General features: G+C 39.0%; 1 protein-coding gene across 1 annotated transcript; it reads left to right on the top strand.

The window, feature by feature from the left end:
• The first annotated feature begins 523 nt into the window (after positions 1 to 523).
• Positions 524 to 48,033, top strand: LOC121518305 (GDNF family receptor alpha-4-like). Its single transcript, XM_041800536.1, has 8 exons — positions 524 to 903; positions 28,359 to 28,625; positions 28,717 to 28,809; positions 30,285 to 30,654; positions 34,437 to 34,546; positions 35,506 to 35,640; positions 42,481 to 42,620; positions 45,931 to 48,033. The coding sequence occupies exons 1-8, from the start codon at positions 849 to 851 to the stop codon at positions 46,123 to 46,125; spliced, it is 1,365 nt and encodes a 454-aa protein (XP_041656470.1). The 5' UTR covers positions 524 to 848; the 3' UTR covers positions 46,126 to 48,033.
• The last annotated feature ends 12,915 nt before the right edge of the window (positions 48,034 to 60,948 follow it).

The following is a 60,948-nucleotide window of genomic DNA, read 5'->3' as shown; positions in this document are numbered from 1 at the left end:
GCTAAAGCTAACAAGAGTCACTTTTAGTGTAACTACTCCTAATATAGGTCTATTTATGATTTTCATCCAGGAATGACCCCTGAACTTTTTCTGTTTTATTCATGAAATGTTGTGTAAATATGGTTATTTCACGAATGTAACTGCCAGACTTTCATTCAGCATTTATATTCATTAATGATAATCATACATAAATCATTAACCTTGTCACTTTGGTGGTCTTGGTGGTTTTGTAGTTCACACAATGGTATGCATGTTAATTTCATAAGCAGCTAAAACCCCTCAGCTTTGGGGTAGTATTATTTTTCCGTGCTGCAAAGACGCACACTGAACCGAACCTGAAGTATACACCTGCCGTCGTCCATCAGGTTATTAAATAGACTTGGCTGCCTCATCTGTCCAGCTGGAAACATTCAAACATCTCATCGGCACGTTCAGATTTTTCATCAGCCAATCAGAACGCGCCTTCAGCATAGATGCGCCATGCAGTCTCTGCGCTCTGATCCTCACTCAGTGTGAACAACTGTGGAGCTGCGACACATGGATCCCGTGGTCTGAGCGGCTGGAGCTGATTGCTGCACAGAAACTTTTCTGGGGGAGATAATTGGCTTAAGGAGATACATTTAACGGAAGGATTACGACAAATAAATGGGACAACAAAAATCGCGAGAACTTGAATCGCTCCACTTGTGCGCGCGGTTCAGTTTGGCCAACTTTGTGAACTAACCCGGTCCGAGCTGCCTCAGTCCGCAGAGCGCAGCAGCAGCAGCAGCAGAGGAGCAGGAGGCTGGATGTGGCACGAAGAGAAGGGTCAGTGAGCCGCAGAGAGTTTCCCTGTGTCCAAGTCTCCAATGTCCGCGGAAAGGATGATGATCATTGGACTCCTGCTCAACGTCTTCTCTCATGGTGAGCACAACATCTGTGGTTCTTTGCTGAAAGCAGGAGGAAGATAACACCTTGTTATTGTGTCTCATTTAGTTCATTCAAACTATGTTTTAGAGTCTTTTGTGTTCAAGAAAAGCTTGAAGATGAATGCATTCAGTCCAGGAACAGTTATAGACTAAAATGAGGCAAATCAAACTTGATTGTCCTCAATGATAATGTGGTATTGTTTCAATCAGTGGTTCTCAGTTTGTGGGTTGGGACCCAAAAGTAGTTCATGGTGCTGCTTTCAGATTGTGTACCTGCAGAAAAATTGTGGCAAAAAGTCTGTAACCTACAGAAGCCCCAAGCAAATTATTTTACTCCATTTTCCATGAGAAGTAAAATGTAGTTTTTTTTCTCTAGAGTAGGCCTAAGCCTTTTTTCTACATATTTTGACAAATCAAAGCAGTTTTTCCTCATGATCGACCAATTGAGAAACACTGCTTTAGAATACAACAAGTCCAAATCCGGAGTCTAAAGCATTTCTTTTGGCTCAGTTAATGCTGATTATTTCAAAAGACACAAGGGGAAAAGACTGTAGAAGAGGAAGAGATATCCAGACATGATAACACCATCCCACCTCTAAGAGAAACTTTTATTATGGGCCATTAAAGCGCTCCATTAAAGCATGTTCTCATTAATTCAAGCAACACTATGCTATATTTTACATGTGTGACATCATCACGGCTTCAGGATTTTATTTCAGCCTTGGATGCTTTCCAAACTAAAGAGCTGTTCATCTCCACAATTATTGATCTCAGTGTCCCAGATTGTGGAAACATCACACATGAATACTTAAACTGGAAAATGTTCCTCCAAAACATGAAGCATTCTGGGCTCGTCACCTATAAATCACTGATATTTCCAAAAAAAGAACTTGTACCATGATTTGTACCAAAGCAGAATTTCATATCTGACTTTGAGTGTGCACAGAGTCTGTAATGTGAATGGCTCACCAAGGTTCTTCATTGTTCAGGCTGCAGTTGAATTCTGTATTATTATTTAGATAATCTATTGTTAACACAGTTTGAAGCACAGCACCCCTCTGTGCTCAGGAATAAGAGAAAAAAAACATTTAAAAATCATAAATGTTCCAGGAGGATTCAGAGTCAGGTGAGGCTTTCCATTAGAGATTAGCATCATAAAATGATGAATGCTGTCTTGTGAAAGTCAAACCTTTCAGACACACAGTTCATCATCCTGCTGTGTCAAAGCCACCTGACAGGCACTTAGGAGGAATCACACTAAAAAAACAGACATTTCTAAACGCTTTTTAATACATATATGAGTCACTGATGATGATGGTAAGACTGACTGTCATCATGTCGAATTCTTCCTGTAAAGTGAGCGTTAAAATAAGTGATCAGATTGGTGTTTTGTGTGTTGAAATCCTTTAGAGTTTCCTCCGAATTTGGCTGATTCCTTCCTTCAGCAATATTCAGAGTCATTCATGGACTGTTAGGTAGGGATGGAGATCGCAGAGTTATTCACAAAAGGATTCGATGCAACACGATAACACAACATAACACGCATAAGACACAAGGAATTAAACTGAAATGAATTATATAAGGTATTTAAAACTATACATTCTCATAGAATAGAATAGGGTGTGATACAATAGGATACCATAGATGAAATGAAATGCAACTGCATATGATCCAAAATGATGTAAAATGATACAATACCGTATAATATGATATATGTTGAAACACATAAAACAAAACTTTATGAAACAATCCAATACAGTAGCATACACTAAGATACAATGCAATACTTGGTGATAATTTATATTTTAGAGATGCAACATATCATTAATTTCATGGTATATTGACAGAGGCATCTCAATATCATCTTGGACATGTGACAGTCTCAAACGCTAGCACTTCAGAGCAAAAAGCATTTTTTAGTGGAGCAGAACAAAAAGAGTGGGAACTACACTTTCCATCAGCCCTTGCATACCCATCATCCTTTGTGCTCTGACGCATGGAGGCATTTTAATTTGGTTTGGTCTCTGGGTGTCAAATAAATGAAAAAAAAGGAGAAAAGGTGATGAACAAACAAAAACAATATTCAGACTCTGCCAAACTGTGGTGACACACTTGATGGGGAATAAGGGAAACATACAGAGCCGCCCAGCAAATCATTAAAGTTGTGAGGAGCAGAATCTAGCCAAGCCAAAAGACTCTTAAGGAGGCGTTCACAATCCCACTTCCCCACAGCTGTGTGAGGGCTCCCTAGAGCACAAGGTGTATCAGTGAATATATCACCAAAGACCCACAGCTGTTTTCAGTATGCTGGAGCCAAATAAGTATATATTTGTAAGCAAAATGCACACCTACGGCATTTTTTTGCTCATATTGATAAACATTTATTCTCTTGCCTTAATCTGGAACCAAGTCATGGTAGTGTGTTCTATGCACCCTGCCAAACCTGGGGTCCCTGCTTTCTACAGCTGAGAGGCAGAATAAATACAGCTGAATTGTTTTTGACAGATTTAGCCGCAGTGGAGAAATATCACAGATTTTGACGAAAACTACATTACATTTTAGTTTAGTTTTAGTCATCTGGAAGAAAACTAAACCTAGTTTTTGTCGGTTTTAGTCTTCACAGATCTATTTTTGTCAGTCTTAGTCTAGTTTCTGTAATGGAAAAAAAGGCTGTTGACTAATATTTTTAGTCATAGTTTTAGTTGACAAAATTAACACTGCTTGGGAGGGTTTTTTGTTTGTTTTTCATATTGCAAAAAATACCGTACCATGAACATGTTACTGAGTTTATTATATGGTGAGATTTTGATACCAATACCTATTATATACTGTATATTGCAAAACAATTTTATAATGACACAGCATGGCGTCTGGAGAATATAAATGCTAGAAGGTAGGGGTGGGAATCACTGGTGACCCCACGAAACGGTAGTATCAAGATTCGATATGACTATGTTTTTAAACATTTTGCACTACATTGTGTATTGCAATAATATATATTGCAATATATTGCTATCTATACCATTTTTTCAACTGTTTAGCTGATTTAGCATTAGTCTTGCCCGTTGTATTTCTGCAGTATATTATTTTCATGCAGCACTCCTTTCAAACCCAAAGTGTCACATCCATCTTGTTGCAGCCCTGCTTGCATTCCTAATGTCCTTTCGCTATATTTGTTGTACTAACTAGGTCTGGGCAATTAATTGCAAATAAGATTAAATTGCAATATAGCCTGCTGCAAATTTCATATGGCAGAAAGTGGAGTATTTCTTTAACCTGAAATTTGTGTCAAAATAACAGTTTGAAACTTTTTGCAGTAGAGGCGTTATGCATTACATCTCATGTCTTTCTAGTGGCATATTTTGGAATAGTGTACAAAAAATATATATTTTCTTAGTTTTTGTATGTTTTTCTTGTTAAATATAAGTATTATATAAAAAAATCACCCCCTTTACTACAACAGTTCATATCCAATTTGCAAAATGAGTCAAAATCATCCCAATTACATATTTTTTTCACAGTTGTTCAGCCCTAGTTTAATCTAATATTGTGTTTGCTAGAGTATAGAATGAATTATTTCTTGTTTATGCCTGAAAGTACATGAGATGTAACCTGACACGCCAGATGGATATGTTTCACACATCCATCTGGGAAAGCTTCAATAGGAACGTTTGAGAAAAGGCAGAGGCTTTGAAAAAAACTCGGAGTGTGATTGGATGAACGTTCTCTCTGTCACATCTCAACAGGCCAATCAGAGCAACAAAAACTGTGACATAGCAGCTATCGAGCTGTGCGTGCGCAGGAATAATGCATAACATGGTGACTATAGGCATGTAAGTACTCGACTTGTTGTTTTTGAAAAGAAAAAAACTCACTGCTGTTCTTTGTTCTTCTTTTAACGAAGAAATGTCATCAAGTTCTGATAAAACTTAAACTTTAGCAGCATCCACGCTAAGCTCTTCCACCATTATTGCACCGACCTCTTGCTGCTGCTTGTTTACGTCACCCGAAAATACTGCCCCTCGTCGCTGATTGGTCCTGTCGCTTTCTAACTGGGCCCAAACGGCTCAGATAGGCGCCTAACAAGATGGATTCGCTAGTGAAAAACAAGGAAATGGACATATCCATCTACTTTGCAAGGTTACATGAGATGAGGAACTTAAGAAATAATGGCATATTAAATCGCAATTGCAATATAGGGTATAAAAAAAAATTTAAAAAAAACGCCAATAGATTATTTTCCCAAATCATTCAGCACTAGTACTAACTTTCTCCCGCTCTGTGACCATCACCTCTGCCAACCTCAGTGGACAGATGACGCACGGCATCATCAAGTGGACAGAAAAAACAACTGATTTTATTTTTCAAGTATCATAAACTTCAGTTCATATTAGCAATTAATTTGTAAATATCAATGCTTTGCAAATGTGAATCGATACAATATCGGCACGCAAAATATCATGGCACTATGCTGTATTGATTTATTCCCTCCCCCTAGTAGAAGGTAAATATGCAGTTAATGTAGTTCTTCACTGAAATTTGGTGTTAATCTTCAGCTTTTACTTTTATCTTTCTGTCAGCTTCTTCTCTTGCCAGTTAACCTCAGAGAATCTGTCATAATCATGTTGATGAGTAGAGGGGAAACATCATGTAGTGCTACATAGCTTTCTGTCAGTACTAACATCTGATGCTCAGCCTGCAAACACTATTGGCTCGAATCCCTGTCATTTCTACTCAGCTGAGATGTATTGGTAGCATCCTAACATGCATTCTGTATTGAAGGGCTTAGAAAAACAGGATATAGCTGTTCTTTGACAGTAAGTTAATTTCAACACAGTCATGTAGATGAAAGGTGATTCTTAAAAGGTTACCCCTACTCATAACTTTCTTATTTCTGACCAACATTATCCTGATTTCAACTTTTTTGTGGTCAATAAACTTTCATTCACATTACCTTCATTTATGTCATAGACATGTCTGTGAAGTCTTATAAGTTTGCAGGAAAATCTGTTTAGGACTGTGCTTTTCTGGAGTTAAAATACAGATATTTGGCATGAGTGGATTAAACTTTATTACACTAGTCAGGACAATGATAATTGCTGTATTTGTTTATTGTTTCAAGTGTTTATTTAAGTGTGTAGACCCCCTGTCTGTAGCTCTATAGGTGTCTTAAATAAATAGCCCCATTGGACCGTATACCATTTCCTGCTATGTTGTTTTAACCTTGTTATAAATCCTCCCTCATACATGCATGTGCCCCAGACAATAGCAGCAAGAACTGAGGAGGTAGAGAACAGCCGTCCGAAAATGTCTGTCACCATGCTGCTCCACAGAGCTCAGGGTGAGCCAGCAAAGTATTTAATGTCACTTCATGGGATTGAAATGTCCAGAAGACGGAGAATTGCACCTGTCTGTGTGGATTTTTGAATTGCCCTTTGACCAGAAGTCAAATCCCACACTTTTGACCTCCATGCTTTATAAAATCAAAAGGGTTCTATGTGTAGAAAACCCATTTTTATATTCAAAAACATTTTTTTTTTTTTTTTTTACCCAACAGATGTCATGATTTGAGTTAATATTCATATGCGTATTTGTTAGAGTGCATCACTTCTCACAGAATGACTGTGTACTTTACTTGGCCGGTAGATGGCCAACATCAGTCCATCAAAGGATTTATAATGCAGAACTGTTGCCCTGGAAAATTCTGCTCATTTATGCACAATATGGTTGTAGCTCCTTTTACACTAATTATCATGGAGTCAATCAGTCTGTGGCACTGCTGGGTTGTTATGAAGCCCAGGTTGTTGTGATGCCAGCCTCTTCAGCTGTATTGTTGAGTGTGGTGTCTCTCATCTTCCTCTTGACCTTTCCCAGAGACTCTCTACGGGGTTCAGGCCAGACCAGTTAGCTGGCCAGTCAAACACAGTAACACCACGGTCAGTAAACCAGTTTCTGCTAGTTTTGGCCTCACTGTGGGCCGGTGCCAAGTCCTGCTGGGAAAGAAATGAGAATCTCCATAAAACTTCTCAGCAGATGGAAGCACGAAGTGCTCTAAAATCTCCTGGTAGACAGCTGACAGTGTTGACTCTGGACTTGATAAAACAGTAGACCAGCAGCAGCAGATTACATGGCACCCCTAAACATCACTGACTGTGGAAACTGAAAACACTGGTCTTAAAGCACAATGGATTCTGTGCCTCTCTGATCCTCCTCCAGACTTTGGGATTTCCAAATAGAATTCAGAATTTACTTTCATCTGAAAACAGGACTTTGGACCACTGAGCAATGTTCCAGTTTTTTTCCTTAGCCTAAGTGAGAAGCCAATGACATCTGTGGTTCAGGAGTCGCTTTCCACTAAAAACACAACACTCGTAGTCCATTTCTTGGGCTAGCCTGTGTGTGGTGGCTCTTGATCCACTGACTCCAGCCTCAGTCCACTCCTTGAGAAGTTCTTGAATCTGCTACTTTTCCTTTCCAGTCAACTCTCCGACTATATGCTTTCATACACCCTGAATTTTTACATGAGATTATAATTTTTGGAGATACACCTGCATATTAACCTTGCAAAGCAGATGGATACGCCTGTTAGCGTGTTTCTCACTGGCGAATCCGTCTTTCAAAGCTCCTGTCTGAATCATTTGGGCCCGGTTAGAAAGTGACAGGAACAATCAGCGACGAGGGGCAGTACTTTCCTTGGAGTCGTAAGCAAGCAGCAGCAAGAGGCCGGTGCAATTATGGCAGAAGACATTAGCGTGGATGCTGCAAAAGTGCCAGTTTTATCAGAACTTGACAACATTTCTTTGTTTAAAGAAGAACAAAGAACAGCAGTGAGTTGTTATCTTTTCAAAAATGACAAAAGTGGAGTACTGAAATGTCTACAGTCACCATGGTTCGTGTTATACAGTACTCTGTGGAGTTCACTCCTCTGTAGGGGCGCAGCTCGGTAGCGGCTGAGTCACGTGTTTTGTTGCTCTGATTGGCCTGCAAAGATGTGACAGAGCTCTCATCCAATCACCCTCCAAGGTTACCTGCATATGGGTGCCTGCTGGACCAACCGAGCTAAACTGGCGCCATGAAGGCTTATTGTTGATGAGATAGCCTGTTGCATCCTAGAGTGCAGGAGCACAGGATGATACTGGCAGGAAGAAACTGATGAAAAATGTTAAAACGGGAGCATGACGCTTCATTTTTAACAATGAAATATGGTTGCACACGCGGATGGCGATTACATGCAATTTTTCAAAGAATGGTCAGAAAATATACTTGGGTGGCTGTAAATATACCAGGGTGGCCCACCCAAGTATTGTCTGCATGGAAATACAGATGTGTCATTATCCAAATTAATCTAATAAAGTTAAGGATATAATGATCTAGATCTATTTCAAAGATAAAAGTCACAGCATTAGGTTTACAATGAATTTATTTCAATTTTAAGATTTTTTCTAGGCACACAAGTCAAGTTATTATTCTTTCAATTTTAATACTATAGTAATAAAAACTTAAAATAACCCATTTACTTATTTTCCTTTAGAAATTAAAGTAGTAATTTTACTTTTTTCTTTTTGACATTTCAGCATAAAGTCCTTAAAAGACTCTTGGATTTTTGTTTGTTTTTTAACTTTATTTTACCAGATAAAGACCCATTGATATCAGGATCTCTTTTACAAGGGCGACTTGGCCACAAGTCACTTCACATTCAAAGTTGGATTATCATAGCTGGCATTATGGTGATAATCATTGGCCAAAATCCCAGATGCACTCAGGAATCTTAATGGCTTTTGATGGTTTGGGTGCTCAGTGTATTTTATCAATATATTTTAGTGTCTCAATCATCAGTGTGGTGCTTTTTTTACCATCTCCATCATGTTAGTTGTACTATTTTTTACATTCATCAAAAGATTCAGTATTGTAAAATACTGTATTTTTTAAAAAGATTCTAACAGTCTTTATTTAGGCTGATTTTGAATTATATTGTGAGGTATTGTTGCATCCTGATAAATAAGGCATGATATCAGTGTTGAATGGGACCAAACTGCCCCTCTGCCCGATGATTTAACAGAAAGCCGCCTATTGTTCAATGACATTACACCCGACTTTGACCCTCAGCTGAAGGCCTCTGTGGATTATTGAAGTCCCAGTTCAGACTGCAACTGGTGATTGAGTGTTTCTATTTCTGGTGCTTCATTTAGTGGACGTGATTGAGCCATAACACGGTCATCATGAGAGTGATGGAGCTCATTTTCAGCCTGCGCAAAGTCACACAGGTGTTCGGTGGACTTGTTTCCACGTGCTGTAGCTGTTTGACTCTTTATGTGGACAGTTAAGTCCCTCACCTTGTACTCACAGGTTTATCCAATCCTCTGCTCCTTTATCTCTCCCGCTGCACTAGGGACTCTTCTTTTCCTCCCGTTTCTGCTGAGGCATTGTCTTTAAATGTACTCCGTGCCTGAAATTCGGTTTCGTTTAGGACGACAGCACACAAAGATTAAATTGGCAAAGTGCCCAATGGACATGACAAAGATAAGAAACATAAAACACAGTTTCTGAATATGCAATTTTTCCCACATATTAAAGTTTTTCTCATAAAAATCATTTTAATTGATTTTCTTACATCAAGGACAACTTTAACCTCAAACAGAAGGCTTCTGAGTGGCATAATGACCCATAGCTATCTGCCAAAATGTTGAATTTGTCATTAATGGTATTTTTGATCGTCACTTGCACACACACAGGATGCTAGCAGCGATAAAACCCTCTGCTTGTAGACTTAAAGGATCCGTGACTCACTGTCTGACCAAGAAATTATTTAGCCTGTCATAAGTTTGGAGTGCAGCAGGCACTGCAGAAGAGCGAATCCGCCTGAAATATTCACACTGCACTCTCCACTCACTCTGAGTCCACCTGATGCAAGTATGCATTTTACCTGGAGTAAAGAGGAGTACAGCCTGCGTGATTCGGCTGCATAATAATAACACTAAAGCTCATTAAACTGGATACACAGCAAACCGTTGATTCAAAAAATTAAATCATGATTAGTGCATATTTGTGGAGTTCATGACTTACTCTTATGCCCTTAAAACCATTGCTTGATTTTCTAAACAGGTAAAATCTAGTCATAAACATTACGCTCTATCTAACAATCTAGAGGTATTTGGTCTGATTTTATTCCCTTTTGCTTGGGCAGAGTGTACTGTCTGCCAAAATAATGAGAAAGGTCTCACCTTAAGTTTTTTTTTTTCTGCTCTGCAAGTAGGCATGGGAAGTCTTCATACTTCTACAGCCTGCTGGGCTTGTCCCTGTGGGGTCTTCACATGAAATCCCATTACATCTAAATGTAACTTTGCTGTGTTTTAGTACATTGGTCATCAGAAAGTCAGTCTGTTCACATTTTGCATTTCTGATCTGTTTTGGGCATTTACCGAGAGACTGCACTTAAGTAAGTCTATCCGTACTATGCATTAACAATAAGTTTTCAGTGAGAGCCTGACATTGGAACTCATTTATATTAGAAAGGGGTCAATTAGCCATGAGCTAAGAGGCTAGCAGTGCTTCTGCAACAGCTTACCTCATTATGCCATAAACATAACCTGACATGCCAGATGGATTTGTTTCACACATACATCTGGTAAACCTCTCACAGACAGCGTTTGGGAAAGGTCAGAGCCTTTGAAAAAGCTGAGAGGGTGATTGGATGAATGTTCTGTCTGTCACATCTTTATGGGCCAATCAAAGCAACAAAATACTTGACTTAGAGGTGCGCCGCTACCGAGGAGTAAACTTTATAGAGAACTGCATAACATGAACCATGGCGAGTGCAGACATGTCAGTACACGACTTTTGTTGTTTTTGAAATGAAAACAACTCACTGCTGTTCTTTGTTCTTCTTTTAACAAAGAAATGTCATCAAGTTCTGATAAAACTGGCACTTTAGCAGCATCCATGCTAATGTCTTCCACCATAATTGCACCGGCCTCTTGCTGCTGCTTGCTTATGTCAAGTGAACAAACGGCACATCACGACTCACATCTTACATGAGCGATGAGAGCCAGCTCCCATTTCAGTGACCGTTTCCTTTTTTCCTAGACCAACATTGTCTGACTACGACAGGGAGTGAAAAAATGAATACATTTTGAACAATAATAATAATAATAATAATAATAATAATAGAAAGCCTCTTTCTTTTTTCCTCTTTAAGCTAGCCATTGTGCCTTTCCAGTGATGCTATCCATGCCTTAGAATTCCTCACGGAAGTGTTTCTAGGAAGCTGGAACTAGGGTGATTTTCCGGGGTATCTAAAGATCTAAATCTGCACCAGTAAATGTGATATTGAATGTCGTTTTCTCCATTTGTAATCCACTGTTAATCGTTTCTGCCTTTGAAAGCTAACAGCAGGTTGTATCCCAGAATGCCTTTTGACAGGCTGACAACCAATGGCAGGCTGTTCTGTTGTCGCAACATGCTTTGTCATACTGAGCTGCTATAACTGTGCACGTTTTGGTAGAGCTGGCCCAAATAGCTAATAATGGAGAGAAAGAGAGTCAGAGAGCCTGTTATGTGGCTCTCTGTGTCACCACAGACAGGAACTGCTTTTAATATTGACTCAAATACAGTCAATACAAAAAATGCACAAGGACTTTTTGTAAATACGTGAATATTTTGAAGACTTTTTTTTCACTTTTTAGTCCCAAAGAGATGGGAGAAGAAACAACAAAAGTCTTTCTCACTGTTGTTTGCTGTGTCACAAAAAATTCAAGTAACATTACTGTAGCTCACATATTCTTAAAGCCCAGGTTGTCCTGAAAAGAAGGATGTTGGGGCTTGACTGTGCACCACAGGGTAGATTTTTTACAAGCTTTTCAACAATATAGGTCCAGGTGAGATGAAATAGTTAAAATAGCTTAGGGTTCATTGTGTGAAGGACACACAAAAAGCAAAATGAGGAGCAAGTTTGGGCACCTGAAGACAGTGTTTTGATACTGAGCAATGACTAATATTCTGGATCTCTAAAAACCATGCTTTTTGTTTACCAGCAGAATACTGCAGATCATGTCAGCTGGTGAGCTGGTCTTTAACGTACCAGCATGTGTTGTGTCTACACAACCAAACCAGTCTGGATGAAGGCATCCCAGACCTTCCCAATATGCAGTCTGAGCTATCAAAAAGCATCTTCAGTATGCATTGAGGTGCATTCGCACCTGGCATGTTGAGCATTTGGATACAAAAATACAAAATGGATATAAAGCTTATTAATGCATTGCCTAAATGGGGCCTCAGTCTTATTAAGAACCCACATCTAGGAGCAAAATTAGATAAGCATCAGAAGCCCCAAAGTCAACATTCCTGTATTTTATTAACTTTACTTTCTTGGTAGCCTCTAGAGTAACATCTGGGATGTATGTCCCGCTAGTATATGAGACTGTCCATTTGAGGAAGAAAAGGGTTAAAACTTTTCATCCTGTATGGCAAATTTAACAACAATCAAGACAGTCCACAAAATGCAGTTTTTATGCTGCATAGCTTTCTCTACTATTCTCTCTATAGTTCAGTCAGATACTTCAGCATACAGCTTAAAAAATGTTTGTGTTCACTACCTCTTCAAATAACAGCACTTAGCTCTAAGTTAGCCTGTTAGCACATCAGTTACTACCATGGCTTAGCAGCTTACTTCATCTAAACACCATCCACTGGAAACACAAAAGAATTATCCTCACAAATAGGTAACCATATCTCTGTTAACTAGATGCCACATTTAGTCTCTGCATTGCAATTCAAAACTGAGTCTTACCCCCAGTTGTCCAATATTTGTCTTCGTATCTTAGCTGTAATTGCCTCTAAGACAGTAAAATCCAGCCATGGCGGTTTCTTTGGACTACAAAGTCAAAAGCACCCATTGTGGATCGTTCAGGACTGTCCCCCTCTCATCGACAGCTTTTCTAATAGACCTCCTTTTGTTTCAGCTTTTTTTTATTACCTGCAGCAGTGACTAATTCAGAATCCTTCCATACCTTCGATTTCCCTGCATAGGTTCTAGTAGTTCTAAACATCACAAGGATAGGCTTTGTTTGACATCATCCACGTTGGTCATATGAATATTCACTGCCTAAATTAGCCATGTGCTGTGTCATGTTCATAAACAACCCGCAGCACCGAACAGGAAGTAGGTCACAGAAAAATTACTTTGAGTTTATATTAAAAGATTTTTGCAACATATCTTCCATGTAACACAATATATAATATGCCATTATTCACTATTTACTTTTTCTGTAATTGGAGCATTTTTTCAGCATTTTTCTTTTTTTTTTTTGTTTTGTTTTAGGGAGTTAATTTTATCTGCCAGACATCCACCTGTGAAAAAGCCCAAGACCAATAAATACCAGCTAATGAAAACTCTTCCTTACAGTTTTCTTTAAATGCAGGATTATGATTAAATGAGGGATTAAAAAGCGGTCTGCTGTGCTGTGTATCCCAGCACATTTTGCACTTACAATACACAACAAATGTGGATGAACTACAAACATGGCAGGTTACTTGATTGCAGCTTCACTTGCTGTCATGACAGCACATTAAAAATAAAAGATTTTAGGATCGACCATGGCATCATAAAAGTATCTCTCTTAGCATTTTATAATGGTTGCACCAGTGTAAAGGATGCAGCGTTTATCAATTAAGAAAAAAACACAAACTGAAGGTATGAAAGTGTGTCCTGTACACTGAATTTTACTGTAGGTGTGGTATTTTTGACAAGCCCACACACCGAGTAAAGCCTGTTTCTGTGTTTGTTTTGTGCTTTTGGGACTCTGGCAACACAAGATTGATAAGACAAAAATTGTAAAAAGCAACTAAAAATCAGCCGTCATGGCAGAACAGAGTGGAAGAAATGTATGGTTGCACGTTTCCTTTGCAGTTTATGGCAGTTGTTCGAGCTGTGTGACGTTTAACTTTGTAACAAGATGTTAGTAAGAAGTTTACAAGACATCTGTCTCAGCTGATGTTGTGTAGTTAATTGAAAAAGCAGCTTTTGTGAGTTCTGAAGTTGTTCTTATGATTTTACTCTACTGATTGTTCATGTGATGTTGCTGCTGTCAGTGGTCCTGATGTTACAATGAGGAGAAAAACAGCAGGAGAGATCTGAACACCTGCAGTGAGGGAAGATTCACAATTGATTCGGTCCAAATAGGAGGCTGAGAGTTTGAAGAAAATACTAAAATCTGGAGTGGCATCATATAGGGATTGAGAAGGAAAGGGGGAAACAAGGAAGGAGCTCCAAAGCACAGAAAGGAAATGAAGGAGAGGCTCCAACAGGATGAGCGTTGCCAGCATAAAACCACAGAAAAATGAATAAAATGTGAAGTTTACCACAAGTTTTAACCACAATATGAGACATGTTTGACCTCTGAGCGACTTGAAATCTGTCATCGAGTAAATGTTTTTAGTTCTTTCACAGAAAGAATAAAATGAGCAAATTTTAATAAATTAAACACAACTTAATCTGCCTCTTTAAAAAAAGAGCTTTCTGGTAGCCAGAGGCACTGCCTTAAATCTTCTTTATAACAAAGAGAATATGTGCAAACTTAAAGCATGTTTAATGTAAATGGAAAGTTTAATCTTGGAAAACAGTGAGTTGATTGGTAGAAAGTTTAAAAGTAAGAGCTCAGCAGAAAGGCAAGTGTCAATGAGTGCAAACACAAAGTTAAATCAGCTCCTATGAGGCAGTTTCTGTAGAACCTTGGACCACCAGCATAAAGATGATGCTGACAGAAATGTTCAATAGAAAATGAGAAGAAGAAAAAATGACACTGAAATCACTACAGAGATCATTCATATAGCTGAATGCTACAAAATGCTGCAGTCTTTCATCATAGCCCTTTTGAGAATGATGGCGAATTTCTAGCATGAGTCATAATCTACAACTAGTGATGATGCTACTATGACTCTTCCTTTGTTAGTGTTTGCTTAGCCCACGTGTATAATACATTAATTCAACTTGAATGTAGAAACTAAAATCATATTAGGAAAGAAATGTTTGCCAATAAATAATACTTTGACCTTCATATGCAGTGGGTGCTCTGTTTTCCTGTTGCTTATTCACTCTCATTTTTGACTGTCATGCCTCAAGCAAGCGCCCCAGAGGTAAATGAGTTTACTGTATGTACTTCACATTGAAGAACTGCATGGTAGTTTGGAGACATTCAATACTAATAAACCGAATGCAAGAAATAATACTTCAAGCAGCAGTCTGCTGTGCTGAAAAAATCTCCTCAAGTGTCCACTTGAAGCTTGGTCTAAAAACCATGGAAACCCCATCGGGGCCATATTAAAATGCCAACTGTGACAGCAGAATTAAACAGAGCCTGGTACAAAAATTGTTTTTGGTGTTTGTAGCTATTTCTTTATTCATTACACCTGCAGTGGTTTTTTTTTTAATCTCAATGCCTTATCAGTTTTTGTAATGTTAAGGCCAACAGTTTTGCAGAGTTGTGCATATTTGAGGGCTTGTGGACAAGAAACATGACAATTGAAACTAAACATTTTATGTTTGAATTGGAGCTGATGTCAATGATTACACTGCAGTTAATAAAAAAAGGAAAAGAGAGGAGATGGACAGCAGGGGTGAGAATCATTAGTGGCCTACGATATTATCATGATACTAGGGTCATGATTCAATATTATTGCGCTTTTAAACATTTTGCAATACAGTGAGTATTGTGATACCATATATTGCAATATATTGCGATCCGTACCATGTTTTCAACTGTTTAGCTGATTTAGCATTAATCTTGCCCTCATGCTTGTCGTCTTTCCACAGTATTTTATTTTCATATAGCACTTCTTGCAAACCTCATGTGTCATGTCCATCTCATTCGTGCCCTGCTTGCATTCCTAATTTCCTTCCCCTGGTGCTGCCATGTTTGTTGTACTAACTTTCTCCCACTTTATGACTGTCACCTCCGCCGACCTCACTGGACAAACAATTGTCCAAACAATTGATTTTATTTTGCCATTATCATGGATTTAAGTTCATATAAGCAAATACTTTGAAAAAATCAATATCATATATTTTGTTTCATCCAAGATCAGAACGGCAGTGTTTTCCATTAGGTAAGCACTTATTGTTGAACATTTTTGAAATCCTGGGTCCACAGTGGTCATTAAAGAGACTGTGGTGGGTCCTAAGGCTAGATCACACACAACATGCCTGTACCCAGCAGACCAGGAAGAAAAGCACAAAGAAAATAAGTTGTTTTAAGCATGTCCAAGCTAATAAACACCTCTAGAAACCAGGTGGTAACATCATAGAGACTATGTGTGCTTTTAACAGTCTATTATTTGAATTGGATAGAAATATGTTTCTGCTGCTCATTTAGACCTGATTGTGGATACATTCTCCTTAGGCCATAGCAGAACCTTTTATGCATAATGTATGTAGAAACACTCTGATGTTCTGTCAGTTGAGGAGCGATTTTATTTTGAATGAGAGTAAGTAGTAACAACTAGTGGCTTTCTTGTACATGTTTATCCAGTCTCACTTCAACTCTATCTTGTCAGCTCGCTTCAGTTTCTTACTCCAGTCTGTGATTTCCTGTGAAGAGTCCCTTCTGGCACAGAGGAATCACGTGGGCTCTTCTCAAATCACACTACTGTCTGACAATCTGGATTCACAGCAGTCAGTCGCACCCATTAGGACATCGACATTGGTGTGTTCTGGGGGGGGGTCACCTTGCTCCTTTACATGTAACATGGCTAACATGTAGCAGAAGCTGTTTTTACACATGCACTCCAGAAAAACTAGAAAATTTCAGGACAGCTCGGCCCCAAAATTTCCCTGGGTTGTTCATTCACTCACAGTGTAAAGTCTTGCCTGCTAGACTGAAGTGAAGGGTCTAACACAAGGCAGGGCATGTCTGTGAAAGGGGGCTATTTTTGAGCAGCAGAGTCTGAAATCACAATTTTTGGCTTTATTATCACTGCTTATGTAACTAGGAGTATTCAAACAATCAACAAAAGACTGGAAAGAAGATTCTGGCAAGCAGAGAAAAGTGTAAAGCAGCTTCATTACATGCACAAAGAGCACACCGGTTAACCAGTCATTAGGGTTATTTTCTCTGAAGACTATCCCCTTCATTCCCATGTCAGCTCAAAACTCAGCTGTTTGCATTCACACACGCAGCTCTGCCTTAAAAACTGGGAGTTTTTCAAAGTTTTTATGCATGTGTGAAAACAATACTGACCTGTTATTCCCTTTACCCTTCTCCTCTTGTTACTTTAAGACACAAACTCCATGCTACGGCTGCCTGATCATGAAAAAAAAAAATCACAATTATTAGACACTATTATTTATTGATTTCATAAGTTCAGCATCACAAGCATTATGCATTAAGCATTAAAAATGTAATGTTTTAAATACTGATTTATAATAGTTGATTAAAAACTACATCTCCTCTTCATGTTTACATTAATTTAGAGAAATAAGAACACATAAATTCTTGTAAGTGCTGCCATGCATTAATGATAATAATGATAATAATAATAATAATACATTTTATTTATAAATCGCTTTAAAAAAATTCAAAGACACTGTTCAAAAGTTATAAAATACATTACACAAAAAGAAAAAGCCAAAAACAGGACAATATCACAGTCAAACAGAGAAAACAAGCAAGCAAGCAATCAAAATGACAAGACAGCAACAGAATCAAACATTAAAAGCCCGTTTAAAAATGTGAGTTTTGCGCAGTGATTTGAATGTGGATGAGTCCGTACAGTCTTGGATATGTTTAGGGCAGTGGTTTCAAACTTTTTTGCCCAAGGCACACCAAAAAATCAAGCTGATGTCTCAAGGCACATCATATTAATGTCCTTGCAAAGTAGCCTTTTTAGTATGTGTAGCAACATGTCCCAACTGCATGCAATGAAAGCGAGTGCCAGCTACATCGGTTTGGTTACAGAGTTTCCTTTTGTAGCATCCTGACACCCTGCAAGTGATGCACTCCAGCTCCCAAGGTTTATCCCCAGTCACCCCGTTCCTATTTTTTCTCTGTTGCTCCTATTAAGATGCACAAGCAACAAGGGAAGAGGTTGCACAGAGGATGACAAGGCACCAGGAGTGTCCCACCAGAGGATATTCTTAATTTTCTTTCACTTTTCTCACCCCCTAAACTTGATAGCTTGTTTTACAAAGTAGAGTATAATGCATGGATATTCTTCATAACCACTTATGAAATGTTAAGATCTGACTTGTGCTAACATGGAGACAAAACTATGTGGCTCACAGCCGTTAGAGGCACCATATACCTCAGATTTTCTATTTTCTAAGTAAAAGCATGGAATGTCATATTTTTACATGTAAATTTACAGTTGTATATTTAACAGATAACAGATGGACAGTGAGCATGCAATGCTGCATGATGCAATGCAGCGTGTAATGCTTGCATGCATTAAGGACATTGGTTAAAGTGTCTTAAGTTTTGCACAGTTGTAGTACTAATGTAAAGTCAGACGAATTCCCAAGGCACACCTAGACTTGTCTCAAGGCACACCAAGGTGCCTCGGCACACCATTTGAGAACCACTGGTTTAGGGAGTGAGTTCCAGAGGAAGGGGGCCGCTATGGAGAATGCTCTGTTTCAGTGCACTCTCAAATTGTTGTAGGCACAAGATTTGAGGTCATGGGTGCCTTGACCCAGAAACTTCAAAATCTAATCTGTTCATCCTTCACAGACCTTCAGTGTGAGATGCCATACCTGTTAGAACAGAAATATACAGTAAAACTTTCCAAATAAAATCAGATTTAACCTCATTTAGGTTTGATAACAGCAGGCAATGCAGTTTATAAACAACATCTCATATTTTGAAGCTACTCGTTGTCTTTTTCCCGTTCATTGCAGTACGTTTGCAGCCTTCTCTTCTTGGCTACCAGTGAAGTGGTTTCCCTATCAACCATGTTTTTCAAATGTTGCATATCTCTGCAGTATCTTGGCAACCATGGGGCAACAACACTAAAAACTTTCTCATTGGTTAATGAGCACAGGCATAGTTGAGACTTGATGCTTTTGACTGGTCAATGAAAGCACTGCACGGGCTAAGCAGAGGCACAGAAGCAGCTGTAATAACTTTTTTGGAATTAAAACTAAAGAAAGTGATTTTCATACAGACAAAAAATAAGGAACAAAAGCATTCCTTATCAGTTCAGCAAGAAACATGCACTTAAGCTTCTAAATAAGGAATAACTCCTATTTTAAAGAACAGTTGGCAACCCTTGATAGGCCACCAAAAGGTAACAGTGAAAAACCTGTCCTGCCAAACCTAATTATTAAATGTTTAATAAAGACAAGTAAACAGTCCTTCATGAAAACATTAAACCTGACACGCCAGATGGATTTGTTCGCAAATCCGTCTGGAAAACCTTCCATACACAGCGTTTGGGAAAGGGCAGAGCCTTTGAAAAAAAACTTGGTGGGTGATTGGATGAACGTTCTGTCACATCTTTGCGAGCCAATCAAAGCAACAAAACATGTGACGTTGTCGCCACTACTGAGCTGCACATGCACAGCTATTAAGGAACAATATAGAACTGCATAACAAACCATGGCGGCTGTAGACATGTCAGTACATGACTTTGTGGTTTTTGAAAAGAAAACAACTCACTGCTGTTCTTTGTTCTTCTCTTAACTTAGAAATGTCGTCAAGTTCCGATAAAGCTGGTGCTTTAGAAGCATCCAAGCTAATGTCTTCTGCCGTAACTGCATCTGCCTCTTATTGTTGCTTGCTTACATCACAACTTTGCCGCACCCGAAAGTACTGCCCCTTGACGCTGATTGGTCCTGTTACTTTCTAACCGGGCCCAAATGACTCAGATTGGAGCTGTGCAAGATGGCTTTGCCAGTGAGAAACAAGGGAACAGGCGTATCCATCTGCTTTGCAAGGTTAGAAAACATTCTGACAAAGGTAGATTTCCTAACTCTATTTATTGCATAAACTGTCTAGATAATAGAGCTATCGCTAAGTAGCTACATTTGCTACAAAGCCCATGGATGTCTATACTAGTGGAGTTAAGAAGCTAACATGGCTACGCAAGCTATGTAGCTTTGTTATGATCATAGCTTACGTAGCTATGTTTGCTTCAGCTTAGTTTGTTAAAGCTAACTTTAATGCTTGCAATTTTGTTATTTCATGAATGTTACTGCCAAACTTTGTTTATGATTTAAGTTAAATTTTAAAAAAGTCTAAAAGTTCAAATATGTTGTACCATCTCTTCCATTGTGACAGAGATGGTCTGCACTCTGCAGCCAGACTGTCTTGATGAGGCCCAATGACCTTGACCTTTGATGTCTAAAATCCAATCAGTTCATCCATGAGGCAAGAAGGAAATTTGTGCAAAGTTTGATGACAGTCCCTTGAAGCATTTTTGAAATATTGCATTCATAAGAATGGCCTGGACAGACGGATGAATGGACCCAAAAATCATAATACCTCTGGCCCTGGCTGTCTCTAGCACTAAGGCATAATAAATCATGTATGTTTCTAGGTAGCGGTCATGTACTCTTATGCTCAAATACAACAACAAATACTGAAACATTTATGCCACAACCTATGGACTGAACACAGCATGTGGCACAGCAGTGATTTAATCTCAGTAAATCTTGTTTCCATGATGGAAACTCGATTAATTGTCCAACACTTCTCCATAATCACAACAATAAATCTTTTAACTTTAGCTTTAAACTTGTAAATTTCCTGCATCTCAAAGGACACAGTAGTGTAAGAAGATAGTTTAATATCATGGTGTTAAATATCTGATCTGTACTTTTTATAGGTTTTTGTTATCTTTTCTCTCTTTAACTGAAGCTACTGATAGATTCTGTTTATCAGTGGTAATCCTGAGGGAGAAAACACAGAGAAACCTAAACCTTTTCACTGCCCAGACAGATTAAACATTGAGTATTTGATTCTTTACTTTACATATGAGGGCTTAGTATTGCTTAGATAGGCAGGTAATCATCACCTTCACCTCCTCAAGCTGTGACCGTGACTCATCGCCGTCTGTGTTTTTGTCCTGCCCTCCCCTGTGGACTCTCAGCAGCAGCTGTGGCAGGTCTCCTGTGGCGGCGATGGCGGCGGAGCCAGTGTTTATGATATGTCTAAAGCCAAAGTGAGACGTGGACCCCATGTGGTGTCTGAGATTGCAAAACATGCAGCAGCAGAATTGGATTGCAGCCACGCTTTGTGCCGCTGGTCAGCGGGAGCTTAATCGAAGTGTGTGACCGATTATACAATGCTGCTGGTGTGTGTGTGTTATGTGAGCTTGTGTAACATATATTTAATGTACTGCAGCATATTTGAGGATATAATAACTACTGATATTTGTTAACCAGCTAGCATGAATATTAACGACAATTTTCCTGCTCTCCAGCATATTTTTAAATGCCTGCCACTCTTTTGCCTTTGTGCTGTTCTAAAGTGACAGGATATAGCAAATTAATGAGATAAAGTGTTAACAAAAAGTGTGTGCATATTGCCTACTCCAGCTGTTTTGGTGCCCTGGAATCACTGTGTATGAAATGTAATTTGTGGGGACAATTATGTGTCACATTTGAGGAAATTAATTTCCTGAAATGCTCCATCAGAATGCATTTTTATGAAGAGGCTTTTCTGTTTTCTTTCTCTTGTTTCCCTCCGGCTGTCGTTGGCCTCCCTGCATTGTGTTTTTCATGAGGCAAAAATCATTATCAAGAATTGATTTGTAGTTTTTCACTTTGAGTCAATCCAGAGAGAACAGTGCCAATCAAAACACTCTTAATGCTTAATGAGCATGGGCAGACAGGACTGCTTTTCTCCTGAATAATGTGTCTGTTGGAGAGGAAATGTGGCAGCTGATAAGCACAGAAACTAGCGGACTCAGAGGCCCTTGTGCAAACTAATGGGATGAATCATTTAAATACATGTAGAGCTGATAGATTCTGCATTATCTTCAAGCAGCAGATTTTGTAGGTGTGTGAATACGTCTGCAGATGAAAAGTGTTTGTCTGAAACTTCAGGGGAGAAAACATTCTTTCAGTGACACCTATGAGTCACTGTTTCACTGTGATGTCCAGGTGCAGTCTTTTCTTGGAGGAAAAATCGTATTTGTTTTTTTTTTTGGTGGGGGTATTTTTTGTGCAGAAAAAGAGGAAGTGTTGGAATAAATTGGTTTTGTCTGCAGCATTACTTGTGAAGACGGTGATGTCTGGCGTCAGTGAAAAGCTTGTTCAGAGTGAAAAGGACCCTGCAGCAGACGGTTTAGCTCTCCAGATGGTCACATTTCCTCTAAAAACTGTTTTTACTTCTTTAAAAGCCATGGTCTAGCCCCAGGACCCACTTCCACCCCCTTCATGAGGAATAATGATAGAAATTTCAGCAAATTTTCAATTATTCAAATGTATTCAATAAAAATGAGGCAGTCTGAACTGCAAGTGGAACAAAACTTATAAGTGAATAAAGAGAGGGGGAAACAAACATGTAAGAAGAGCATCATTACAGGAGCCATAAGAGGACATGCGTACAGGCTGTTTTGTTACTTCATTTACACTTCTAACACAAAAATTCTGCTTGTTTTCTTGAAATCTGGATAAATTAATACATTATAATGAAAAAATGAAGGTTAGATAAGAAAATAATGATGGAGATACACTCTATTGCCAAAAGTATTCACTCACCTGCCTTGACTTGCATATGAACTTAAGTGACATCCCATTCTTAATCCATAGGGTTTAATATGACGTCAGTCCACCCTTTGCAGCTATAACAGCTTCAACTCTTCTGGGAAGACTTTCCACAAGGTTTAGGAGTGTTTTTATGGGAATTTTTGACCATTCTTACAGAAGCGCATTTGTGAGGTCACACACTGATGTTGGATGAGAAGGCCTGGCTCTCAGTCTCTGCTCTAATTCATCCCAAAGGTGTTCTATCAGGTTGAGGTCAGGACTCTGTGCAGGTCAGTCAAGTTCATCCACACCAGATTTTCTCATCCATGTCTTTATGGACCTTGCTTTGTGCACTGGTGCACAGCCATGATGGGGCCAAGCCCAGCTCCTGAAAAACAACCCCACACCATAATCCCCCCTCCACCAAACTTTACACTTGGCACAATGCAGTCAGACAAGTACCGTTCTCCTGGCAATGGCCAAACCCAGACTCGTCCATCAGATTGCCAGATGGAGAAGCGTGATTCGTCACTTCACAGAACACATCTCCACTGCTCTAGAGTCCAGTGGTGGTGTGCTTTACACCACTGCATGCTGGTGATGCATGGCTTGGATGCAGCTGCTCAGACATGGAAACCCATTCCATGAAGCTCTCTACGTACTGTTCTTGAGCTAATCTGAAGGCTACATGAAGTTTGGAGGTCTGTAGCAATTGACTCTGCAGAAAGTTGGCGACCTCTGTGCACTGACCCTGCTTTGTCATTTTATGTGGCCTACCACTCCGTGGCTGAGTTGCTGTCATTTCCAATTGCTTCCACTTTGTTATAATACCACTGACAGTTGACTGTGGAATATTTAGGAGCGAGTAAATTTCACGACTGGACTTGTTGCGCAGGTGGCAGGGGCCCCCAGTATTGTATTTTACTCTATTTGATACAAATTTCAGTCTATTGACCAATTCATTTAGTCACTTTTGATTTAATAATGATACTAAATGAGAAAAGTAAATAAAATCAGACTTTCCATTGTGGGCTTCTCCAGGGCCCCTTCCTACTGTGGGCCTGGGTAATCAGTATCCTTTTTCCCCAGTGTGCTATGGCCCTGGTAGTATCAGGATGCAACATAAAACTGAAAAAGGTAAAGGGGGTCTGAATACTGTGTGAATACACTGCATCAGCTTAGGGCTTCCATTCATTTTAGAATTTTTGCCACATTTTTTTCTTACAACACACACAGCTGCTAAAAAGAGCTCTGTGGTCCATTTTTGGGCCCTGACCCACCAGCTGAAAGCCACCGTTTAGACCATTAAATCTTATAATTATCACTTCAGTATTTAATAGAACAGGTCATGTGACTGTTCAACACTTACTTTGGATTTGTTCCAGTATGGAAAGAAAACTCTGGTTTGAGAAGGAAATCATTTAGTGTCAACTTTTCAGCTAAATGTTATTGTAGTCACACAGAGATGGAGACGTTTCCTTCATGGTGGTTTCAAGGACTTGCTGTAGATCCAAGAGAGTGCAGAGTTGGCTGCTGAGTGGAGCAGCCTCCTTTTTTGATGCAGGAAACTAACAAATTCTCTGTGTAAAACATCCCAGTTTGGCCTTTTTCTTTTTAAAGTTGAGCTTTGAGAGAACTGCTGTTTGGCAGCTGACACTCAAATCTAGAAGTCGATGTTCATACGATGCACTTCAGTGGAGCCGAGAAAATATACAGCAGTGTGCAAAAAGACGAAAAATGTGCAGGGAGGAGGATGGAGCAGAGACTGACAACAAAGACAGAGTCTTGAACGTCATTATAGATTCAAAGAAGTTTCTTAATTCATGTTAGCTTGTGATGTGCCTAAGGATTGTGCCTCTGTTTGGAAGTACAGATACTTAACTGAGCTTTAATAAAATTTCTTTGATAAAAAATGAAGGTAGATTCAATCGATTTGAAAGAGCCTCCTGTGATGTGTGATTCAGTTAGCCTTTCAGAGAAACAGCTGCAGGAAACGTCCTTCGGAGGGTTAATTTGGACATTTAGCTGAGAGCATGTAGACGCTCATAGAGTTATCAAGCATTAATTATAGATATTACAACAACCTTTCTGAAGTGTTTAAGTCTTTGGATATTGTAGCATGTTGTACTCAAACATTGCCAATGCAAATGTACAGTTGAGACCGTGCTATCAGTTAGAATGAAGTTGAAGAGGACTGCATTTAAAACAGAGCACCACTGCTCTCCCTTCTTCTCATTGCAGCTTTTGGTTTGAAATATGACTGAAGATCTTAGATGTTTGAAAATAAGAGACTATCATTTTAAAATGCATGGTACTGAAAAGAATCAAAATGCCAACAACCCTTGAAAGGTGTGGATGCATTATACATAGAAGTGAACTGCTGCTGCACTTTGACATGAAAGGACAGTAAATGATCAATTCATATTTATTTCTAAAGTGCCGTACATTTTAGAGCCTGTGCTGCAACTGTATGTGGTTTTACATTAGGGATCCAGGCCTTGATCTGAGTACACTTGATTCCAAAGTCCAGTTCCTTTTAATCAGTGTGACTACAAGCACACCCTTAAAGAGGAGAACACAAATCATATGATGGATCTACAGCCATGACAGCCATAAATTGAACTTATACATTATTTCCCTTGTCTCTCTTTCTTCTCTCTTCTTTTTAACCCAAACACAGCGTTTGCAGATGCCTGTTTAACATGAGTCTGGCTCTGCTTAGGGTTCCTGCACATTGAAGGAAAGGTGTCATGTTACTGAATGCTTTATAATAATAAATCAGACCTGCCCTCTTTGTAAAGTGTCATGATGGATAGATGGATTTAAGCTTACTTGATACACCAGAGAATATTTAATTCATCTATTGCATAAATATACACTTAGCACAAAAAGTAAGGAAATTTGTGTTTGGTAGATTATTTCTTTGTTGTAACAATGCTTCTTAACAATAAATCTTATACAGTTGGAAAGCCTGTTTATTACTCTTTAAATGGTGCCACATTTGTAAGAAACATGCATTTGTGGGATGAGCAGCAGAGCTGAGTACATGGGTTGCGCCCATGACAAATTTGCCAAATCTTCTCTGCCAGTGCCAAACAGCTGATTCTGCCATTGACTCTTGTTTGGTGTTTGGTGGATTGGATGATTGAAGTTTGAAGAAACAAGATATTGGCAATTTAACAATTTATTCATTTAACAAACAGGAGCCTCAGTAGCGTGTGGAAGAACCATACACAGCCACAACAGCCAGACTGTGGAGATATGGGATTGCCACTGGTTGCAGAATCTCATCTCGTTCTCTCTCTGCATTGAGATTTCCTCCAATGATGACAAGCCTTGTTTTTCCAGTGAGGGAGATGCTGCCCCACACCATCATACTGCCTCAAGTGCGATGGTACTCTGTCGGTGCAGCAATCAGCATAGCATTCTTCTCCACACTTTGACCCTATGATCCAACAGCCATAGGCAGAATCCAGACTCATCGCTGAACATGACGTTCCTCCACATATTCAGGTTCCAATGCTGGTGTTGCAGACACCAGCGCAAACGGGCCTGGTGGTGAAGGGCAGTCATGGCAGGCCTCCTGGCAGCCCTATGAAACCAGAGATTGGCTGCGTGCAGTCTGTTCCTGATTGTCTGAGCAGAGAGTTATTGGCCATATCATCCTGCAAACCTTGACTGCAAATTTGTAGAAGACAGCCTACGGTACCTAAGTGCTGATGAGGAAACGGTCTTCTTGGGGTGTCATCTTCTTGGGATGCTCACTTCATGGCCTGTCTCTGACATACCCCGCTATACGGAACTTGGCCTTCAGTTAGGAGATGGTACTAGGGCTCACTCCAAACAATGCCGCAACTTGGTTTTGCGGAACACCAGCTTGAAGTTGCCTTATCGCACAGGGCCCTATCCAGGTCAGTCAAACGTGGCATGCCGATTCTTGAAGCAGACACCTACTGACCACTGCAGGGCCCATGCTCACAGGTGCTGCCAACAGGTGCCAATCAGGCAGAATCATGATGTTTTTTTCTTATTGAGTGTACTTTTTTTAATATAAATATAAACAATGCTCTTGTGTGAAAGCACCCTTAAAGGAAAATTTAAACCACCTCTTTAGCCACATGTGGCTCTTTTGTGATGATTTGTGGCTCTTTTATGTCTTAATTTGAAATATTATTCACCCAGAAAAACCATAAAAAAGGGAAACATGGGGCGCGCAGATGGTCGAGTGGTTTAAGGCGTGCCCCAGGTATGCTGGTGATCCGGGTTCAAATCTGACCTGTGCACCTTTGCCGCATGTCTCTCCTCACTCTCTCGTCCCTGTTTCTGAGTCCATCCACTGCCCTCCTCTAGCCAATAAAGGCACAAAAGGCCTAAAAACAAAAAAAGGGGAAACTTTGACCTCAGAATTTATCCATTGTAAGTCACATTAATAGCTTTGTTTCCCACACATATACAGTTGGCTTCAATCTTCAACCAATTATTTTTGTCTGTATATTTCCATTGCCCTTATTTGCAATTTTTTGCCATTTTTTTCTTTTATTTTGGCTACTTTCAATCCATTTTACCGTTTCAAGCCCATTTTTTGGTGCCCTTTATTCTGTTTTTTTTTTGCTCTTTTTCACCAGTTTTTGACTCTTTTAGCATTTTTTGCAAGTTTTCCCTCTTTTTTGCCATTTCATCCATTAAAGCCTCCTTCTGCCATCAAATGACACTTTCCCCCATTTTTTCTTTTTGCTGCTTTTTGCCTGTTTTAGTCACTTTTACTCATTTTTGCCCTGTTGTTGATGCTTTTTGACCATGTTTGCCACCTGTAACAATTTTTTTGTCACTTCTCACCCATTTTTGCCACTTTCTGGCCTTTTTTGCCACTTTATGCCCACTTTGCCCCTTTTGACCCATATCTGCCACTTTTTACCACTTAAACTGTGGCTCTTGCAAAGGTAATTTTCAACAATTTGGCTCTTTGGTTGAGCAGGATTGAGTAAAACTGCTTTAAACTCTCTCTTAAGTCTTTAAAAACTGTAGTTTCCTCATGCATGGGCTAATTCCATCCTCTAGACTGCATAATAAATGCAGAGGTAGGAGGAAGGTCATAGCTGACACCTCAAGTAAAAGAAAAAAATCCTGGCACCTCCTGTGACTGTGTACATATGCAAGTGTCAGGTATAGGCTGATTTCATTAATGTGAAAACAGACCAGTGAGTGGGAGAAAACTCACTGGCTTCAAACAGCAGCAGGATGTCAGGTACCTGCCAGCTGGGGCACCAAACAGCTGTGTGACCATGTAACCCTTCTCAGTACAAACGCGGAGACACTGGGATAAAAAAAAGGATGTTGCATTAATAAAAAGGCAAAGGTACACTGCAGGTCTGTGTTAGGAAGAGAGAAGAATGATTCCCAGTGATAAGATTAAAAAAGATCATAAAAACAATGATCACATAACCCCAGAGTGTTGTTAAATAATCAGAGTCTCCTGTATTTCTCAGAGGAGCGTTGACGTTTATCCACATAGCTGCTCAGTTACTCCTGTGCTTTTAATTTAATGTGCCTTGTTGGATTTTATAGCCCCCTGTAGAGCAGTGGAGAATCTGTGGGGTGTGCTCATCGCGCTCTGTTGTCTTAATTACAGACTGTTTAGATTAAAGACTCCTTTTAATGCAGGGACCATAATCCTGGCTGCTTAGAACAATACAGTGATGCACAAACTGGTGTTGATTTTGGCCACTAGCGGCTTTTTATCACTCATACTATCATACTTTCCCATCCTCCAGGTGGTGTGCCAGTTTCCGCATCCTTGGACTGTCTGGTGGCTGAGCAGAGCTGTATCCAGGTGCAGTCCTGCAAGGTGCTCTACAGGCTGCTGGAGTACTGCGCTGCTGAGGAGGCTGTGTCCCCCCTGGGCGCCGACGCCCGCTTGGAGTGCCTGGAGGCCCAGAACTCTCTGCAGCATTACCGCCCCCTTCAAATCTGCAAGTGCCAGCGCGGCTCTCGCAGGGAGGAACACTGCCTCAGGGTGTACTGGACAGTGAGGTTTGCAGGTGGGTTCAAGCGCTGGCATCTATGAATGTGTGGAGGGAGATTCAAAGCATAATCTGTGTGACAATACTTTTTTTTAATTTGTGTTTTTAGCTTATGATGAGTATGAAGTGTCTCCATATGAAGAGCTGCAGTTAAATCTGGTGCGAAACATTGAGATGTCGCGGATGGCCTCCATCATGGCAGGTACATCTCTCATTACAGATATTCTCATGTATTATTGAGATTTATCTTTGGTATTTTATCACAGAGGAGGGGGGTGGATAGAGGTGGGAAGAGTGAGTGGGGAATTGTGGGGGGGAGAAACCGCAGGCCAGACGCATAGATGAGGCACAGCCTAACCACTAGTCCTTCTGTTCCCCAATTCTGAAAATGTTGAATCCAAAGTTAAGGTTGTCATTTATTGATTTATACCACGTTTTGAAACGCTAACATACTTGTCATTTTAATGTTTGATAGTATCAAAAATTACTGAAGCTTTAAAACTGCATCTATGTCATGAGACAGGGTGGTGGAGAGGTATGAAGTTTCAGTCCTGAAATTTTGAAACATTGTTTGTGCAATTTTGTCTGCTCTGAGGTTGTCAAAATAAAGTTGCAAATATTAAGTCAAATCATGATAAAGCACTTATTAAACAGTCTATACAATGGTCTTATGGTAAGAAAAACTTGTAAAGAGTCACTTCCTTAGGGTTTTATCAATGAAACACTTAAATCGATGTTGATTTTTGGCAACAATATTACAATAATATTTTTTATCCGGGTCTTGGGGGGCTCAGCTTGTCCTGGAAACAAGTAGGGGGCTCCAAGGAAAAATGGTTGGGAACCAGTGGTATAAAGGATGGCGACTCTTATGAGATACATTATGTGATAAACTCGAGAAGTTCTTTTCCCTTCAAGGTTTTTGTGGAGCATCTTTAAAAGATTTATTCATGTTGTTCTCCTCTGAAACATCCAAAAAAAACAAACAAAAAAAACCTTCATCAGTGTCACCATGTTTAGTCTGCTTGTTCGTCTCTGTCCTTACTGGTGGGTGGGGACAGAGAAGACTGTGACACCACTGAGTGTCTCAGAATAGTCTTGTAAGGAAGTAAACAAACACCCTATATTATCAGTGAATATCACTGGCTAATGTTTTATTATTTGAGTAGTAAAATAATGTAAAATATTTGGAATATCGTTCAATAATTTATCAGTACTGATAATTATTGTGCGTTCTTGTTTGTAGTATATCAGCTTTTCCATTAAATAAAAGCAAATTTATGACAAAACAAGTAAACAGCTAGCCTCTGAGCTCAGCAAAGACTCCTCAAGACTCTTGTCTGTACTTGGGTCAATGTGTTGTAGGAGGTCTGCAAGACTAAGTTGTTTGTGATATTGATTACCTCCATGGAGCATTGGGGAAAAATGTTTGATAACTGCAGAGTGCAGGTCCGCCAAGACTAGACCTTCAGTGTATTAACTTTCCTCCATCGCCTCACAACTCTTCTCTTCCTGCCCCCCAACTGACATTGAGCATCATTGGGATCACATGACTGCAAACAACCTATCTTTGTTGTGTGGCATATAAAGGTATCACAACAACTGTACAGAAATCAAAATTCTCCTATGTGATGAATTTTTTACTGCTCCGATAACATCGTTCTTTCTGCTGTCCTCCAGCTTCCACTCTTTCAGTCGACGGCCAAAACCAGTGTCTGAAGGCAGCCCAGGACTGCGGCCTATATGAGAAATGTGGCTCCCTGCGGTCCGAGTATGTTGTGGCCTGTACCAAGCGAGCCACGGTGTCTGACAACAGCTGTAACCGCCAGAAATGCCACCGAGCCCTGCGGCGTTTCCTAGAACGCGTGCCAGAGGAGTACAGCTTCGCACTGCTCTTCTGCCCCTGCTCTGACACTCTGTGTGGGGAGCGACGCAGAAAAACCATTGTCCCGTCCTGTTCCTATGAGGAGAATGTGAGAGGGGAGGAGAGAGTGGGCAAACCCAACTGCCTCAGCCTGCAGAACTACTGCTCCAGAGATGAGCTGTGTAGGTAAGGTGCATGTGTGGAAGTGTTTATTAATCTAGCCATCCATTATCTACACAGCTGATCCAGTTCAGGGGATCATGGGGGCTGGAGCCAGTTTGGATTTGGCATAAATCTGTGATCTATAAATGTCCAAATTTTTTGTGGCTCAGATACTTTTAAGTTAACAACAAAATTTCTTATCATTGAGCTCTACTCAAACAGTGGCCATTTTTCTGTAACATCAGTGCAGTCTGAAACTTGAAGGATGTCATAATGTTTTACTCCTCTGCTGATCATTTTCACATCTACATTGAAAAACACTGTTTGCTGACTCATTAGTTACCAACAGATAAGACACAAAATTTCCCCAAAATTCCTAAAGTTTCTGGAAATGTCTCAATAGAAAATGCCAGGTAAACCTCCAAAAATTCCTTATAGTTTAAGAGACCTCCCAGAGAAAATTGTAGGTTAAACATAGAAGTTAAATCCCTTTTTTGTATATTTCCAAAAAATCCCACTTGAAATTCTTGATATTTTAATGAGTTTAGCAAAATCCAAAAATTAACTTAGAAATTTCCCCCAAACATTCCCAAAATTATAAAAGTTCCTGAAAATTGTTGGAAATGTTTCAGCAAATTTTCCCTGAAGTGTCAAAAAATGGTGTTTGAAAATTGAGCAAATTTATCATAGAAATATCAGAATATTCCAGGGAATAATCCCTGAAAGTTTATGCAAAAACAACCTGGTGGCGGGGCTAACTCCCCACATGACATCATGAGGGGAATGTCTGAGAACGGCTTGTTTCAGTTTCAGCACACATTTTCTGAAAGTGTGTGTGTGTGGGGGGGGGGGGGGGGTATTATTCTGGTACTTGAGGGGATTGTGGTCAGGCCAGTGGCACATGTTTTTGCTAGAAAAGCCTTAAAAAGTGATTTTTGCATAATATGTCCCATTTAAACTGCTCTAGCCTGGCTATGCTTTGCCGCTTCCTCTTCAAGCCGCTCTTTGCAACCCCCCTATACCCCAGCTCCTCCTTTATTCTATGTCTGACTTAATCAGTGCCATTCAGTGATGCCTGCTCTGCTCTGAGGTTTATTGCTGCTTCTCTTACAGACATGGTTGATTCACATGGGATTAAAACACAGACACTGATTATTACAAATTAACAGAGGTCCCTAGGTAAAAGTAATTCTATGTGAACAGGGCTGTGGTTTACACAGAAACATAAATGCATAATAGCGTGCCAGAATTGTGACTCATTCCAGCTGAGTAGAGATGACAGTGAGAGGAACCATAAGTGGATCTCTGGATTTGTTATTCAACTGACCAGTTTTTTATTAGCAGTGACATACTGAGAGCTACAGCTGTGTGTCAGAGGCATGGTAAAGTAGTGAAAGACAGAAAATGTCAAAAAAGTAACTGTCAACTGTTAAAAGTGACTTTTATGACTGATTTGACCATGTCGCTGTGCAGCTCTCTCAGTCAAGACCTTTTTATGCTCATCAGGATAATTATGAAGGATCTGATGAGGCAGATTTTTCCAAATATAAAGGACTTTTTTCATTAATTAAAGACAAGTCAGTGTGAAAATGTTGGAGGTTATAAATGATAAGAGACAAAGACGACTTACTTGAAACTGAGAAGGTCGAGCTAAAGCCCTCCTCTGTGGTTTTAGAAACAGATTTAAAACAAGAGGAGAGAGAGAGAGGAGCGTTTACCACAGCAGATAATACATTATTCTCTTTTACACACATGAGCAGCATGTGTTCCCTCTGTGAGGCATAGGAAAAACACATTCATGTCTTCAGTTATGGCCTGAGATATTAAATATTAAAGATCTACTTTAGATTATTTATGAAAGGAGGTTTCAGCTGTACATGACAAGCTGTTTCAGGCTTTGTGCATGCTAACACAATAGTTAGAAACTGAAGAAGCTGTACATTTTACCTTGTCTAGCTGTCTGTAAGAGGTGAGAGTCAAAATAAAATGACAGAAGTGGAGGTGAAAAAACTTGTGTGCATCAAAAGGTGGAGTGATAAAAATGCATTTCAGCTGAAAAATGGAGTGATGAATTATTAAGTCATTTGATTAATTTAAGGTCAGTTTGATGGAGATTGTAGCAATTTGATGAAAGTACCCCAAATCAATCATTGTAATTATCTTTCATTCATCATTTATCATTCACAGGACATACATTTTCATTTATCTTTTAAGGAAAGGTGAACAGCAGCAGCGCTCAAATGTCACTTTGGTCCTATAAATAATTTGTACACCTGCAGAGCTGTTTTTTTAGTTTCTTTGTGTTGTCCTCTTGGACTCAGCACCTGCCCACCCTGGTTTGGATCTGAGAGTACATGGCATCCCTTCATTCAAGGAAAGGTGCCTCAAGGGCACAAGTAGCAAAAACTGAGGTTTGATTTGAAATAGTAAGCAATAAAAATGCATGCAAATTAAGATAAAAGCACACAATCAGTGTGAATTGAATAAAAAGGTGATAAAATAATGATTAGTTAACACTAGTTAGTACTTCCACCTCTAAAAACCACCACACCCTTTCATCAAACTGCTTTAGAGGAATGTTTGTGTTGTGAATGATAATGAGAAAAAACAATTAAAAGGATCAGTCTACTGTTTCTATTTCTTTAGATGCTCACAGCTTGCTGCTGTAGATCCACCTGCTTACAACTGCTTCAACCACCAACATCTATTGATTTTAATCAAGTGAAATCAAAATCAATCAAAATCAGCCTTCTCTAAAAGTTTTCTTCATTTCGCTATACACCCTTCTTGCATCTCCTTCTTCTCTCTCTCTCTCTCTCTGTAGCTCCCTCTTCAACATTTATTGCATGTCCCTGTTCTCTTTCTGAATCTCCCTCTTTGCTCTTAATGCATTGACGTCTTCTCTCTTCCTGCATCTCCCTCATAGCTCTTTCTGCTTCTGTCTCTTCACTCTTCTTGCATCTCCCTCATTTTTCTTCCTGCATCTCTCTTTTCTCTCTCTGCATATCCCTCATCTCTCTGTCTGCATCTCTCTCTTTTCTCTTTCTGCATCTCCCCCATCTCCCTTTCTGAATCTCCCTTATTCTCTTTAGGTATCTAACTGTTCAAACTTCCTGCATCTACATGTTTTTTCTTTCTGCATCTCCCTCATATCTCTTTCAGCATCTATCTCTTCTCTCTTCCTGCATCCACCTCATCTCTCTTCCTCAATCTCCCTCTTTTCTCTTTCTGCATCTTGCAACATTTCTCATTAAACTGTCCTCAAATTTTTTAAACTACTATAATTTATCAAGCCGTTTTAGAATTCAAATGCATCATCACTCTACTTTTTAATTTGTGAGTTTTTATCATTTCTATTTTTTATTTTTTGTTACTTCTGAGAGTAAACAAGAAACCAATGTAGTTAGAGCTGTTTTTGGGGGCTGCATGTGTACAATGTATGATTACTTTTCACTGTTTCATATAACAAAGAGAGAGATGTTTTTGATCAGGCTTTTAAGAGAAAAGTTTGTGGCGTTGAGCTTTTGAAATGTCTTGAGTTTTTAATAAAATAGCACATGCTTTTAATGCATCATATGTTTTTAATGTGAGCACACAGTTATTGATTTCTCTGTTTCTTGTTTTGTCCTCTGTGAAAACAACACTCCTCTGTTTCTGTTGTTTTCTTTTGGCTCAACTTGAATCCAAAATTGAGATTGTCAAAAAGGTTAAAAATGCACACTCTGTTTCTCTGTGTTGCCATGTGAAAAACAGTGCTCCTCTGTGTTTCTCTTTGTGGGTTTTGTTTGTGTTTTTGTTCGTTTAAGATCCCGGTTCGCTGATTTCCAACACAACTGCCAGCCCTCCCCTCTGTCTGCCTCTGGCTGTATGCGAGAAAGCAGAGCCATGTGTCTGAAGGCCTACGCTGGACTCATAGGTGAGTCATAGGGAGAGAAATTAAAGGAGTTAAGGGGAAAAAGGGAGGTCTCAGAAGAAAAAACAAACAGAGCTGCGTGAAGGTCTGACCATTAAAGACCATTGGGCCATTAAAGAAAGATACGAAGAACAGAAAAAGTAGCCTGCATTTCTGAGAAAAAATATTTTTTTGAGATCATAAACAGTAACATCCAGACCATACGATGCACCGTTATAGAAGCAGCAGTCTGTGTTTGGGCTAATCCACAGGGAAAAGTTTTACACTTTATTCCTTTGGTACAATTTTAATTGTGTTCAGCAAAGTCCACAACTTGTAGTAGTCTTTACAGTTGTGTAGCTCAGTTGTATTGGTATGTAGGTTGAAGCCAGCTTTATAGATGGAGAATCAGTGTTAAAAGTGTGCCTTATACTCTGGATTGTACCAAATGGTAAATATATTTAGATAAGAGTCCATCTCAGAGATGTTTTAGTGTTTTGTTTATCATAAAAGTATGACTTTATAATCTCAAAAGTTCTGATTTTTGTCATGTTCTTTTTAGAACAGCCTTTATACATTACTGGTGACCTCTCCTGAAAGGACGGTTGATTACTGGTGTAAATCAGTGTCATTTTGGTACATCAACAAACCTCATAGGCCCAAATATGGTCGGCTTCCTCCTGATCTAAGGTTTCAGCACAAATCACTTCAATGAAACTTGACTAAAAATTACATTAATGGTCAAGTTAATAATATTTCCTTCTTTGTTTTAAAAAGTCATTTTTTTCTGCCTCTAATTTTCAATATCCAGGATTCAAAAACTGGTGACACTGAATCCTTCAGGCTCTAATGTTGCCATTCTGCATCACGCCTTGCACAGAGGTGTTTGCTGAAAATGAAAATCTTCTGCCCAGGGGAAATATTCCTAAATGTGTTTAAAGCTGCTTCTGTAATGCAACTTCTGTCTTTTTTTTTGTACCTAGGCACCATCATGACTCCAAACTATGTGAGCAACAGCAGCACAGAAGTGTCCCAGTGGTGCTCATGCGAGGGCAGCGGGAATGAATGGCAGGGCTGTCAGCGCATCCTGAACATGTTCAGCAACAACATATGTCTGCGTGAGTAGGAATTAACAGTGCTGTGAAAAAAGTACTCGCCTCCATCCTAATTTCATTTTTCTTGCATATTTATTACACTTAGATGTTTCAGATCATCAGACTAATTTAATATTAAACAAAGATAATCTGAGTAAATACAGAGTTCATTTTTTAAATGTTTCATTTTAAAAAAGCCATCCTATGAAAAAAAAAAAAAACTGATGCCCCCCCTTCCAAATACAGTACCACATACACAGGGCAACACCAGGTGCTCCACATTCACTTAATCAATTAATTTTCCTTGTATAGCACCAACTCATTGCAAATGTTATCTCAATACTGTAAACTTTACAAAATGAGCAGACTGTACTCTTTCATATCTTATTAACAAGGAGGCATAATTAATTAATCAGAGTTTTCACAATATTATCAAAATAGTTTCAGTAAAAGCAGATAATAGCTGAAAAATTAACCAGTGATATTGCCTACAGGGTACCTTACCTTACTATGTCTAAATTGGTATCAGCAAAAATGAGCCAGGAAATATCAACTAGATCCAATATTGTGCATCCCTAACATTAATCCACCATCAACATAGCTCTAGCCAACATTTAGCAAGCAGTGGCAAGGAAAAATCACCTTTTAACAGTTGGAAAGCTTGGTCAGAGCCAGACTCTGATGGCTGACTTGTGATGAACAGCCATCTGCTGCGTCTGTGCAAAGAGAGAGAGCGGGATAATAACTGCCAGAAGCTTTAAAAAAAAAAGTCCTGGTAAATAACAACAAAAGTTCTTTGATACTCTCAGTGAAAATTCTGGGAAAAACTGCCCAAACTTTAGTAAATTCAGAGAAATTCTTTGAAAATTGTTGGTTTGTAAATAAAGCTACAGCACTGCAGTGTCTACAGTGAGTTTAAGAGTTAATTCTTGATTAATGCAGTGATTTTTTTAATCTAATCTTTGAGAAGTTGGATAAAACTAATGTTCAAAAATCCACAAGAAAATCGAAAATCCACAAGAGTTTTTCAGAATTCCTTGATGAAAATACCTGAAAGTTGAAACCATTTTCCTTAAATTGAAGAAAATTCCACAAGCTATCCAGTTGTCCTTGTTTAGCGTACTGTAACTCCAGGGCTGTTGGCTGAGGGTTAGAAAGGGTCAGCACTTAAGACGACTGATGCACGAAATTCTATCAATTCAAGTATAAACAATTAAGACCACACAGATAAAGATGTAGTTTTAGATTCACATTTATAAATATAGAAAGCCAAGATGTAATTTTCATGCTGTTTACATCATAAAGAATAATTATGATTGATCTGCTGTTGAAGTATTTCAAACTTTCAATGTGATAAAGTGCTGGGATAAATACACTGGCTTTTGGAGGAAATTTACCTGAACATTTTTTGACATTCTCGTGGGAAATTAAGGAATTTGTTTTTAAAAATTTCAGGAGTTTTCATGGAAATTTGGGAAAAGTCTTTTTAATACTTGGAAATTTGATTTTATTTTTTGGGGAGAATTTACTTCAACATATTTTGGTATTTTCATGAAGTTTGGGAAATATATTCTGATTTGGGAGGGAGGGGTTGTTTCCTTTAATGTTTTACAAAAAAATCTTGCAAATTTGGGGGAAACTTCCATTAAAGGTTTTAGGATATTTTGTTGTATTTTAATTGGAATTTGAGGAATTTATTTGGATGTTTATTGGCATTTTAAGGCATTTTCATTGAAATTTTGAAAATGTTTTTCTAACATTTGGAAATTTCATTTATTTGGTGGGGATGGTGGGGAGGGTTGCATCGACATATTTAGGTATTTTTCAAAAAAACTGGGAAATATATTCTAATTTTGGGGGGATTTGGAGGGGGTGTTTCCTTTGATTTGTCACAGAAAAATCATGCAAATTTAGGGGATTCTTTCATTGGGGGTTTTAGGACATTTTGTGGCATTTTAATTTTAATACGAATTTTAGGAATTATTTGTACATTTGGAATTGTTTTTGAAATTTTCAGGCATTTTTATTTAAATGTTGGAAATGTTTTTCTAATAATTGGAAATTTTTTTTTTTTTTTTTGGAGGGAGGGGTGCACTGACATTTTTGGTATTTTCTAGAAATGTGGGAAATCTATTTATAAGATTCTTGGGAATTTTGGGGGGTTGCGTCCTTTTGAATTTTTCAAAAATGTTCAGGAAAATTACAGGGAATTTGTTTGGATATTTTGTGGAATTTTCCATTATTGTCATGGAAGTTTAGGGAATGTATTTGTACATTTGGGGGAAATTGATGAGAAATGTTAGGGGACATTGGTTTTGAAATTTGGGAGAATATGCTTGAATATTTTCAGGAATTTAAAAGGCTGCCCAACTGGCTGACACTCAGCCTGAACATCTGCTGTAAAACCGATCCAGGGCTGTGTTATTCTGCAGAAACAGGAGCTTTAGGAGATCTGTGGACATCAGTTTTAGTCAAAACTAAATCTTGTGCAAAGACGAGGCTGAGCTTTTAAACTTATCAGGTTCTACTGATAGGTAGGAAAAACTGAAAATGCATTAGGGTTAGGTTCAAAGTACATTTGAGTAAAAAAACATCACAGTAGTTGGTTAAGGTAGTACGGCTGCTTGATGATGGCCAAAATCAAAATTATGAGTATCCTTACAAATATTGAGATGCCACTTATTAGTATTTATTTATGCTTTTACTCAAATACAAACACAACAACCTTTGGGACTGCTCTATTTCACAAGCAGCAGAGAGTTTGCTGCCGTTCATGAATTTAAAACATCAATATTAGTGTCAGTCATGTTTATGCAGTCATGAGTAGGCCGTGATCAGGATTAATATTTTAGTACCTTTTCAGCCCTACATGTCCATAATATTTATAACTTTTCAAACTTTAGTAATTATTTAGCTTGTGCCAATTATAGTGAATATTTGTGGTTTTGTAACAAGCTCTCAATAGTTTGGATTTCAAGCATGAACATTTGATTCTTTTTGCAGCTCTATCTAGAAACAATCAATTAGTCATCCACCACAACCATCAATTCTCTCTTTGTAAAGATGATGACTAAGTAAATGTTTCCCTGCAGCTGTCAAATCAGATTATAAAGCTAATTGATCTGGAAATGCTGCTCTATCATTACAACATGCAATAATACAGAGCTAAAATAAGGCAGGTTATCGATGATGTTGAATGTTTTCTAAATAAATGAGGACATTCTCCCTCCAGTGTGGTTAGCTGTGAAACTGTGAACATAATTTCCACTTTCTAAGAAGGCTGGATTCCTTTCATTAAATCTGATTAATGCAGAGTAGCTTCTTGTTAAATTATTGCTGATCCAGCAGGTGAGGAAGGCATCCAGGGACAAAAGTAAATCAGGCAAGGCTTGATGTTTCAACGGAAATGGAAAGGTGTGTCAGTGTAGACCAACTCGTCACACTATTAACTGTAAATACTGTTCTGATCAAATTGTTGGAATTGTATTATTATTGTAATTGTAGATATAAAGTAGGGCAAAGTGAAGATAGAAAGCTATAGAATTGTTTTTTCTTTAGATTCAAGTGCTGCCATAATAGAGATGAGCTGTTCTCTCACAAGCCCTCATCAGCTGATGGCCAGCTGATTCGTACACTATTGGCTAATCGCACTCATCCTGCCATAATTACACTGCTCTGGCCTGGCCATGCTTTGCTGATCCCTCGTCAAGCCCCCTTTTGCAACCCTCCTCCACCCCAGCTCCTCCTTTATTCTGCATCTGACTTACTCAGTGTCATTCTGTTGCCACTGATGCCTGCTCTGTTCTGAGTTTATTGCCACTTCTCTCCCTGCCTCAGGCTTTCTTTGTAGACACAGGAAATGCAGGAAAGTGTGGTGTTCCTACTTGATGCTTTCCATGTAGGCTCATGGAAGGGCAGGGGGACCCAAGAACAGCCACATCGCCAAATATATATAACGGCAATAAGTGCAAATGAATCGCTGCTGAAAATTTTTAAAAATTTTTTTAAAAAAAACCCGCCACAATCATGTGTGTTCCTTGACAAAGTGGTCCTGGCTGAAATGTATTTTTAACAGTAATGGTACAACCACGCTCCATCTGCTGTTTGAGAGCTACAAACTGCACTGTATAGACATTAAGCTTTGTTTGGTACAAAAAAAAACTACGGCCCTTTTCTATAGAGCGTATACCATTCATTACTCAAACTTTAATTCTCTTAATTAAATAAGTAAGGGTGGTTCCTTTCAGAGGAAGTGTTATAAATAACCCAAAAAACATGTCGTTCTTCAAATGCAAGAAAACAGACTAGCAGAGCACCCTTTAAAATTCAAGTGAAGGAATTCTACTGATATGTTCAGCTGATACAGTCTCCTCCAAAAGTATCGGAACGGTGGGCCCAATTCCTTTATTTTTGCTGTAGACTAAAAACATTTGGGTTTGACACAAAAAAGCAGAATATGAGCCAAAAGATCAACATTTCAGCTTTTTTATTTCCAGGTATTTACATCAGTATCTGATACACAATTTAGGGGATATCTTTATTTGTAATGGAGCACCAAATTTGTAGATGAGCAAAAGTATTGGAACAGATAGAATTAAAACAGATCAAAGTGAATAAGACTTAATATTTAGTTTCAAATCCTTTGCTTGCAGTAACTGCATCAATCCTGTTCAATCCTGTGACGCACTGACATCATAAAACTTTTGCATTCTCTTTTATGATGCTTTTCCAGGCTTTCACCGCAGCTTCTTTCAGTTGTTGTTTGTTTTGGGGGGTCACTCCCTTCAGTCTCCTCTTTTGTAGGGTAGATACATACTCTATAGGGTTCAAGTCTGGAGATTGGCTTGGCCAGTTTAAAACCTTCCACTTCTTGCCCCTGATGAACTTCTTTGTTGTGTTGGCGGTGTGTTTCGGGTCATTATCTTGCTGCATGATGAAGGATCTCCAATCAGCTTGGTTGCATCTTTCCTTAAATTGTTAAAATGTTTCTGTAGACTTCTGAGTTAATTTCTGCTGCCATCATGTGTTACATCATCAGTGAGAATTAATGAGCCCGTCCCAGAAGAAGCCATGTCAGTCCAAGCCATGACATTACCTCCACTGTGTTTCACAAATGAGCTTGTGTGTTTGGGATCATGAGCAGATCCTTTCTTTCTCCAAACTTTAGTCTCTCCATCACTTTAGTAAAGGTTCATCTTTGTCTCATCAGTCCATAAAACTTTGTCCCAGAATTTTTGAGGCTCATCTCTGTACTTTTTGGAAAATTCCAGCCTGGCTTTCCTGTTCTTCTTGCTATTGAGTGGTTTGCATCTTCTGGTGTAGCCTCTGTTCTTTTGTTCATGAAGTATTCTGTGAACAGTAGATGGTGATACCTTCACTCCTGCCCTCTGGAGGTTGTTGCTGATGTCACTAACAGTTGTTTTAGGGTCTTTCTTTACAGCTCTCACAATGTTTCTGTCATTAGCTGCTGAATGTTTTCCTTGGTCTAACTGTTCAACATCTGTTACTGAGTACACCAGTGGTTTCTTTCTTCTTAATGATATTCCTAATAGTTGTACTAGCTGTGGCCAATGTTTTTGCAATGGCTCTGATTGATTTTACATCTTTTCTCAGCTTCATGATTGCTTGTTTTTCACCCACAGACATCTCTCTGGTTTTCATGTTGGTTACACCTTTAACTGTAAATACAGTCTGCACAGGCAAAGCCAAATCTGAAACTGAGCGTAGACATTCAGCGCTATTTATGGTGTGAATAATCAATTTGATAGGACACACCTGGGCAACAAAACACACCTGTCAGTCACATGTTCCAATACTTCTGCTCACATGAAAAATGGGTGGGTTCAAACAGAAGATGCTATCTTCTAAGTCATGTATCATATCCAGGCGTAAATACATGGAAATAAAAGCTGAAATGTCGATCTCTTGTCTCATATTCATCTTTTGATGTCAAACCTAAAAGTTTTCAGTCTACAGCAAAAATAAAGGACTTGGGCCCACCGTTCCAATACTTTCGGAGGGGACTGTACATGGCTGTTAAAAATGTTCCTATCTGCCAATATTTAAAAAAAAAAAACTAGCTACTAGCTGCTGATGTTAATGCTATGCCAATTATATTGTGCATTCTCTAGCATAAGCTATAGTAGGCTTGCACTAAAGCAGCTTGGTTCTTTCCTTACAGCACATCATAACAGCTGTCACTTTGAAAGTTTTCACAGATTTATTCTTTAATCTTATTTTTAATGATTGTTATAATATCAGCCCTTTTTACTTCATAGAGGAGAAGCTTTACAATTTTTGAGTGTGTATTGATTTAGTGACAACAGAGTTTGTTCTTATTCTGATTCTTTGCGGGAAAAAAATGCTACTACATATGATGAGACTGTGATTATTGTTGTTGGTAGCCAAAAAACTAAGTATTGAATAAATCACATTAAAATTAAAATCTTCTGCTAGGAGGTTCCTTTTATGAGAGTAAATGGCATTTAAATTAGAATAAAACAAAATAAATTGAAGCAGCAATAAAACTCACTAAAAATATTGCATTAAAGCGTAAGAGTTTGCTTTTAAGGCAGTGAGAGTAAAAATAAATCCCTGGCAAATTATGCTTTGACTCATTATGAAAGATGAAAACTCAAACTTAACACAACTGTAAAAGGTAAAATTAGATATTTTAACAGGTATTACATTTTGATTAACAGACTTATAAGAAACCCCCTTTGCTAAATCTCGCCTTTTCCAGAACAAAATGTAGAGAGTTGATGCGTTCTGCCGTTATTAGTCGCTGATATTATTTTGGTCATACCTCCAGGATGAATAACGATGTGAATCTAATGAAGATGCCCCCTGCTGATTCTGTTTCAGGCAATGCGATCAGCTCCATGGGAATCTCCGTGCCTCCTCCTGTGGAAAAAAACACGCCTGCGCCAGCTTCTGAGCCCTCCCCACGCGTCTACCAGGAGAGGGTCCACGTCAGTGTTAACACTCTTCCTGAATTCAACAGTGTAAGTGCACTCTTTACCTCACTGTCTCACCATATGCTACTGTTAAGACACCTGCTACGAGCTTGACTGAAGACAAGGTTGACTGTACATCAGGTAGTAACACCTTCATATCAGCAGGGTGTGGAGAAAATCAGCAGTGATTTGGACCCAACAGCTCCATCATCACTTTCTCTCATTGTTTCTGAGGATTAGCCGTAGGTGTTTGCTGCATTTAACTGAACCCACACTGTTAATATTCATGTATGCATATCAGTGTGCTTAATATCCCCAATTTCTCATCAATTTAATCCTCCTTATTGTGCATTTCCTCCTCTTCCTATCACAGTACACACCTGCAGAGCACATAAACAAAGACTGCATGTAGGGCATTTGGATACAATTAGTTTTCTCCTTGTGTAGCACAAAAGGAGGGCTACATGATATTTGTGCCAATTTTGGGCTTTATTCCTCTTCCTACGGAAGTCAGCAAAGGCCTGATTATCTGATTGTTCTAAAGATTTTCTTGCCAGATACTCCTGTGGAGTGTGATGTGTCAAGAGTGATTTTACCCTCACAGATCTGCTTGGAAAATGATCGAGGCCACTCCAGTATGAAATATTAAGCATGTTCAGTATTTACAATCAGAAATCTTGTTCTTATGGGAGAACACCTCAGACAGCTGAGCATGCACTCTATGGACTGACATGCAAAAAGGAACAATAGCCAATCAGGAAACAAGCTGACTGGAGGAGGAAGCACAACAAGCACAGTTATGGCAGCATTGGTAAACAGGGAGCAAAAAGTTAGATGGATTTCAGAAATGGAGAGGAAACTTATTGATTTGTGGCAAGAGGTTTCACTAAAACTGCTACCGTGCTAACTGTAGCAGATAGCTAACAATAACCCAAATGAAGCTTTTTTAACTTATATTTCTTGCTAACAAAATAAATTATTTTTATATCATTGTACAAAATGTAGAAAATAACTTTGCTGCTCATGCTGTGCAGTCAGCTCTGTGTTTGAGAATTACAGGGTAAAAAAATGAAATAATTGACTGGGCAGGTTTACATCAGTTAGAGGCTCCAAATGTCGGTTTTGATTTTCTTTCGATTAATTGCCCAGCACTACACTAGGACCCTTATTTTTCAAACCTGCGTAGAAACCAGCGCAGATCTGGGTTTAGAAATCATCTTACGACAAAGTCCACATGTGATTTTGAAACATACATATCTGGCTAAGTGGGTGGTGACTGAGTGGCTGTTGATAAATATGGTGGCTAAAAATAATCATTTAGATAACCTGCCCCGGCCTGGCCCTCAGAGTTTACAACTTGAAGCTAGGTTATATCGTAAAATATCTGTTCCCTTTATCATGGTTTCAGTCTCCTGGTCAGAGAAGTAAAGGGTAGTTATGTACTTGTTTTTCAGCCTAAAAAGTGGCACAAAGTGAATCAGGAACACTGTAGGTGAAAGGAAATCACAGCTGTGGTGAACAGCATTGCTGCAGTCAACCCAATTCCAGCTGATATTAGATTATCTTATTTATGTATCCGCAGTAAATAACTCATATATTTGTTATATTATCATAATTTTTCATGCTCAGTTTACAACATGATCAATATTCTTTATATTTGGGTTTAAAAAATGTGGTCAGCTCTTAAGATGGGGATGTAAAAGTGTGTTTTAGCTCTTTAAAGAAGCAGCATGCACACAGAAGAAAGCCATCGTGAAGCTGTCCCAGACTGAGAGGAGAGTGGCTGCAATACCTCAGGTGTTATTATTAATGTAGGCTAACTGTAGGTGTCAATGATATGCTGGTTTATGGCGTAGATAAACTGCTTTCTTCTGACTGGTTATGTTTATTGACTTGCTATCAATTTTATCAGTTATTTGATCAACAAACTTATGTATCAAATCACATCAATGGATCATTACACCCTCCACCAACTAGGGCTGGGCAATTGATCGAAAATTAGATTAAATTGCAATATGGCCTGCTGCAATTTTCAAATTGCAGAAGTTGCAATATTTCTTTACCCTGAATTCATAAGACAAAATATCAGTTTAAAATGTTTCTTTTACAGCAGAGATGTTATGCATTACATATCATGCAATTATTCAAGACCCATTTTTAGAATAGCCTTCAAAAAAATCCTACTTTCTTCATTTTTGTACATTTTTCTCATTAATTATGAGTCAAAATCATCACAATTAGCTGTTTTTTCCTCAAATTTGTTCAGCCCAGTTTTATCTAATATTGTGTTGGTTATAATATATAATGACTTCTTGCCTGTGTTTGTTGAAAATACATAAGATGAGGAACTTCAGGAATAATCGCATATCAAATCTTAATAGTAATATTGAATCGCAATGATTCACAATGAAAAAAAATCGCAATGATTATTATTATTATTATTATTATCTCAAATCATTCAGCCCAGCTACCAACCATGATAACGGTTAAATAGAGATGCACGACATTGGAAATCTGTGTGTGCCAATATTCACAAATTAATTTTAGCCAATACCAATGCAGAAATCAATATTTAAACATAGTAAATACATAAAACCACAGTCCTTAAAAAATACACAAAATAAAGTCTGAGGATGAATAAATTAACAAAGTTTACTCCTTAAAACTGTGTAAGGAATGACGATGAATTTACTTTTTTGTTTGCCAATATTTACAGCTAATAAAGTCCAATTTTTATAGCTAAAATATTGGTTAAAAAACTTAATGTCTGCCAGTACTAATATTTCACTTCTAAACTGCCAACACCTGTATTATACAGATATTATCACGTATCCTACTGTTAAATTGTCATTTTTGTCCTGTGTGGTCCCTTACATTTTCAACAAAATTTGAACTCTTTTAGTGTGAAGTTGCTTTTAGCTAAAGCTGAAAATACTTCTTCAACTGCCACTGATGTGACCATGTAGTGACACAACCTGAAGTATGCTACCACTGCATCAAGCTGGAGCACAAGATTTTCAGGAGAGACACCTAAACTACCACTTTACACATGTTGCATGCTGCTACCAAGGGAAGAAGGTATGAGTGTGATTTAAGGCACAGCCAATGTGTGAATTGTTGCAGCGAAACAGTTCAGTTTTAGCATTCATTTGGTCTGCAGTGAAGTTGTGTTGAACTTTCACCTCTTCAGGAGAGTGTTTTGGTTGTTTTGGTTGCAGCTTTCAGATATTTTCATGTATACTTTCAAATTCTGTGCTGATGTGGACTTTCTTGTTGAGGTTTACATCCAGAACTCTCCTCCACGCTCCAACACTTCTCTTAATTGGAAGAATCAATCTTTGCCTGCTCTCTTTTTCAGATGGAGGACAGCGAGGAAGAGGAGCGGGATGAGGAAGGAAGCGATGAATTCAATGTCATCCCGCCGTACTCGGAGAAGGACTCTAACATCGAATCGGAGGCCAGAGGAAGCACTCGAGGAGCAGCCAGCCGAGCAGCACCTGCGCTGCCTTTACTGCTGCTGCCTACACTCGTCCTGGACTGCTGGAGCCACTGAAGCATCCATTGGATTTTTCCATCTCCACATGCAAAATGAAAACACAGAGGACATTTGCCAGGAAGACTTTTTTTGCTCTCTTCTTTCATTCTTTTTAAATACCCAGACTTTACTTTCCCATTCTGTTTCTCCTATCACTGCCTCCTCAAGAGCTTAAAGATATCAGTAGTCCTGCAGTATGTGCTGCGTCTTTGCTCTACTCCACTCTTATGAAAGGAAGCCAACAACGTGAGCAGATATATGAGTGCATGGGTGAATTTAGAAGTGCTGTCTGGGCAAAAGCTCTATCTAGAGCCTGCTTCACACTCAAAGTGCATCCCCTCTTTTAACAAGAAGCACATTGCCCAAGGCCACCTCCTCTATACACACTCCAAAAAAACCCTAACCAGGCTGCTCCACTGCAACCAGACCCTGAGCACGGCTTTTGATTTCTATTTCATGACTCATGTCACATCCGTTCTCCATTGCCCCTTCGGCTCTTCCACCCTCCCTCCCTGCTTCATACTATGGTTAAGGAGGATAATCCCATTTACAACAAGCTAATAAGAACCCGCTCCACACTTAAGCCTCTTTGTACCATCGGAAAAAAAGAACTTTTTAAACAGAGATAAGTCACAAAAAAACAATATGCTTCACATTATGTATCATCTTATGCCTTTAAAGCCCTTTGCTCCTCTCTTCTCACTTTGCGCTCGAAAGAGTAAAAGTCACTCTACTCCGCTTCTTTTGTTAACATGCCACTTGGTATCAGTCCTTCTAAGGGTGAGTGGCTGACAATTCAACCTCGGGCGAACGTAATGAGATCAAATTCTATTGTAGAAATGATGAGCAGAGAAAAGCAACACGAGCAATTACAGCACAACTCAAATTGCTCAGCATGCGGGGAAGGTCTGAAGTGAGGCTCAGGGGGAGGAAATAGCCAATTTACTGCTGTCATACCCTCTCACTTTTTTATCCTTAGGAGGTGTTTTTTTTTTCCTTTAGTGCTCCTTTAAACCATCATGTGCTTCAGATGTTGTGAGAGCGGGATGTGGAGATAGGGATGGACACAGGAGGCTGTAAAGCCTGCTGGCTGCTCTGATCATTGAGCAGCACATTGAGCCATTCTCTCTGCCTCAAATAGCTTCTGCTGATGTTAATGATTTTTTCTCTTATGGATCATTTTCGTGTGAAATTACCCAGCTGCAGGGAGGTAAAAGGAAGTATAGTGGTGTTTTTAAAGAAGGTTAGTTTGCAAGAAACAAGCCATCTGAGCTATGAGAATATGTTATATCAACATGAGTACAATAGTAGTTATACCTACAAAAGGGTGAACAACCTGCTCTAAACATGTCCTGCACTGTCTGTATATTAGCATGGACAACGTCTCTGTCTTTGTCTGTTGTGACCAGTGAAGCCAAAATACCCCACAACAGTTGCCGACATGTTGTACTGGTTCGATTTTTTGAAGCTAAAACATGCACAGAATGGATCGGGCTGCTAAACCAATGTAAAAGGACATCTTGTACTTTTATTTTGAATGGAATTAAAATGAAGTGGGGTGCCTTATACTGCCGAATCATTTTGTTTCCGTGTTGACACAAGTCAAGCACATTTCAAGCTGAAATAAATATTTATAATGCACAGTAATCTTTACCGAAAGCAAGCTATCAAGTTCTGCTGAATTGAAAGAAAATCAAGTAAATATCCCCGTCAGACACTCCTGGTACCTTGTCATCTACCTTTTTCAATGTTCTTTGCCCACTTTAATGCATAAGATGAAGAGAGAGGAATTAGGAACCAGGTGACAGGGTAAATTTAAGCACTGTATCCTGCTGGATCACTTGCATGCTGTCTATAGGTTTTTTGCAGATATCATCAGCAGCAGAGAACTCCATGCCAAACATTTAAATAAAAAATACAAACATTTTTAATCTTGAGGCTGCTTTTGTGTCTTTAAAGTAGTGAAAACGGCAAAAAAGGAAAAAAAAAAAAAAAAAGAAAGCTCCCTGAAAAACAGCAGCAGACAGGAACTAAAAAAGCCTATCTAAAGCCTGGATGAGTGATGTCACTCAACACGCGTGTATGGTCCATTTCCAAAAAGTGGTCTGGTTTGGTTCTGTATAGTTTTGCCATAGTTTAGCTCATTAAAGTCTGATTTTGCCTATATTTCCTCAGCTAATGTCTATCCAGTCTTCTTGGGACAGAAAATCTGTCTCTTTTAAGTGATCCAGATCATCTGGCTCACCTCAGTAGAGCTGGTTGTTTGGCTCCCAAACAGCTCTTCATTTGCAAGCAGTTTGCCTTTTTAATGTGGAGACAGTATCACAACAAAGGATTGAAGAAAGGACACTGGTACTCAAACGGGAGCAAGGTGCCAGGGCTAAAATTAAAGAGTAATTTCATAGAACAAGCTAGTTTGTAAATGGCACATCATAATTCTATTGCTTACCCCACAAGGTTTACTCAGTTGATAGTACAGTACCATTCCAATTAAAAGCATGTTTGTGGCAATTTTTTTTTTTTTCCTTTGTTGGCCCATATTGTTGGCTTTTTTTAATGTTTTCTCTCCCCCTTCCTCCTCCAATCTCTTGATAAAGGAGAAAACACTGCAAGGACCCTGATTTATCAACAGAGCTGTCAACCATGACACCTTCCATTTTTTATTTGATAATAATAAAAACAAAACTGCTCAGAAAAGCAGAGGCTTAGATAAAAATTATCATGAAAATACACCATCACAACAGAACCCAGGCTTTATATTTTGGCTTCACTTCTCGGATGCTGTTTCTCCATCCAGCTTTATACAGTCTATGGTGCAGGTATGAGGACAACTACATATAGTCTTTATGACTTCAACTGATGTTGTGACAAGAATTAAACCACATCCCACTGAAAGTCAACGATGATGAAATGTTTAAAGTGGTTTGGCATATGCTTTTTTTCTAGTTTAGCAGCCTTTGGTTAATTTATCATTAGTAAACACAAGATACTTGTGCCCTGCTGAAGAGATAACGGCTCAGTGCTTTATCTTACCCACCCTGCCACATGGCCATCATTGCCCAAACAGCACCGCCACCTTCAACAGACCCAGGCTCCATATATGCAAGCTCTAGTGTGTGACAAAGCTAGTACACGACTCATAGTTGCCACCACAAAAGGACAACTATTCCTAGTGCCAACGTACCCGTGAAAAAAGACTCCAAAGTAAGGGAAGAATAGAAAGGGAGAAAACAGAGTGCTTAACAAGAGGACGAGGGAAGCAGGCAGTACAGGCCGGCTCAGACTATGGAAATTTCAGCCAGATTTTGCCGCATCGTCGCAGCACATTGGCAAACATCTGGCCTGATTACGAGTGTAGGGAACAACAAATGCTTGTGTAGTCCAAGATGCCCCAGGACCACGACTCCACAGGGCTATCTGTCCAGATTCTTTTTGCATCGTCATCTAGATTGACTCCTGATCTGACATTAATCCTTGTATCCTGACGCCTACCAACAGGAGAGCATTTACTCATCTTATCCTATCCTATCTGATTTTATCCTAGCCTGAATCATCATTTACCAGAATGACATTATACAAGTTCCCACTTTTTGGGCTATTTCTGTGCAAATACAGTGAAGCTGTATGTATTGTCGAGGGTAACTGGGCAAATTTTCATGACATGTTGTCATATTCATACCTGGAGTTCTATTTGAAGGAGAGTTGGTCTATATTGTCCTCCTCTTAATATTTCCTTTTAATAGACTGGTAGAATCACACAGAGCACTTCTGTTGTAGCTCTGATTCCCTCCCTTTGACCTGCCCCCTTATGACCTTTGAACTCACACAGTTGCAGAGACAGTGGTGACGTCAGCATACAACGAGCAGCCAGGATCACACTTGTAGTTTGACTGGGCTGTCTGCCAAGACTGGGCAAGATTTTAGTCGCACAGTCTGACATTGTGCTGTCGTAAATGACCAAAAAAACAGTGTAGTCTGAGTGCCCTGTAAATGCCCTGTTTGGGGCTTTAGAGCAAAAGGTCTATTTTGAGCCTTGTATGTTGTGTAATAAAAGCAGTGATACAATGAGGGGCCACTTCAGAATGCAGGCCACTTATATCAGCGTCTTTGAAGAGATCAGGATGAAGAATTTCTAAAGAAACAGACAAAGAAAACCTTTTAAGATGGTTGAATATCACTTGAGGAGGCAGTATGGCCCCACATTTTCAGCCCGGCAGCTGGAGTTGTTTACAAAATGATTTTCTGAAATGAAAACTGAACTTTTGATGAGGGCCGACAGTAAAAAGGCAGAAACGCACTGGAAGCGTGTGAGCTTTGCTTTTGCCAAAGCGGGTCCATGACTACTTCAAACTTGAGTTTGATGTTTAGGAGTCAGAGTTGGACTTCAATGGATGTTGTAAGGTTATTAAACCTGTACAGAGTGTTACTCAGCTAGAGGCAAAATGACATCATGCAGGTTTTTTAACCACAGTCTTGTTAAGAGTTACACTACAGGAAGCAGAGGTGAGGAGCTCTGGAGTGTGACTGCAAGCTTAGAATGTAAAAAATAAATCTTATTTGGAGAGAATTTGTGGAATAAAAAGTCTACCTGGGCAACCAGTTGGTATCCAGAATGAAGCAAAACAGAGCTGTAGAGGAGACAAGATGATAGATACATGTTAAGAGTAATGCAACCACATGTTAGAGTAATGCAACCCGTCATAGGACACATGTCTGCTCTGTAGTCATTCATACAGCATCAAATCAGTGTTAATAAAAGCATCCAGTGCGCTCTGGCCTTACAGACTGAATGTGAGTTTACATGTATCTTCACATTTCTATAAGTTTGTTTATATTTGTAAACTATGTAAAGTAACAGTTTACATTAAACATGGCTTATATTATTTGGATGAGTTAAGGAGTGAAAAAAAGCTTTTATCCATCCATTAATGAAAATTTGGTAACACTTAGCAAGGGGACATGAACGATCATAAACTAATACATAATATTATGTATGAATACATTTAGCGGCACCTAAAGATGATCAGGTATGAACATGGTTTAACAGCTATTGCCTTTTTCACACATGCACTGAACTCTTGAAAAATCAGGGTGAGCTGCATGTGTGAATGCATCAACTCTAACTTTATCTGGGATTTTTCCTGCCATCCCTACTGTAATATTTCCACATGAAGTTTAGATGAGCTGATGTGAGTATGCAGCAGGCAGGTGGACGAAGTGATGATGTTTATATCCTGCAAGTGTTGCACGACCTGTTTGATCTTTGTGCACATAATGAAGCTGCTTCTTACTCTTCTCTGTCCATCATGAAATTTTTTTCCACTCATTTGTTGATACTGTGACCATGTCTAATCACATGTAGCATTAATGTAAAGGCAAAAACTTGTTGTTATAGTGTTAGTCTCTGTTACTTTGTTTGCCGTCTTGGAAACTTTGTCAACATTCTTCTGTGACTTCAGCTGCATCTTGTTTAGCTGCACCTTTAGGTTCTCTCTCTCTTTCAAGGGGTAAATCTCCCAGTGTTTAACATGAGAAAACCAGGAAAATGTCAGGGGCAGTCTGTGCTGACATTTTCAGGAGTGCATGTGTGAAAAGGGGCTAATACAGTTCATGCATTCTTCAGGTTTAGTTACTGGCACTCAGCAAAATAAAGAGGCTAGTCATATACAGGTGCATCTCAAAATCAACTTTTTTTTCTTTTAATATTGATGATTGCAGCTTACAGCTCACAATAATCAAAAATCCACTATCTCTTAATATTAGAATATCACAAAAAAAAAAAAACAGTAAAAATTATTACAAAGAAATGCTGACCTTTTCAAAAGTCATGCTCATTTATGCACTCTGTAATTGGTTGGAGGCCCTTTTGCACAAACTATTGCTTCAATGTGATGTGGCATGGAGCCTATCAGTCTGTGGCACTGCTGAGGTGTTATGAAGCCCAGGTTGCTCTGATAGCAGCCTTCAGCTTTTCTGTATTGTTGAGTCTTGTGTCTCACCTCACTCTTGACATTTCCCCAGAGATTCTCTATGGGGTTCAGGTCAGACCACTTGGCTGGCCAATCAAACACAGTAATGACATGGTCAGTAAACCAGTTTCTGGTAGTTTTGGCTTCACTGTGGGCAGGTGGCACCCCAACCCATCACTGACTGTGGAAACTAAAAGCACTGGACTTCACGCATATTGGATTCTGTGCCTCGCTGATCTTCCTCTGGATCCTGGGACCTTGATTTTCCAAAGGAAAATCTTGGCTTTTAATACACTGAATCCAGCCTCAGTCCACTCTGTGAAGCTTCCTTAAGTTCTTGAATCTCCTCTGAAGGCTGAGCTCATCCCTGTTACTTGTGCACCTTTTCCAGTCAACTTCCCATGATTATGCTTTCATACTGCACTCTTGAGAGCAGCCTGTCCTTTCAGCAGTGACCTTATGTAGTTTACCCTCCATGATTGTCTTCTGGACATTTGTCAAGTCTGCAGTCATCCTCATGATTGTGGTTGCTTCTACTGAATCAGGGTGAGAGAATGAAGCCTCAGGATACCTTTGCAAACTGGACTTTTCCACAATATTCTAATATTTTGAGATTGTGGATTTTTGATTTTCATGAGCTGCAAGTTGTAATCATCAAGATTACACAAATAAAGCCTTGAATTGTTTCACTGTGTACGAGATAAATCTAGAATATCTGGAAATGTAACTTTAAATTTCACTTTCTAATTTTTGAGATGCACCTGCACGGTTATTTTTCAAATGCAGTATCATGATTAACTAAGTGATACAGCCTGACTTCATCATGTGTTTTTGTAGTGAATGGAGGTCTGATCTGTATTGAACAGTGATGAATACCTTGATTCATGATAAAAGACGTTTGAAATCACATTCAATTTTCCCTGGCAAAATAACTGATAACATAAATGAGCTCCTAATTCCCCTCTTTATGCCCTCAAACATGATGAAGTCATAAAAAATAAATATCATTATTGTGTTTTATTTTATTCTCCTTTTATCATAAAGGATATGAGTTCACTATAAAACCTAACTCTACTTTTCTATGGGAAGTGCCATCTGTCACTACCATCACAGGAAGGAAAGTGAGAATGCCAAGTGGGTGCCAGTGGCGGTTACAAAGGGGGACAGGGTGGCCTTTGCAATGATGATTAAATCTGTCCCCTGACAGACGTGTTAGTAGTGAAGCTTCTGTGATTGGTCACACCAGATGGTGCTTCCCAAAGTGAGATGTATCCCTCAGTTTGCAGAGAGTCTCAGTTATCCTGGTAACCAAACCTTATATGACTACGACAGAAATATTCCCCTCTGAAGTAGACATATAGAGTACCGTGCAGAACTTTTAGACATGTTTGGGCAAGAAATTAGGACTGATGTAAGGCATAGATGTGGCTAGTAAGCTTCCTGAGGGCAATAAGGAGGATTGACACAGCCCTGGCAGTGCTCTGGATGTCCTTGCATATTACCGGGGACATTGGGAAGTAATGTTGAAAAAATATCAAAGTCCACAACTTTAGGTTGGAGTCAGGGGTGATTGTAGCAAGTGGGGTACTGTCTGGGCAGGTAATACAGTTACCACGAGCCCCAGATGGTGTTGTGGATGTCCCAAGGGCTTGAGAAATGCTGGTGGTCTCTGGGTTTATTACCAGGGGTGAAAAGGCAAGGACAAAAGAAAAGCTGTCGAGCTTGACCTTGGCTGTTGACCCCTGGCACATTGGGCCCTGTGATGAATCCTACGCCCGACATGACTAAAACTTTTGCACATAACTGTAAATCATTTATGACCCTGAGTTCCTGTTAAAGGGAAGGTTTTTCTCACCACTGAAACACGACTTAATACTACTAATGCTGAGTTCATGGTGATTAACGCTGGTTTTTATAATAATAGGCCACATCAGAGAATACAGTCTAGACCTGCCCTCTTTGTAAAGTGTCTTGAGATAACCTGGGCTATGAATTGGCACTTTATAAACAAAGATAGGTTGATTGATTGAGTTAATGGTCATTGTCACGGCTGAGATAAAGCCAATTTGAAGTATTGCTCTTACTTTAAATTATACATATTATGTATTTAACTCTTGAACATTCCTGATGGTTTAGGTACACATAATGATGTCATAATTGTATTCATGATCATTCACACCCCTTACTTTAAAGTGTTATCCTAATTTTTTACAGTGTTTGTGAATATTTTCTGAATATTTTTTTAGTTTTTACCTTATAAAAATAGTTAAGGGAAGATGTACAGTACAATATTCACATGCTAACTTTCTTTTTAACACATATCAAACATGCCAAATAATTCTGACTGTGTGTGTAATAACTGTGTAATTTTGTGACATAGCAGAACGGTGTGCCGATTTGTTAAAAGAAGATTAAAAGTCATAGTGGATATGTCCACATGTAATGGGAAAAGAGTGTGTGACTCAATTTAAAGTGACTGCTGTTTGAGCTTTAAAATATGAACGTTTCTTTCATTTGAACATTTCTGCAGGTGGTTCAGGAGAAGTCCGATAAATCTTGATGTTTTCAGGAGTGTTACTGACAAGTTTTATTCCAAATTGGGGAGTAAGTGGCCTCAGCGGGATTAAAATACATGCTAAAATATACAGCCTCAATACCATTTGAACTTTAATGAGCTTTAATTAAAAGCTGCATGGCTTAAAAACTGTAAATAAATGTGGAGGAGCTGCTCTGCTCTAGCTCACAGCCACTTAGGACAACTTGAGCCAGCGCTCTTGTGTTTATATTTCATTTCTGACTGACGGAGGTGATTACAAGGTCTTAGGGCTTCTGCATTTAAAATGACACCACCATGGCAGGAACAAGCTACAGTGGAATGACTTCACGATACAGAAGACGAGGCTGTAATGGAAACTGGCATCAGTCTGCGCTTTAATTATAAAAGTACAACATAAAGGCTCTGAGCCTTTGTTTTCTCATGCTTAAACTGAGCCAACTGTCTGCAAAGTTTAGTTATGTTTCATTAAACCCCCTGAGGAAAAGTTACATTCTGCATTTCTGTACTGTTTTGGAGCAGTGGACGGCCAAAATGCTTGAGTCCTGAGGCCAAAGCCTGAAAGAGCTGTATCAGTGGTGTGCATGTTTTAGCCCGTTTACTTCAAATCACATAAACTCTAAATCCAGGCTTAACTTTTTGGTGCTACACTGCTTTCAGAAACAACTTTTCTTCCCCACAGTTACAGACACCGGTGGTTTCATTTCACTCCGTAGAGAGGGGATCAATGAACAAATCTGAACTAAATTAGAGCTGTGTGGTCGACCCTAATGCACATCAAACCAATTTTTTTCATGTTTGGAGGTAAAGCAGGGAAGACTTTACATTTCAAGTGGCTTTGTTGCAACACACCTGTGATATAATTAGAAAATAAAGTTTTTAACAGCAAGCATTGTGCTGAAAGCACAGGTAACAATGGCTCTGTTCTACGTAGCTCTTTCTGTGAGTCATGACATTATAACACTGACCCTGCACAAATGGAGCCAGATGGAAATAAGCCGTGATTAATATTATTATACACCCGGGATTTTCAAGCTTTGAAGTGCCAGCAAGTTTTCCATGAATCGTTTTCATGCTTAATTTAATGTGTACTACCAAATTCTGCAGGACTGCAGCAAAGTCCAAGAGTTTGTTGAGTGATATTCATGAATGAAAAAATTACTGTTAACATTGTATAAAGATGGATGACCTATTTTCACCAAAATGCCCCCCAAAGACGAGCGCTGACACCCTGCCCTGGTGACCTCAACAGGAGCCAAAGTTGCCTAAAAACACTTTTTTTAAATTAGAATAATATAGCTAATGACTTCCACTAGTACTGTCATCCACCCAAGCCCCAAACTTATTTTATATATGAAACAGAAGCACAGTTATATAATGTAACACACATGTGCACTGAACACATCTTGCCTTGTTTTATTTCATTGTTAATATATAAATATTAAGGCTGGCAACCAATTATCTTTTTTTATGCAAATTCCTCTATTTTGTATTAAAAACTTTTTAATTCATTTGGATCGTTTTACTGCCTTAGATTAAGGGTGAATGACTTCCTGTTTAGATTCACACAAAGATTATGACACTAATTTAACCTAGGAAAACCTAGGTTTCATAAGGTACAGATGTTTTTGACAAGTCCACAGAGCTGTCTATGAGCAGTGGTGGACTTGTGGTTCATCACTGTAGGGATATGCTGCAGTGGCTAAACCAAAGTTTGCTGGAATAAAACATGCTATTAAACACAATTTTAAAAAATAGTTCAGTAATAATGGACCTTGCTTGCATTGAGATTAATACATTAATGGTAACAGCCCTAAAAGATATTACAGTGCCTATAAAATGTATTTATCCCCTTTGATGTTTTACCATTTTAATGACTTTATAAATCAATCATGATCAATATAATTTGGCTTTTTGACAAAAATAAAAAAAAAAAAAAACATCCTCTATTTCAAAGTAAAAACAGATTTCTACACAGTAATATCAATTAAACACGAATATGTAAGGTAAAATATTTGATATCATAAATATTCACCCCCTTTAAAGTGAGTGACCTAACTCAACAGAGGTCCAGCCAATTGGTGCTGGGAGTCTCACAATTATTGAAATAGGGATCATCTGAGTGCAGTGAAAGTGTCTCAAGTGACTGTAGTATAAAGACACCTGTGTTTGGAAGGTCCAGTCACGGGTTAATCAGAATTCCTGGCAACCATTACACCATGAAGACAAAAGAACACTCCAAACAACTCAGAGAAAAGGTCACTGAAAGTCAGGGGATGGATACAAAAAAATTCCAAGGCACTGAACAGAGTTCAGTTAAATCTGTCATCAAGAAATGGAAGGACTATGGCACATGTGTAAACCTGCCTAGATCAGGCCAGCCTCACAAACTGAGTAACTGTGCGAGAAAGAGACTAGTGAGAGAGGCCACCAAGACACCTATGATTACTCTGAAGGAGTTAAAAGCTTCAGCAGCTGAGATGGGAGAGACTCTGCAACAACTGTTGGCTGGGTTCTTCACCAGTCAAAGCTTTATGTGAGAGTAGCGAAGAGAAAGGCACTGTTGAAGAAAACTCAAAATCAGTCTTGAGTAGGGTTCACCAAAAGGTATGTAGGTGACTCCAAGGTCAAGTGGAAGAAAGTTCTTTGGTCTGATGAGACCAAAATGGTGCTTTTTGGCCATCAGACAAGACACCATGTTTGGCAGACACCAAACACTGCACATCACAACAAACACACCATCACCACTGTGAAGCATGGTGGCAGCATCATGCTGTGGTGATGCTTCTCAGCAGCCCCCAAGCCCCAAGGTCAAGCTTGATAAGAACTTACTATGAAAACAGAAACCATGCTGGGGAAGAAAAATAATTTGACTTGTAATTCAAATTTCAAGTTTGACCGTGTCATATTGTCCTTTTATACAATCTTTACATGGCCTTTGTGGTTTTAGTGGCTCCAACAACATTAACACTGAAATTTTCCCTTTGCCCTGAGATGTAGCTTCAACATCTTCAACATCATTTCTGCATCTGAAAGGTGTTTAAAATATGTTAGAAACCAAGAGACCAAGTAGTTTTTAGAGTTAACTTTAGCCTGTCTCTGAGTTTAGACCTGAGATGTTTTCACATGAGCTTTAAAAGCAACAAACCACTAACTTTTGTGACAGCCTTTAATTCTATTTATTCTGGTAAAAGTTAATTGATTATTTCAAAGCAATTAACAATTTTCTTCCATGTGCTAATTAAATTTCAGCTTTATAAAAAGGCATAAAAACGGGTAGCGTGGGGAATGGGAAATAAACAATCATACTCATATTACTGCTAATCTATTTGAAAAGCACACAAAACTTAATGGGAAGTCCATACTTCAGGCTGAAACCTGCAGACACAGTGGTAACTTTGTTTCAGAGCAGTAAGAATAACTGCATCCAGGCCTGTTTGGGTTCAAACTCAGGACTGTCTTTCTGGGAGGCGACAGTAATCACAGCTGAGCCACTGTGAGCCCCAGGAGACTCTCGAGCTGCCTAATAAAACCCTGTCCTCGTAATATGAAAGATAAGCACTTATGTTAATGTGGTTAATAATTAAGTTAATCAGTGCATTCATTTGCAGATAATCCTATGTCAACATAGTAATTGTTTCGCATATTACATGTAATGTATTAATATGAACTCAGGCATGAACTCAGGATCCTAATACGCAAAAGAAAATTAACTTTTCTTATTAATATGATAATTTGTGCAGCAGAAAACTCCACAGTATAAGCAGATCAGCCTCTTAGTTTCTCTGCATATTTGTGTATTAATGTATGGGTTTTTCAGGGTTTGTCTCCACACATGCACATTCATGTCATTGAATAAGCAAACACGATTTAATTTTGAAGACCATCAAGGACACATCTTAAGTACATCTTCTGCTTACAGATCTAATAACTATTAGAAAGATAGCATTTTAACCTCCAACAATGCTGTGACTACTATGAGGGCAGAGTTCAGGTTGTAATGAGGACATCACCAAAGCCTGGTTAAAGTTCACTAACAGCTATCTGAGAAATCTGAGGAGCTCAGCAATGATTTTGATATCTGGTGTCTGATTTAATATGAATGAATATGAGCATACACATTCACATACAACTGCATCAAAGAACACATTCATACACTCTCTGACCACTTCATTAGGTACACCTGTTCAACTGCTCATTACTGCAAATATCTTATCATCCAGTCACATGGCAGCAACCAATACATTTAGGCATGTAGACATGACCAAGATGGCCTGCTGAAGCTCAAATAGAGCACCAGAAAGTGGTAAAGTGATTTTGGTGACTTGACACTGGCACTGTTGTTGTTCTGAGTATTTTAGAACCTGCTAATGTATGGAAATTTTCCCACACAACTATCTCTAGTGTTTATGTAGAATGGTGAGAAAAAAATTTCTAATAAGCTGCAGTTCTCTGCATCAAAATGCGTTGTTGATTGCCGAAGTCAGAGGACAATGATATGACTGGTTTGAGCTGAAAGAAAGGCAACAATATTTCAAATAACAACATAATAAATGAGATTTGCAGAAGAGCATCACTGAGAGGTTAAATCTTGAGGCTTCTGCTGCAGAAGACTACAGCAGGTGCCGCTCCAGTCAGCTAAAAAATGAGGCTACAATTCACGCAGACTCACCAAAATTGAATATCTGTATGTGGTTTAAGTGACAGGATCCTATTCCCTCCTCAAAACACTATGGGTGCTTTTATATCTGCAAAATGTGGACTTAGACAGAACAATATGTCATTTTACAACAGTGACTGTGATGCATGCACAGTTGTCACACTGCAGGACGTGCAATGCAATTCTGTCGAATAACACCATCATTAGAACACTGCGCATGCTAAGTCTGTGTGTCCCAGCATGTAAAAGACTACAGGCAGCTCTGCTGTATTCACAGCGCTCGAGGCCAATGCTCAACGTTAGGCAGATCTTAGATGAGTGTAATCCTGTTTACATCCTTTCCTTATGATTGCTGATTACATCAAACAAAAAAGTAAGAAAGTAAACAAGGAAAAAAAAATATCATGCTGTTATTTACTTCCATTAATGTTCAGCCCTAAAGTGGACAGTGACTGTCCTTACTCCTGATCAATGTTTACTTAACTAAATCTATAGTGTTGGTCATTTTAAAGCATTTTATCAAGTCTGCATTCAAAAATAAACAGGTGTTGCACTGTAGGGGAGTAATGATTCAGTAATCTGGATCAATATATCGTTTGTTTGAGCAATGATTCAGTCAATCGATTGAAAATATAAACATTGATATTATCGCCACTTTTACCTTACGCTTTTATTTTGAAATTTCCCCCACATGCTTGGTTATGACCGTTTCCACCCATCCACCAGTCACAACACCGCTAGGCGCAGTTAATGGCTAGCAGCCAAGAGAGTATCAATACTGTGTTTTTTTCCTTTATGTGAAAAGTAACAGATTGTGGTAAATGGGTTCACAATATCATCTGGTATCGATCGCAGGCCTCCAAATCGAATCAAATCAAAATCAAATCATGGCAGACTGTGATATCGGCAAATATCGAATAGTTGTTCTGAGAATTGATATTGTATTGTATCGTGATGAAACTGGTGATTTACACCCCTAGTTGCACCTGTGCTAACCATGACATTCTTTTAAAGCAAGCTAAGTTTTATGTTGATACACTGTGATATTGGGACTGTTTCTTTAAATCAGTTTCTTGGTCCTATTAAAGTGCATGCTGGCTCATGTCTTCCTGAACACTTTGAATAAAGTCTTGAGGTAGGCCACTCTGAGGCTACATGCAGGCCTGTGCATGATTTGACAGAGGCCATGCCTGATGTACAGCAACTGTTGGGCCAGGGTTACCTTGATTTATATCTGTAGGTGTCTTGCTATCAATAATTCTCACAAATAGATGTAAATGGGTAAATAAATAAAGACAGCAAGTTGGATTTTTTTGCTGTGCTGGTATGACAGTAAAATTAAAAGGTATCTGCTTGAGTGAATGAAGAGCATCACACTTGGGGTTGCAAGACTTGCAAGGATATTAATCAAATCTAATGCTGTTGCCAGAAACAATAACTTTAATAGCACTAATAAAGATATAGATTTTTTTCAACATTGCACAGATGGGGAGATTTCGAACAATAAACCCTGAGTGGTCAAGTGTCTGCAATCTTCAGGCGTCATAAAACAGCACCTGAAGTAAATCACTGATTAGCCTCCCTTGAACCAAACAGGGAACACTAATCAGTGAAAGAGTGCAGTGCAGGTATTTTAAAACTGACTTTGCTCCAAAGTT

This window comes from Cheilinus undulatus, linkage group 12 (assembly GCF_018320785.1).
Source record: "Cheilinus undulatus linkage group 12, ASM1832078v1, whole genome shotgun sequence".
Lineage (NCBI taxonomy): Eukaryota > Metazoa > Chordata > Actinopteri > Labriformes > Labridae > Cheilinus > Cheilinus undulatus.
The sequence above is the reverse complement of the archived record's forward strand: the minus strand, read 5'-3'. Positions and strand labels throughout refer to the sequence as shown.

Excerpts from the sequence above, each read along its gene's own strand:
- LOC121518305 (XM_041800536.1), top strand. The coding sequence starts at position 849 with ATGTCCGCGGAAAGGATGATGATCATTGGACTCCTGCTCAACGTCTTC. Across the intron at positions 35,641-42,480 it reads CAGCAACAACATATGTCTGC|GCAATGCGATCAGCTCCATG; the intron begins GTGAGTAGGAAT and ends ATTCTGTTTCAG. Across the intron at positions 42,621-45,930 it reads CTCTTCCTGAATTCAACAGT|ATGGAGGACAGCGAGGAAGA; the intron begins GTAAGTGCACTC and ends TCTCTTTTTCAG.